We start from the raw sequence: 72,089 nt of genomic DNA, 5'->3' as shown, positions 1-72,089 counted from the left end.
CATTCTAACTCTTAGGAACACATTCAACAGCTCTGCTCTAGAGAATGGGGTTTATACTGTGGTCTGTCAGAATTCCTTATCCTTTGTGTCCTCACACCTGGAAAGCAATAAGCACAGCTCCTTCAACTAGATCTCATAGTTTCCTTTTGAAATTTGACGCGTTATGAATGAACGTCTGTCTATTTTTTTTTCCTCATTCATTCCATGTGGTTACAGGGTGAATTCCACATGGTTACAGGGTTAATTATGCGTGGTTGCAGGGTTAAAACAGAAACAACTCAAAGGTCGACAGTTTAGGCATTCATTCCGAGTGGTTAAGGTTAGGGCTATGGTTTGGGGAAGGCTTAAAAGAAAATTATTAAAAACGATTCTCTATTTAGATCAAGTATCATCAAGTTTTCTTGTGAACTGCGGTGGCGCAGTCTGAGCAGCCCAATTTGACATTTGAGAATCACGAGTTTGTGCCCAGTGCTGGGCAATCTTTTTTTAATTTTTACTGTGAGCACCAAGGAAGGCATATATCGATGTTCTCAGGACCTTGTCAAACGTCCAAAATCAAAGTCTATTTCTAATGATCAGATTGTGCTCCTTAGGCATCATTGCCTGAGCAATTAGCTGAACCACCGCATGAATAATCTGTTACATTAACCAGGTTTCCATCCAACCTTTTTATGCCAGTAAAGTGCTGTACATGTTGGATAAAAGGCCAGATTATTTTTAGGGTAAACTTTCCAAATGTTGACCAAAAAAATGTGTTAAACAAGAATTGGTATGTCCAGGTGTTGGTAAAATGTATTATGCGAGAAATGTCGGTGGACAAGCTTTATATGTGCAAATATTGATTTAATAACCATCATATGGAAGTAAACTTGGAGTCACGTGATGATATGTTGTGTGGTCCTCCCACCACGACTGGTCAGAAAGCATGCAGTTCATTAGGCTACAGATCAGTCCATGTGAACGGAGTTGAGCAGTCGGAAATCCTGCTCATTGCTCATGGAACAAAGCTTGCAGCTCCAAATTCGCTCTATTCATTAAAATCACAATTTAACCAAGACCCATCTATTTTTGTGACTACCTGGACCTACCAATTGTTTTTTTAAGTATTGAAATCAAACCATATGGATTTGAAATAAAAGTATTTGAAATTAAAATGAATAGATGAATGTAACAAGCAAACATCATTTCAAATAGGTCACGTCATATTAAACAGCACATTAACACTCTAAATATGTCAGGAACGAAAATGAGTTATTTAGACAATATTATTTAAATTATTCCAAGGCTATAGCCTACAAAGAAATAAAGCTGTTGTCTATTAGAGAGCACGTGCCAATACCAGAGGGGCACACTGGCTACATAACGCAATCATTTTTATGACAAAACCGTCAGTAGAGTTGAAAATGCAATTGAAACCCATTTAAAAATGTGTATTTTTTATTCGGTACATGGGACTTTAACTGCAAAAGGTATTTATGTGCATTATGTGATCATGCACAGGCTTTTATATGCAACAGGTCAATTTGATGGAAACACATCTCTGGTGGGAAAATAAGCATATTGTTTTTATGTGGATTTTTGAATGTTCGCATGAAAATCTGTCTCCGATTGGATGGAAACCTAGCGATTGACTTCCCTTTTCTTCTATTTTGTCTGCTTTGTACACACACAAACACAACACACACACACATACCATCACAACGTGTCAGCAAAAAGGGAACAAAGCCAAGAGATTTCCGGGTCCTGAGAAAGAGACAACCCTTATTGCCTCTGAAATTACTTTCACACTAAATTCACCATTGCTCCCCGCCATGCTAACATGTTGCCATGACGGATCCATACCATCAAAGGGGCTACTACAATGTCGGGTTGTTAAAGCAGTTTGTCCACCTATTTGTGTAAATGCAGTTTTTTTGCTTGTTTATGATGTTCGAGTGAATATCACACACACACACACACACACACACACACACACACACACACACACACACACACACACACACACACACACACACACACACACACACACACACACACACACACACACACACACACACACACACAGGTGAAAAAGACCAATCAATCAAATGTATTTATAAAGCCTTTTTTTTACATCAGCAGATGTCACAAAGGGCTGTACAGAAACCCAGCCTAAAACCCCAAACAGCAAGCAATGCAGATGGAGAAGCAGGAACCTAGGAAGAAACCTAGAGAGGAACCAGGCTATGAGGGGTGGCCAGTACTCTTCTGGCTGTGCCGGGTGGAGATTATACGAGTACATGGCCATTGAAGCCAGATTGTTTTTCAAGATGCTCAAACGTTCATAGATGACCAGCAGGGTCAAATAATAATCACAGTGGTTGTAGAGGGTGCAACAGGTCAGTACCTCAGGAGTAAATGTTAGTTGGCTTTTCACAGCTGTGCATTCAGAGGTTGAGACAGCAGGTGCAGTAGAGAGACAGCAGGTGCAGTAGAGAGACAGCAGGTGCAGTAGAGAGAGACAACAGGTGCAGTAGAGAGAGACAGCAGGTGCAGTAGAAAGAGACAGCAGGTGCAGATGAAAGAGACAGCAGGTGCAGTAGAGAGAGAGAGAGAGAGAGAGAGAGAGAGAGAGAGAGAGTTGAAAACAGCAGGAACGGGACAAGGTAGCACATCCGGTGAACAGGTTAGGGTTCCATAGCCGCAGACAGAACAGTTGAAACTGGAGCAGCAGCATGACCAGGTGAACTAGGGACAGCCAGGAGTCACCAGGACATGTAGTCCTGAGGCATGGTCCTAAGGCCCAGGTCCTCCGGGAGGGGAAGGAGAGAGAGAATTAGAGGGGGCATACTTAAATTCACACAGGACACCAGATAAGATAATTACACCAGATATAACAGACTGAACCTAGCCCCGCACATACAGTTGAAATCGGAAGTTTACATACACCTTAGCCAAATACGTTTATACTCAGTTTTTCACAATTCCTGACATTTAATCCTAGTAAAAATTCCCTGTCTTAGGTCAGTTAGGATCACCACTTTATTTTAAGAATGTGAAATGTCAGAATAATAGTAGAGAGAATGATTTATTTCAGCTTTTATTTCTTTCATCACATTCCCAGTGGGTCAGAAGTTTACATACACTCAATTAGTATTTGGTAGCATTGCCTTTAAATTGTTTAACTTTGGTCAAACGTTTCGGGTAGCCTTCCACAAGCTTCTCTTAATAAGTTGGGTGAATTTTGGCCAATTCCTCCAGACAGAGCCGGTGTAACCAAATCACATGTGTAGGCCTCCTTGCTCGCACACGCTTTTTCAGTTCTGCCCACAAATTTTCTATAGGTTTGAGGTCAGGGCTTTGTGATGGCCACTCCAATACCTTGACTTTGTTGTCCTTAAGCCATTTTGCTACAACTTTGGAAGTATGCTTGGGGTCATTGTCCATTTGGAAGACCCATTTTCGACAAGCTTTAACTTCCCGACTGATGTCTTGAGATGTTGCTTCAATATATCCACATAATTTTCCATCCTCATGATTCCATCTATTTTGTGAAGTGCACCAGTCCCTTCCGCAGCAAAGCACCCCCACAACATGATGCTTCCACCCCCGTGCTTCACGGTTGGGTTGGTGTTCTTCGGCTTGCAAGCCTCCCCCTTTTTCCTCCAAACATAACGATGGTCATTATGGCCAAACATTTCTATTTTTGTTTCATCAGACCAGAGGACATTTCTCCAAAAAGTACGATGTAGAGACTTTTATACCTGTTTCTTCCAGCATCGTCACAAGGTCCTTTGCTGTTGTTCTGGGATTGATTTGCACTTTTCACACCAAAGTAGGCCTTGAAATACATCCACAGGTTCACCTCCAATTGACTCAAATTAGGTCAATTAGCCTATCAGCAGCCTCTAAAACCATGACGTCATTTTCTGGAATTTTCCAAGCTGTTTAAAGGCACGGTGTCACAGGTGTAGCCATGTTGAATAGACCAAATCGCAGCGGGTATGTGGATACTCATATTCTTTTAATGAAAACACGCAAAGCATCCACAGGGAAAACAATAAACAGTACTCACGACAACAGGAACAGTTTTGCAGGCTCACAAAACGCAGTGCAAAAACAACTACCCACAACCCCAAAGAAAACACACACTACTATATCCTGTTAGGGCTAGGGGGCAGTATTGACACGGCTGGATAAAAAACATACCCGATTTAATCTGGTTACCACTCCTACCCAGTAACTAGAATATGCATATACTTATTACATATGGATAGAAAATACCCTAAAGTTTCTAAAACGGTTTGAATGGTGTCTGTGAGTATAACAGAACTCAAATGGCAGGTCAAAACCTGAGAGATTCCTTTACAGGAAGTGGCCTGTCTGACCATTTCTTGAACTTCTTTTCCATCTCTATCTTTTACTAAGGATCTCTGCTCTAACGTGACACTTCCCACGTCTTCCATAGGCGCTCAGAGCCCGGGAAAAAACAGAATGTCGTCATCCCAGCCCCAGGCTGAAACACATTATCCCCTTTCTCAAGTGGCCGATCAAGGGACTCTGGGCTTAGGCGCGTGACCCGACCGCCCCCGCCTTTGTGATTTTTTCCTCTGTTTGCCGAAAAGGAGATTCCCTGTCGGAATATTATCGCTTTTCTACGAGAAAAATTGCGTAAAAATGGATTTTAAACAGCGGTTGACATGCTTCGAAGTACGGTAATGGAATATTTAGAATTTTTTTGTCACGAATTCCGCCATGCGCGCGACCCTTCTTTACCATTTCGGATAGTGTCTGGGACGCACGAACAAAACGCCGCTATTCGGATATAACGATGGATTATTTTGGACCAAACCAACATTTGTTATTGAAGTAGCAGTCCTGGGAGTGCATTCTGACGAAGACAACAAAAGGTAATCAAACTTTTATAATAGTAAATATGATTATGGTGAGTGCTAAACTTGCCGGGTGTCTAAATAGCTAGCCCGTGATGCCTGGGCTATGTACTTAGAATATTGCAAAATGTGCTTTCACCAAAAAGCTATTTTAAAATCGGACATATCGAGTGCATAGAGGAGGTCTGTATCTATAATTCTTAAAATAATTGTTATGCTTTTTGTGAACGTTTATCGTGAGTAATTTAGTAAAATGTTAGCGAATTCCCCGGAAGTTTGCGGGGGTATGCTACTTCTGAACGTCACATGCTAATGTAAAAAGCTGGTTTTTGATATAAATATGAACTTGATTGAACAAAACATGCATGTATTGTATAACATAATGTCCTAGGGTTGTCATCTGATGAAGATCATCAAAGGTGAGTGCTGCATTTAGCTGTCTTCTGGGTTTTGGTGACATTATATGCTGGCTTGAAAAATGGGTGTCTGATTATTTCTGGCTTGGTACTCTGCTGACATAATCTAATGTTTTGCTTTCGTTGTAAAGCCTTTTTGAAATCGGACAGTGTGGTTAGATTAACGAGAGTCTTGTCTTTAAATAGCTGTAAAATAGTCATATGTTTGAGAAATTGAAGTAATAGGATTTTGAAGGTTTTGAAAATCGCGCCACAGGCTTAAAGTGGCTGTTACGTAGGTGGGACGAATTCATCCCGCCTAGCCCAGAGAGGATATAGGACTCCCAATCAAAGGCAACTCAACACACCTGCCTTCAATTGGGAGTCCAATCACCAACACAACACTTAACACACAAAAACCCTGCCACGTCCTGACCAAAACTAATACAATTGCTCCCTCTGCTGGTCAGGACGTGACACACGGTCAACTTAGTGTATGTAAACTTCTGACCCACTGGAATTGTGATACAGTGAATTATAAGTTAAATAATCTGTCTGTAAACAATTGTTGGAAAATTAATTGTGTCATGCACAAAGTGGATGTCCTAACCGACTTGCCAAGACTATAATTTGTTAACAAGTCATTTGTGGAGTGGTTGAAAAACTTCAACTGTGTACTATTGCAGCATACAGGGGGGTCAGGGGACACTGAAACCCTCATATTAATAGAATACACTAGTATTATCAGCAAAGGGAGGGTATATTCCTTTCAAAGTTTACCGGTAAACTACCAGAATCTTTGGTAATCGATCACAAGACATCTAGTGGCCCTTTTGGGTACTTCATATTATCGCAGGTGTCTGTAATAGTCTCTGTCCCTCTTTGTGGCCTCAACACATGTTAATAAGATAATTTTTTAAATAAAAAATAAAGTGACAAAGCTGTAAAACATTATATTAAATATAAACCATCAACTTAGTAAATACCATTGGTGTTTAATATGAGGATTTCAGCATAAAATATCCTGAAATATTTTTTTTACAAACTTTTATTGATGTTACTATGTCAGTATGTATTTGTTGTCAAAGTTTTGGCGTCAAGCTGGTGGCAGTTGTATAAAAAGTCAATCGTTGGAAGAGTTCAATAGTTAATTGAAAATAATGCCATTGTTGATTAGATGCCTTTTTCATTAATTAGGCTATTTTCTCTTGAACCATATGGGCTTTTAGTAGAACTCATAACTGTATGGACACAAATATAATTTGTCGGGCTTCTACACCCCATCCGGCTTGTACCGCACCCATGACTGGGACGGCCCATCAGGCCCATGACTGGGGGTATAGGGGGTGTACTGTCAAGCCTGCTCCAGCTTTCCCTCCCTGGTGCTCGAGGGAGCAAGGCTGCCCAGCGCTACGCACTCCTGTTTCCCTCATCACGCACCTCAGCGATTCATTGAACTCACCTGGACTCAGTCACCTATGTTATTACCTCCCTATATCTGTCTGTTCCCCAGCTCTGTTCCCGACTTCAGCATTAATTGTCGAATGTCGTTGTGTTACCCGGTTCTGACGCTGCTCCTGTCTACTCCAGCGTCGGTTCTTGCAAGCAGCCTTCAACGTTGTTTTAGAGAATTCGGAGGTACATCCAACCAGCCTCACAACCGCAGAACACGTGTCACCATGCCAGCCAAAGATCTCCACATCTGGCTTCTTCACCTGCGGGATCGTCTGAGACCAGCCACCCAGACAGCTGATGAAACTGAGGAGTATTTCTGTCTGTATTAAAGGCATTTTGTGTGGAAAAACTAATTCTGATTGGCTGGGCCGGCTCCCCAGTGGGTGGGCCTGGCTCCCAAGTGGGTGGGCCTATGCCCTCACAGGCCCACCCATGGCTTCGCCCCTGCCCAGTCATGTGAAATTCCTAGATTAGGGCCTAATGAATTTATTTAAATTGACTGATTTCCTTACATTATATGAACAGTAACTCAGTAAAATCATTAAATTGTTGCATGTTGCATTTATATTTTTGTTCAGTACATACAGTATATGAATCTTCTTTTTTTACAGTTATTCAAGTATAAAAGACCAAAGTTACGATAGAATGCCATATAATGTCTGTTAATTACCTAAATTACTGAAAATGTATTGTAACTTTGGTAAATTACCGGTAGTTTTGCAACCCTGCACGTTACAGACCAATGGTGATTGCCTGATACTCATCATGTATTCAAGCTTATAATAACCTGTCTAACACAGTAGCTAACATCAGATGATTAATACATTACCTGATCAAGTCTCCAGATATTAGTCATATTCATTTATGCACAGTAGTAACATTTATATATACATATTACATTTTGGATAGATGTAATCAGACATCCATATAGTGTTTTCAGTAATAACTATTACCGATGATATTCTTCGACTATGCTGTGATGTCTTACATGACAGCATAGTTTGCACAGATCGTATGTTAAAGATGAACACTTTTCCTACAAGTAATATTCTATTATTGATTGATTGAATATGGCTTTCCAAATCTCCCAACACTGCTATTTGTACGGTTAATTTTAAATGAATGTTGTGATTTTTCAGCTATTCCTAAACCGTGGTAATTGCTTTGGAGAAGAGCCTGTCATGATGGACAGGTAAAGGATAAATTTGGCCTCCATACATCCTCTGTGTTGCTCTTCCTTTCTCTTATGGACATTGTATGGAGCATAGTGGTAGTCATCTTATGACGCCTGGCAACAAGGGCGCATCCGATGTATCTCGATTGTTTTCCTACTCCGAAACAAGCAAAGCATCGTACAATTTGTCTAAACTATGAAATAAGGTGCACATCATTTGAAAGATATGTTAATTATATGTTGAGGCAAAATTATGCTGATGCTTTCGAATGGCGGCTTCCTATACTACCGGAAAACAAGCGTTTCAATATGAGCGGTAGGGAGAGTGAATACAGATGAATTAATGTCTACAGTTATGCAACGATATCAATGAAAGCACAGATTTTGAGGCAATTGGATGTAACTGAGCTAATCGAGGGTCTCTGGAACGGAGGCATCTGTGTATGAGAGATGACTGTCGGTGTGTCTGTGTTCTCCTCAAAGCTAGAGGTATCTGTGTATGAGAGACGACTGCCGGTGTGTCTGTCCCATTGAATCCCCACAATGTCTCCATGAAGACTCCAAAACGTATTAGAACAGGTGTCCCTTCTCCCTGAGGTCATCTACTCGTCTACCTGCGGGCCATCCTGTCCTCCACTACCTCCCCTCCTCATATCTCTTCATTTTGCCTGTCTTGCTGCTAGCCTGGTCCATCAGGTGATATGAGACTTTAAATTAACCAATCCACTTGTCCAAGCTCCCTGTGCCATGGGCATGACGCCGTAACGACTCAGGAAGGCACGCACCTGAAGTTGGCGTCCACTTGAGACCCGGGAAATGGGTCTCTTGTTAATTGATGCTCCATCGCAAATGGGTTTGGTGAAAGGTTTCGAGGCAGCTGCGGTTGTTTCTACCTCTGGGTTTGAAACTGAGACTTCTGTAAGCTTTACTGCTCATTACCGCAGTAAGAGTTAAGAGTTGGTGATATGATATTGCTCAGCTCAGCTCAGCTCCCATCAACTTTCATTGGCATGATTTGTGTGTATCTCGTGGACTGGTACCCCACCCCACCCCATCCCTCTTCTGCTGCTTATTGCCTTCTCTCCTGCCTGCTCATCAGAAAGATTCAGGTGGAAATTGATGGGCATGACAGGGATCATGGTGGTTCAGGCAATAACAGAGACAGAGATTGGAAAATACAAAACACTTCCAGATTGCATTATGCACCTACTGATTGCATTGGAGTGGTTGTTATCGGGTCAGTCCGGTTGTTATGGGGTAATGTGCGTGTGTGCATGCTTGTATTCGTACATGCGTGCTTGTGTCTTTCATTGGAATGATTTGTGCCTCCTTACTCCATCCTTACTAGGCAAAGCAGTCCGTTAAAGAAGTTGGTGAAAATGATGCAATATCAGTATAATCACGACAATAAAAACAGATAGTTTATTTTCGTACCATCATGCATTGTGTTGTGTCCCCAAAAAATCAAAAAGGAAACATTACAAGCTTGCAACACACGTCTGATTATTCATTATGAATAGGATTTATTACGTTTCTATTCTCAATTGTAACCGCAATGTCACAAATAACTGAACACATACATACAAACACACAAACACACAACATGAGCAGATTAACGTGGTCAAAACATTTCTTTATTAAAGACAATCAGAAATGTTGGTACTTTTGATCCAAAGCCACAATGAGTGAGTCACTCAGCTTTATGCTGACAAATACAGTTTTATGCTGCAAAATAGCCTACTAAATAGGCCACGCATAAACAAATATATTAAATTTCCAAAATAAACTAGTACATTTCCTAAATAAAAGTAATTCATGAAGTAGCTTAGGTCTTGACAATATGGGCAACCTTTTTTCCCTCCCTATCTTCGCTGGACTCTCTTCCATTCAGTTTCTACTTCACATCAGCAAAGAAGGACTCCGTGTTTCAGAAACTCACTTCATATAGAGGGGCCATCACTCTTTCACCCTGTGGTAAATGAAGCCAGTTTCTTATTTAGAATGATTTATGTCTGTTTTTAGAGGGAGAGAAACCAAAAGGCCACCGTGCCTTTTTTTCAAAAATCAGCAGTCCACATGTCAGGTGTAATTGCGCCATTGTATTTATCCAAGTTCTCTCTCAACTTTTTTTGTTGTTGCCTGATGCAGGACTCTAGTGCCAAAGGAGAGAGAATCTCAGACTGAAACATTCACACCTCCATTCATTTACAAAACGATAGTCTAATAGCTCAGCTAGTTGTGAAAAATCCCTAATTTGTGCCACAGTTCAGACTACCGATAGATCAGCGTTCCAACTCCCCCTTGTGATAGTGTAGTGCAATGATAGAATGACACAATTTACCACCATCTGCCACCATCTACCACAAACTGTTTTCGGCATAAGCTCAAAACTTTTAATTGAGGAACCACTCTACATACATTATGACAGGATTAACCTGGGTAGCGTTAGCATCATTAGCGTTAGCATCATTCGCATTTAGGTCTCATCCATGGCTCCAGAGGCTGAAGGCAGAACACCTGGCAGAGCAACACAGCTCTCAGTGGGCTCCTCTATCCTTGCCACAGCTGGCTAGCCCCCCCAAGCCACAGAGCCCAAACCCCTTTCCAGGAGCCACAGCGTGTAGCATGCACCTGCACATGTAGTTAATTTCTTGGTTAGTAAGACATCATATAATACCACTCATCTTGGTCATTGAGAGTAGGTCTAACAAACGTCACTGGGGAGAGATGTGCAACACATTAGCTTGGAGATGGCTTTCTGATCACACTCAAGTATGCTCACCAGATACATTTCAACTGTCCACAACACTCCACATATCCCTTCCTGAATGACATTATCTTTTTATGAATTTATGCTACCTTAACTGCTTTCTGAACATTGCCTATCTGCATCCTGACATCCTGTATTGGTCTGCAGAAGTGACCTGATCAGAACACATGTGGTCACGAGACAGAAAAGACTGGATTCAATCACAGATGTCCACCAGCATGTACAGTGGACAAATACATACAGACGCACGGCACCTACGCACGCGCACACACACACACATACCAGTGCATCAGTGGTTAGCTACAGATAAAAGCAACACTACAGATAGGGCCCCCTAACAGTTCACATTGCCATATTGGCACAAGCAAGGAAAATGGCATGCTGACAGGTTAACAGTCTGGGGACAGTCTACAAACACAGTCCATGTACAGAGCTGTGCTTTCTGTTAATTCAAATACTCTTAATCTAGAAAAAGGTTTGCCCGTGTAGATTACTGTCAGAAAGTGACAGAATAAACATTGACACTTTATTTGTATAGTCCATCTGTAGATGCTCTACAGATTATCTCTACGTAACATTTCAATTCACCCTAACCCTAGTTCTAACCCTAACCTTAACCCTTATTCTAAACCTAACCCTAACCATGACCTTAGCAAATAGTTCCTTATCAACAGATAGTTTTTTGATAGTATCATCTGTAGAGCATCTACAGATGGACTATTCAGACTATCCATATAAATTGTGAGCGAATAAACATTTTAATATCTCACCGACATGCAGTATGAATGAGTACAAAACATCAGCCCATCACTTCCCAGTTACCAACGAAAAGAGGGCATAAAAATCTAAATTGTATACATGTACAGTGTAATGTGAGCATTTCATGTCTAAATCAAGACGACTACCTAAATAGGACTTAATAGAAAAGCATGTCAAAAGTGTGTTTTCATGGCAGATTTACAAATCCAATTTATCTGTAACAAATGTAAATAGTGTTTCTGACACTGTGCTCTGACATGTTGCATGTCTACTTAGAAAATCCAACACATCAACGTTCCTGATGTTCTCTTCTGGATAGAATGTAATCTTGTCCCAAGCCAGCTCTCTCTGTCGCATTTGAGCCTGAGTGCAAGGTTAGTTAGTTAGTTAGTTAAATGTAATATTGAATGTTTGGTTGGAAAGAGGGTCTGGAAACGAAATAATTTTCCAATGGTTTCGTTCTGAACAGAACCATATTTTTTGTTTTGTTCTGTTCCGCTGTTTCAACCAGGAAAATAAAGTTTTGAACCGGTTCGAACATTTCTGTTCCCTTTTAAACCTCAGATTTATTTATTTATTTTTTAACGTTAAATTACTTCACCAATCATGCAGTGCGGATAGAGCAGCTTGCTGTGGAGCGGGAAAGCTATAGTTCAGTGAGTTGTTTACATGTGCGATGGAAAGACAAGTGTAGGGTGAGAAATACAACTGAAATTTTGAAGGTGGGGAGAGAGCGCGAGAGGGTGGAGGAGGAGGATTGTGATGACATTAATTATCCGAATTAGGCCCACAGTATTATACCTATGGAGGAGTGGCTTCTGTGGAGGGTATTTTAATGTCTTTGAACTTCAGAGTTGGCTTAACATTGGACCAGAGAGGCTAGCTAGCTCACAAGCTTGTGTGTGCAGAGAGAAACCAGAATTAAAAACACGTCTTACCTTTTCGTAGTTAATAAATCCAAAGTGAAATTGGATAACCATAGTATCCCTAACTAGCATTGAAAAAGTTAATCCATTCTCTAATAAAAAATATTCTCTCTATCTTCTGAATCATGCTTGTGACTACAGTAGGCTACAACTATTCTTCGGGGGGAAGGGCAGGTAGCCTATACGCACACACACTCTGATTTTCAGCTGGCAGACAGACACTGGAAGAAGCTTCTCATTGACAGAGGGAGGGATTTGCATAGGCGCTTTGTTGCATTTTTGTAGGACTGGAAAAAAATGCCCGGAAGCATGGTTCCCATGCTTTTAAAATAATGGTTATGTTCTGGAAACAGTACAGATCACTTTCGTTCCTGGTTCTGATTCTGTTCCCTGAACATTTCTGTTCAGGTTTTCGATTCTGTTCACTAGTTGAAAACACATCTCAAGACTGCTGCAGTTGTAGACAATAATACAAATAACTGGATGTTTCCTGATGGAGCCAAACACACACACACGCACACACAAACACATACACACAGAAACACTGATTACCCCTGTGACAGGACACCAATGTCTTCTTCCTTGCTAAAACACTTTTCTTTCTTTATCAACTGAAAGACGAGCAGTAAATGGGCATCAACTCTACCAGAAGCACCAAAACTGTCCGCTGATTTCAAAAAAGTTTGAGGCTAAACAACATTGAAGTGTCTTGTTTTTTTCCGGTTTCTCTCGCATTCATCATCTGAATCCTATTCATTGTCATAAAGTGCAGGAACAGATTTTTGAAGAGAATACAAATCACTTTCAGGACCTAACTGGAGAACATTGAAACCAGACACACATGCACTCATACACTTACACACACACACACACCAGGCAGATCACTCAAGATTGACTTCGAAATTGGACGTCTGTCCATGTCCTGAGGATGTCGGGAAATGCCTTCAAAACCAGCAATTAGGGGCAACACTGAGCGCTATTACCATCAAGTATTCCCATGACTCCGGATCCGACGGTTGCGTGTTCAGTCCCAGTGGTACACACTAATTTAAAAATGTTTTAAGCCTATCCCAAACCTTAACTCTTAACTTAACCATTCGGCATTAACCATTTCAATTCATGTGAAATGTTACAAGTCCAGTTCGTGCAATATGTTACGAATTTGTTGTGCATAAGATCCCGGAGTGGATCTTTAATGTTTTAACCCTATCCAAAACCTCAACCCCTTAACTTCTACATTTTATGATTGGAGAAACATAACGATACTGAGCAGGAGTAAACCCAGGGTGTCATAATCACTTTGAAATTTGACGTTTGGAGGAACTTAGAAATTTGATGTTTAGAGAAACGTGGACAAACTTCAGAATCTAAAGTCAAATTGGTCAAACTGTGAGATCTTGTTGCACACACACCCCACAATGAAAGAGTATCTTGTTGCACACACACGTTTGAGATACACCACTAGACTTCCTCTGGTTGTGTTTATTTCTGGCGTTGCTGTGTCGCCGTTGGCCGTTTACGTATTTCCTGGTAGTGTGTTCACACCTTCTTCAAACACGCACACAGACAAGTACGCAAGCACGCACACACACACACGTATGCACGCACATACACACATACACACACAAACACACACCACATCGGTCCCTGAGATTCATTGACAATCGATCATCAGTTATGTCTCCTCTCATAGCCTGCAGATACAGCTGTTTTTACACCCACAAGCTCTACTCACAGCTCCATCCTCTGTCTCTCTCTCTCTCTCCCCCTTTTTCCGCTCTTCCATAACTCAGAACTCACATTATTCGTTACTGTTTTTATTGTGTTACTATTTCCTTTTTTATCTACTGTAGCAAATATTGGTCTTAATCTTTAATTCTGCATTGTTGGGAATGGGTTCGTAAGTAAGTGTTTCACTTTAAAGTCTACACCTGCTTTGTTTGATTTGATTTTCTAGTGACGTCACTCACACTCTCTACTCTTTTGACGAGTTGAAGACTTCAAAGCTAGAAGAAGTTGTATTTTTCCCTTTCAGTCCTTAAAAGCACAAATGGATGGTACATCAGCGAAGCAAAGTGGATGTTGATGTCCTCCACCAGAGACAAATTGAACTCGCTGTTACGGTGACTGTGTCTGGGCACAAGGAAAGTGAATGGCACTGAAGCCAGGGGGCATAGGGAAATGATTCATCGACGACCCGGCAGGCCTTTACCATTGACTGCAGTGTACAACATCTTAAACTAGCCACGGTGAAGGGCAGAGGAAAGTGCCCTACATGTTACCTACAACAGAAGAAATCGCTCTGAGTGGAGAGAGGTATAAAGATGGAGTTTGAATGGCTGAAAAGGACTTGGCCATAATAGAGTTTCATTTCCTGAGTTACACAAGGTCCACACTCTTCATAAACTGCTTCAGATTCCTTTCCTGCTGTATGATAGTACACTGCCAACTCCACGGTAAAGAGATTCCATTAACAAATGGGTAGTGCATAATTGGCCCGTAGAGTAATGCGACCCAATCAACAAACAAAAATACATTTTCGATGTCAACGGATTCAGTGCATCCCTAGGTTTTCAACTCTTCCAGAAGAGACCCACGCACACACTCACGTTGCACTCATCTCGTACGTCTGCTTTCTTGACATCTCAGTCAGCCAGACAGGTCCTACTGCCCAGTTGTGTGGTCAGGTGCGGCAAAGAAGGACATAGGCAAATTGCAGTTGGTGCAGAACAGAACAGCACGTAGCATGCATGTCAATCTCCCCTGGCTCAAAGTTGAGGAGAGATTGACAGCGTCACTACTGGTCACAATATGGTGATCACTGTATCCAATGGGTACGGATACAGCTTTAAAAACAAAGTTCTACAGTATTGTACTATGTAGTGTTATGTGACACGCGGTTGTCTCGCCTGGCTATCTTGAGATGAATGCACTAGCTGTGGGTCGCTCTGGATGGGAGCATCTACTAAATGACTCAATTGTAATGCAAATATATACCACATGTATTCCATTTGTTGTGTCTTGCTTCCTGTTTGGACCCCAGGAAGTGTAGTTGTTGCCTCGGCAGCAGCCTCACGTTTGTGTCGCCTGATTCAAATGGTTGTGAATCACAGCAGCCCCAGTGCTGTCTTTGTCTCTGTTTTTAATGGTGTTGTTTATTTACTGTATGATGCTGGTGTGGTCTAACCATGACGCCCTCCGCCTGCTGTGATTGAGTTGACCATGCGGAGCCCATGCAACCTGCTGTGTGTGTGTGTGATTCAGTGTGCTGTCAGACCCCATCATTTCATCATGTCATCTGTCACCTCTCAATCACTCACTATATTAACTCCGATTGGCAGTAGAGGGTGTGTCTGAAATGGCATCCTATTCCCTATATAGTGCACTACTTTTGACCAGGGCCCAATGGGCTCTGGTCAAAAGTGGTGCTCTCTGTTTGGTACAGGGTACGTTTTCGGATGCACTGTGGATGTGGTTGAGGTTTCAACCAATTGAGCAAGGTTCAGGGGGTCCCAAGCTCCAGACACGCAACTCTGATCCCCAGTGACTGTAGATGGCACCTCGCCACTCAAGGAAATCTAACTTAGGCTCTATTCAGTCTGTATCGCTGGAGCGTTACAGATTGGGGGATAGAAATGTAAAGGTAATTTCCGACTGAGCCGACATATGCAGAGTTTACCATGAATGCAGTTTCCGCTAACGTGGGAACATTGCTTCCGTGATACAGATTGAACATAGCCCTTACTATCACGTTTCAGGGAAGACACAGATGCAGACGGTGTCGAAGTAACAAAAGTTTATTACTAGAGCAGGGGGCAGGCAAAACGACAGGTCAAGGGCAGGCAGAGGTTAGTAATCCAAATCAGAGTCCAAAGGGTACAGAACGGCAGGCAGTCTCAGGGTCAGGGCAGGCAGAGGTCAGTAATCCAGTGTGGTGTGACAAGGTACAGAACGGCAGACAGGCTCAGGGCAGGCAGAATGGTCAAAACTGGGAAAACAGGAACTAGAAACAGACAGGAGCAAGGGGGAAACCGCTGGTAGGCTTGATGAACAAAACAAACTGGCAACAGACAAACAGAGAGCACAGGTATAAATACACTGGGGATAATGGGGAAGATGGGCGACACCTGGAGGTGGGTGGAGACAAGCACAAAGACAGGTGAAACAGATCAGGGTGTGACACTTCATTCTCATCCCCATTGTTTTTGTTTATATTAATATCACATTTAGAGCTCTAAATGGGCAAGTTTTACATCAAATCAATGTGAATGTTTTGCCAAGTAGCACTTGCATGAGTTGCTTCCATCTTCAATTCAACTTTGAAAAGAACCAACTGTGAAACGTTCTTCATGACTCAGTGTAACTGGACCACAATGACAAATGCAAGAAGGCTCAAGGTAGATGTGATAACTGGCTAGCAGAATAAAATACACACATTTCCCTGTAGTACCCTGTCCTGAACCTTTACACTGTTACTACTGGTACTCTACCCTGCACCTTAGAGACTGTAGCCCTATGTAAATAGTCATTGAACACTGGCAGGTGTGTAAAGTACTTAAGTAAAAATACTTTAAAGTACTACTTAGGTCGTTTTATGGGTATCTGTACTTTACTTTTATTTCACTACATTCCTAAAGAAAATAATGTACTTTTTTAATCAATTTTTACTCCCTGACACTCAAAAGTACTCATTACATTTTGAATGTTTAGCAGGACAGGAAAATTGTCCAATTCACACATTTATCAAGAAAACATCCCTGATCATCCTTACTGACTCTGATCTGCCGGACTCACTAAACACACATGCTTCGCTTGTAAATTATGTCTGAGTGTTGGAGTGCGCCCCTGGCTATCCGTAAATTTCAAAACCAAGAAAATAGTGCCAACTGGTTTGCTTAATATAAGGAATTTTAAATTATGTATACTTTTACTTTTGATACTTAAGTATATTTTAGCAATCACATTTACTTTTGATACTTAAGTATATTTAAAACCAAATACTTTTAGACTTTTACTCAAGTAGTATTTTACTGGGTGACTTTCACTTTTACTTTTTTGTTATGCTTTTAAATTTTCTATGAATCTTTACTTTTACTCAAGTATGACAATTGACAAACTGATCACTTTAATAATGTATGAATACTGTTTAATCCACTTTATATGTATATACTGTATTTTAGTCATGCCTCATTCTATATAATTACTGCTGTACACACCATTTCCATTCATATACTGTCCATATTGTCTATACACACCAATCACATACATATATATTTATATTCTGGACTTTGGTCCGGGAAGCAAATTTCCTGCAACTTTATCCATGGTGTCATGGGGTTTTGTTCTGTGTCTTTAAATACTGTATTCTTGACATTGTCATATATTTACTAGAGTACATTACATTTTAATTACACTGTTTATACACACTGCATAATTATTTATATCCTGGATTCTTGACATAGCTCACTCTACTATATCTACTGCTGTATATATCATTCTTAGTATATCTGGTGCAAATTCATCTGGTGTATATACATATAGATTACTGTTACAGTGCTATTTGGGTTGTTAATCAGATTTGTTTCAAATTTGCTGATTTATATTTCTTAAATTATTATTATTTGTGTACTTTTTAAAAACATTTTACTGCATTGTCAGGAGCTAGTAACATAATAATTTCGCTGCACCCGCTATAACATCTGCTAAACCGTCGACACGACAATGTTCTTTTACTTGACATTCGCATGTATTATTTTGCTGCAGTATTGTTCCAAGAACAACAGACTGGTTTAAAACTATTGAATTAGAATGTGAGTGTTATTTCATTCCAATTCTATGTACACAGGGTAGCAAAACATTTCCCAAGAAAACGCCTCACCGGCAGCTAACTTCTATAGAAAAACCGTCATGTTTCTATGGAAACACCCACAGCCAAGTCACAACGGCCAAACTTATCCACCGCCTGTACAAGTGTTCCTCATGGTTATTACATGGTTCAACTTGAAATGATAGTCAACAATGAAATTGGGACAAGTAGTTCGGTACAAATTCCTTTTAAGTTTAAGTTTACGTCGATGTCATGAAAGTCAATATCATAAATGTCAACGTAACGAATCCCATCATTTTACAGGCGACTCAATATAGTTGAATCACCTGTAAAACAATAGCGTGTCATTATAAAGATCTGAGAATGATCCGCTGGTAACGAGTTCAAAATACAAACAGGTCCCTCTTTGAAAACATCTACACAGCTGTGCACCACTCCCACGAACTCACCGGACCTCACCCCACATCCCTGGTTCTCTAGGGCTGGGGAGGAGTGTGCTGGTTCATTTCTTTACTATCAAATGAGGAGAGACAAACTCATCACACAAGTCAGAGTTATACATAAACTAAATCTTTAATCACGTATTAATAATGGAGCAGGTCAATACAACGCACACATATAAAGTGAATCGATTCAGTTGCTCTAATGATGGCTGGTCATGGCTGGTCGACGATTCACGGTCAAATGATTCGTTGAGACCGCTGAGACAAAAGTACAAAGGTATTTTATAGTCAAGATACACCCCTTTCAACCTACATGACAAACAACAGATATATAGAATGGGTCACAAGGTTAAGATTTGAATGAAAGTACCTATAATACATAGAAGACAGTATCTGCTGTGTCAACAGTTTTCATTGTATAGACCAGTGTCTGGCCCTCCGACTCCAAACTGGAGCCATCTCTCCCTGGTACGGTATAGAACAGAAACATTAACTCATGCTCTGGAATGCTCTTTAGGTTTTATCACCCGAAAGGCATCGTAAATCTCCTCTGTCAGTGTTATCTCCCAGAGGTCCATCCTCAGTAGAACACACACACACAATAGTTAAGAATACTCTATTCTGTTGAATCAAACAACCATTTGATGCAATAAAAGTATTATAACATAATCTTGCAATTTTGCCACCATAGGAGAAAGGGAAGAGAGAGAGAAAGAGAGAGAGAGAGAGGGAGAGAGAGAGAGAGAGAGAGGGGGAGAGAGAGAGGGGTAAGGCAGGTGGAGCTGGAACAGGAGGTGAACACACTCCATCCAGTCAGCACAAAAAATTGTCCAGCTCAACAACACCCCCTCATCCAGACCCAGAGAGTTGGAGGTAGAGAGAGACATATCTGCACTCTGGACTCTGGTGAGACAACATCAACAGGAGAAAGCGCAGGAGCAGGAGAAGAACAGAGCACTAGAGGAGAGAATCAGACTGCTGGAGGAGAGGGTGAAGGGGATGGCGTGTGACAGAGAACAACCTACTAGAGAGGTGGCCAACCCCGAAGAGAAGCCAGCAGAACAGCCCACCTCAGCTCCCGACAAAAGTCTCGACACCACAGCAGAACAGTTCACCCCAGACCATAGCGTCGACATCACAACAGGACAGACAAATGAAGAACCCCAAGCCCAGGGGATCCCACCCCCTCTGAGCCCCCCCCATCAGCCACCCTGATAGTGACAACCCCACCACACCCACTGAGGACATACACAAGCCACAGATTGTACTACTTATGGACTCAAATGGGAAATATATAAACTTTTCCCAAACACAGTGTCTAAACTCTGGTGTCCAAACATCCAGCGCGCCCTAGACATTCTGTCTGAGGACCAACTAGGGACACCCAGCCACATAATAATACAGACAGGCACAAACAACCTGAGAGCACAGCAGGAAAGGGTGGCCACAGCACTCAAGGGAGAGATTGAAAAAGCTTCTTCTACTTTCCCCAACGCACAAGTGGTTATCTCCACCTTGCTACCACGAAAATACGTCCACCCTGCTACCATAAAGCAGGTAAACACAAGTATTTCCCGTAACTTTGCCTTAAAACCAAATGATTACCTGTCCCGCCACTCCACCCTGGACATGAACAGCCTTTACGACCAGGTCCACCTATACAAGGCAGCAATGCCCACCTTCACCTGGACCCTAAAGGACATCGCCCTTAAACGCAGTCCCAACACTTCACACAGAAGCAACAGATCAATAGACACCCCTACCAGTCCAGTAAGACACTCTCCCAGACCTGTGGGACTCCCCCTCGGACCTACACATAGAAGACACACGCCGAGAGGACCTACATTCAGACCACAGCACCACCAACCACATCCACACCCCCACCCCCTCCAAGCTAACCATGCCCACATCTCATTTAGGCTCCTCCGATTAGACCTATGCCCCTCCTGCCCACCCCATGTACCCCACTCCCGCAAGTAGGGCCTAAACATGGAAGTCACACATACGCCCAGGCCGTGAGCAGGAAAACAGGCCCAACCCCCACTCTCACACTAGCCCAAGCCAATGGCATGTACCTGATGCTCAGCAGGTACATGGCCAAACCACACAACCAACAACTTTGGACACTTTATGGAACACAATGGCTTCACTATCTCAACCTGGAATATCAAAGGCCTGAGGTCATCTGCCTTTGGCCTAAAGAGCAGGAACCTGGACTTCACCAAAGAAATAGGAAATACAGACATTGTCATCCTACAAGAAACATGGTATAGAGGAGATGGACCCACTAGTTGCCCTCTAGGTTACAGAGAGCTGGTAGTTCAATCCACTAAACTACCAGGTGTGAAACAGGGAAGGGACTCAGGGGGTCTGCTAATTTGCTGTAGAGCAGACCTAACTCAATCTATTAAATTAATCAAAACAAGAACATTTTACATTTGGCTAGAAATTCAAAAGGAAATGATCATAACAGAGAAAATGTCCTCCTGTGTACTACCTACAGTTGAAGTCGGAAGTTTACATACACTTAGGTTGGAGTCATTAAAACTCGTTTTTCAACCACTCCACAAATTTCTTGTTAACAAACTATAGTTTTGGCAAGTCGGTTAGGACATCTGCTGTGTGCATGACACAAGGAATTTTTCCAACAATTGTTATAATGCACTGTATCACAATTCCAGTGGGTCAGAGGTTTACATACACAAAGTTGACTGTGCCTTTAAACAGCTTGGAAAATTCCAGAAAATGATGTCATGGTTTTAGAAGCTTCTGATAGGCTAATTGAAATAATTTGAGTCAATTGGAGGTGTACCTATGTATGTATTTCAAGGCCCACCTTCAAACTCAGTGCCTCTTTGCTTGACATCATGGGAAAATCAAAAGATATCAGCCAAGACCTCAGAAAAAAAATTGTAGACCTCCACAAGTCTGGTTCATCCTTGGGAGCAATTTCCAAGTGCCTGAAGGTACCACGTTCATATGTACAAACAATAGTACGCAAGTATAAACACCATGGGACCACGCAGCCGTCATACTACTCAGGAAGGAGACACTTTCTGTCTCCTAGAGATGAATGTACTTTGGAGTGAAAAGTGCAAATCAATCTCAGAACAACAGCAAACGACCTTGTGAAGATGCTGGAGGAAACATGTACAAAAGTATCTATATCCACAGTAAAACAAGTCCTATATCGACATAACCTGAAAGGCCGCTCAGCAAGGGAGAAGCCACTGCTCCAAACCCGCCATAAAAAAGCCAGACTACGGTTTGCAGCTGCACATGGGGACAAAGATCGTACATTTTGGAGAAATGTCCTCTGGTCTGATGAAACAAAAATAGAACTGTTTGGCCATAATGACCATCAGTATGTTTGGAGGAAAAAGGGGGACACTTGCAAACCGAAGAACACCATCCCAACCGTGAAGCATGGGGGTGGTAGCATCATGTTGTGGGGGTGCTTTGCTGCAGGAGGGACTGGTGCACTTCACAAAATAGATGGCATCATGAGGATGGAAAATTATGTGAATATATTGAAGCAACATCTCAGGACATCAGTCAGGAAGTTAAAGCTTATTCGCAAATGGGTCTTCCAAATGGACAATGACCCCAAGCATACTTCCAAAGTTGTGGCAAAATGGCTTAAGGACAACAAAGTCAAGGTATTGGAATGGCCATCACAAAGCCCTGACCTCAATCCTATAGAACATTTGTGGGCAGAACTGAAAAAGCGTGTGCGAGAAAGGAGGCCTACAAACCTGACTCAGTTACACCAGCTCTGTCAGGAGGGCCAAAATTCACCCAACTTATTGTGGGAAGCTTATGGAAGGCTACCCGAAACGTTTGACCAAAGTTAAACAATTTAAAGACAATGCTACCAAATACTAATTGAGTGTATGCAAACTTCTGAGCCACGGGGAATGTGATGAAATAAATAAATCTGAAATAAATCATTCTCTCCACTATTATTCTGACATTTCACCTTCTTGTGGTGATCCTAACTGACCTAAGACAGGGAATTTTTACTAGGAATAAATGTCAGGAATTCTGAAAAACTGAGTATAAATGTATTTGGCTAAGGTGTATGTAAACTTCCGACTTCAACTGTATATCCCACCACTAGAATCCCCATACTTTAATGAAGCCAGCTTCTCCATCCTGGATGGGGAAATCATATAATTTCCAGGCCCAGGGACATGTACTAGTCTGTGGTGACCTAAATGCCAGAACTGGACAAGAACCTGACACCTTCAGCACACAGGGGGACAAACACCTGCCTGGAGGTGACAGCATTCCATCCCCTATATGCCCCACTAGGCACAACTACAACAACATAACCAACAAAAACGTGTCACAACTCCTGCAGCTCTGTCACACGCTGGGTATGTACATAGTCAATGGTAGGCTTCGAGGGGACTCCTATGGTAGGTACACCTATAGCTCATCTCTTGGCAGTAGTACTGTAGACTACTTTATTTCTGACCTCAACCGAGAATCTCTCAGAGCATTCACAGTAAGCCCACTGACACCCCTATCAGATCACAGCAAAATCACAGTCTACTTGAACAAAGCAATTCTCAATCATGAGGCATCAAAGCCAAAGGAACTGAATAATATTAAGAAATGTTAAAGATGGAAGGAACGTAGTGTGGAAACCTACCAAAAAACAATTAGGCGACAACAAATTCAATCCCTTTTAGACATCTTCCTGGACAAAACATTCCACTGTAATAGTGAAGGTGTAAACTTGGCAGTAGAAAACCTAAACAGTATATTTGACCTCTTAGCTTCCCTATCCAATCTAAAAATGTCAATCAGAAAGAAGAAAATGAACACCAAGACAATGGTTTGATGAAGATTGTATAAACCAAAGACAGAAATTGAGAAACCTATCCAACCAAAAACATAGAGACCCAGAAAACCTGAGTCTACGCCTTCACTATGGTGAATCACTAAAACAATGCAGAAATACACTACGGAAAAAGATGGAACAGCACATCAGAAATCAGCTCAATGTAATTGAAGAATCCATAGACTCTAACCACTTCTGGGAAAATTGGAAAACACTAAACCAACAACAACACGAAGAGTTATCTATCCAAAATGGAGATGTATGGATAAACCAATTATCCAATCTTTTAGGCCCTATAACAAAGAACAAACAGCAAAAACATATACATGATCAAAAACAAATCTTAGTCTACCAGAACCCACTGGATTCTCCAATTACATTGAATGAACTACAGGACAAAATACAAACCCTCCAACCCAAAAAGGCCTGTGGTGTTGATGGTATCGTCAATGAAATGATAAAATATACAGACAACAAATTCCAATTGGCTATACTTAAACTCTTTAACATCATCCTTAGCTCTGGCATCTTCCTAAGTATTTGGAACCAAGGCCTGATCACCCCAATCCACAAAAGTGGAGACAAATTTGTCCCCAATAACTACCGTGGGATATGCGTCAACAGCAACCTTGGGAAAATCCTCTCCATTATCATTAACAGCAGACTCTTACATTTCCTCAGTGAAAACAATGTACTGAGCAAATGTCAAATTGGCTTTTTACCAAATTACTGTACATGTCACAGGATCCAACGAAAGTGGCGCCCCTCCTCGGTCGGGCGGCGCTCGGCGGTCGTCGTCGCCGGCCTATTAGCTGCCACCGATCGTTGTTTCTGTGTCTTTTGGTTTTGTCTGTCTGTTCCGCACCTGTTTTGTGTCTGTCATTAGTGGGGGCTTATTTAGTGTGTGTTTTCAGTTGGGGTTTTGTGCGGGATTGTTTATTGTCCACTCAGGACGGTGGGACGTGATTTGTACATTTTCACTGACAGTTTTGTCAGAAGATTTACCGGGCTGCGCCCCTTGCTTTTTGTGCCGTGTGATAATATTTTTCGTGTTTTATGGGAATGTGTTTTTCCCAGGCAGACTGTATGTAGCGCCCTGTGCCTTACGGCCTTTTGTGTGTGTCGATTTATTAAAAGACACTCACCTCCAGCACCTCTGTCTCCTGCATCTGATTCCGCCTTTACACTAGTCCAAGTCAGTCGTGACAGAATCCCGCACCGTCACCTATGGAGTCAGCAGGAGCAGAAGCGCCATCCATGGCTGAGCAGGTCTCCCAACATGCCAGCCTCCTCCACCGCCTAGGCTCGGCCATGGATCAGGTGTTGGCCCGGTTGGAGAGCTGGGAGAGAGGTGCCTCCCCAGCCAGACCAGCTCCGGTCCCTCACCCTGCGCCCCTACCCACACCCACTGAAGCGGGTGCCGGCGGGATCCGGATTTCACCTCCCAGGGAGTTCGATGGGATGGCCGCTGGGTGCAAGGGGTTCCTGCTACAACTAGAACTGTACCTGGCGACCGTCCGCCCCCCTCCCTCCGACGAAGAGAGGGTGAGCGTCCTCGTCTCGTGTCTCACGGGTCGAGCCCTGGAATGGGCCAATGCGGTCTGGGATGGTCCAGACTCGGCCCGGGGTGACTACCCTGAGTTCACCCGCCGCTTCCTGGCGGTTTTCGATCATCCCCCGGAGGGCAGGGCGGCGGGTGAGCGACTATTCCATTTGAGACAGGAGACGAGGAGCGCTCAGGATTTCGCATTGGAATTCCGGACTCTCGCCGCTGGATCGGGGTGGAACGAGCGGGCCCTGATAGACCACTATAGGTGCAGCCTTCGCGAGGACGTCCGCCGGGAGCTGGCTTGTAGGGACAACACCTCCACTCTGGACCAACTGGTGGATTTGTCCATTAGATTGGACAACCTGCTGGCTGCCCGGGGACGTTCCAGTCGGGGCCTGTTCGTTCCGCCTCCCAGTCCTCCCGCTCCACAGCCCATGGAGAAAGGGGGGGCTGCATCGAGGAGGACCGGAGGGGGGGTCTCTCCTGCACCCGATGTGGGCGCAGAGGACACACTGTGGACCGGTGCTGGAGAGGTCCCTCCGGGAGTTCGGAGGGCAGGCAGAGCACTACTTCGACCCCCCAGGTGAGTCCGCACCAGCCACACCCAGAGCCCCCTGTCGACCACTTGTACACCTCCGTTTGTTTTCCTAATTTTTCCCCTCACTTCCAGTATAAGGCGCTAGTCGATTCAGGTGTAGCTGGGAGTTTTATGGACCGTGGGTTAGCTAAGAGGTTAGGGATTCCCCTGGTTCAGCTGGACCACCCCTTCCCCGTGCACGCCCTAGATAGTCGACCGCTAGGGTCAGGCCAAGTAGGGGAGGTCACCGTGCCACTGGTTATGCAGACGTGGGGGGGTCATGAGGAGCGTATCAGCCTGTTCCTCATTGACTCCCCAGCGTTTCCGGTGGTACTGGGAATCCCCTGGCTAGCCACACACAACCCCCAGATTTCGTGGGGGCAGAGGGCTCTGACGGGGTGGTCGAGGGAGTGCTCAGGTAGGTGCATAGGAGTTTCCATCGGTGCGACTACGGTGGAGAGTCCAGACCAAGTCTCCACCGTGCACATTCCCTCAGAGTATGCCGATTTGGCTATCGCTTTCAGTAAGACGAAGGCGACTCTATTACCCCCCCATCGACGAGGGGATTGTGCGATAAACCTCCAGGCCGACGCGGTTCTTCCTAGGAGTCACGTGTATCCTCTGTCTCAGGAGGAGACAGTGGCTATGGATACATACGTCACTGAGTCCTTGAGACAGGGATACATTCGGCCCTCTAAGTCCCCCGTCTCCTCGAGCTTCTTTTTTGTGAAGAAGAAGGAGGGAGGTCTGCGCCCGTGCATTGACTATAGAGGTCTAAATGCTATCACAGTGGGTTTCAGTTACCCGCTACCTCTCATTGCTACGGCAGTGGAGTCATTTCACCGGGCGCGCTTCTTCACGAAATTGGATCTCAGGAGTGCGTATAACCTGGTGCGTATCCGAGATGGAGACGAGTGGAAAACCGCATTTAGTACCACATCAGGCCATTATGAGTACCTCGTCATGCCGTATGGGTTAAAGAACGCTCCCGCTGTCTTCCAATCCTTTGTGGACGAGGTCCTTAGGGACATGCTCGGGCAGGGTGTGGTGGTGTACATCGATGACATCCTGATCTGCTCCGCCACACGCGCCGAGCATGTGTCCCTGGTGCGTAAAGTGCTTGGGCGGCTGCTGGAGCATAACCTATACGTCAAGGCTGAGAAATGTGAGTTCTTCAAACGAGCCGTCTCATTTCTAGGATATCGCATTTCCACCTCGGGGGTGGAGGTGGAGTGTGACCGCGTGACGGCTGTGCGTAATTGGCCAACCCCAACCACTGTGAAGGAGGTGCAGCGGTTCTTGGGGTTCGCTAATTATTATCGGAGGTTTATCCGGGGTTTTGGCCAGGTGGCAGCTCCCATTACCTCACTGATGAAGGGGGGGCCGGTGCGGCTACGATGGTCAGCAGAGGCAGACAGAGCCTTCCATCGTCTGAAGGTTCTGTTTACCAATGCACCTGTTCTGGCGCATCCGGACCCCTCTTTGCCATTCATAGTGGAGGTGGACGCGTCCAAGGCTGGGGTAGGAGCTGTGCTATCGCAGCGCTCGGGCGTTCCTCCGAAGCTCCGCCCATGTGCGTTCTTTTCTAAGAAGCTGAGCCCGGCGGAGCGCAACTATGATCTGGGGGACCGGGAGCTGTTAGCCGTGGTCAGGGCTTTGACGGTGTGGAGACATTGGCTTGAGGGGGCACGTCACCCTTTTCTCATCTGGACTGACCACCGTAACCTGGAGTATATTCGGGCAGCGAGGAGACTTAATCCCCGTCAGGCAAGGTGGGCCATGTTTTTTACGAGGTTTAACTTTACCCTCTCGTACATTCCAGGTTCCCGGAACCGGAAGGCTGACGCACTGTCGCGTCTCTACGACACCGAGGCGCGGACCATCGATCCTACTCCCATACTTCCCACCTCCTGTCTGGTGGCACCGGTGGTATGGGAGGTGGATGCGGACATCGAGAGGGCGGGTCGGTCAGAACCCACTCCACCGCAGTGTCCCGTGGGCCTGAAATACGTTCCGCTTGGTGTTCGCGATCGCCTGATCCGATGGTCCCATACTCTACCCTCCTCGGGTCATCCTGGGGTGGAACGGACACTGCGGGGCCTGAAGGGAAGGTACTGGTGGCCCACCTTGGCTGAGGATGTTCGGCGTTATGTCTCTTCCTGTTCGGTGTGCGCTCAGTGTAAGGCTCCTAGGCACCTACCTCGAGGGAAATTACAGCCCCTCCCCGTTCCACAACGGCCCTGGACTCACCTCTCGGTGGATTTCCTTACGGAAACACGGGGGAACACGGCGATCCTGGTCGTTGTGGACAGGTTCTCTAAGTCCTGCCGTCTGCTCCCTTTGCCCGGTCTTCCTACGGCCTTGCAGACCGCGGAGGCCCTGTTCACCCACGTCTTCCGGCACTATGGGGTGCCCGAGGACATCGTATCTGATCGGGGTCCCTAGTTTACGTCCAGGGTGTGGAAATCGTTTATGCAGAGGCTGGGGGTCTCGGTCAACCTGACCTCGGGGTTCCACCCCGAGAGTAATGGGCAGGTAGAGCGCATTAACCAGGATGTGGGCAGGTTCCTGCGGTCGTATTGCCGGGACCGGCCAGGGGAGTGGGCGCAGTTCGTGCCATGGGCCGAGATGGCCCAGAACTCTCAGCGCCACTCCTCCACTAACCTGTCACCCTTCCAGGTGGTGCTGGGGTATCAGCCAGTCCTGGTGCCATGGCAACAGAGCCAAACAGAGGCTCCTGTGGTGGAGGCATGGGTCAAGCGCTCTAAGGAGACCTGGAAGCGGTCCAGGAATGTTTAAGGAGGGCTAGCGAACGACACAAGGAAAGCGCTGACCGCCACCGCAGTGACGCCCCCGTGTTTAACCCGGGGGATAGAGTCTGGCTCTCGACCCGGAACCTGCCTCTCCGCCTGCCCTGCCAGAAGCTGGGTCCGCGGTTTGTGGGGCCGTTCAAAGTCCTGAGGAGGATAAACGAGGTGTGTTACAGGTTACAACTCCCTTCGTATTACCGCATTAACCCCTCGTTTCATGTCTCTCCTCAGGCCGGTGGTAGCTGGTCCGCTGTAGGACAATGAGGTGCTGGAGGTCCCCCCGCCCCCCCTGGACATCGGGGGGTCCCGGCGTACACAGTCCGAGCCATCCTGGACTCCCGACGTCGGGTAGGGGGCCTGCAGTACCTCGTGGACTGGGAGGGGTATGGTCCGGAGGAGAGGTGCTGGGTTCCGGCGGCGGACGTTCTGGACACCCCTATGCTGCTGGATTTCCACCGTCGCCGGCCCTCCCGGCCGTCCCCGAGGCCGGCGTCAGGGGAGGGGTACTGTCACAGGATCCAACGAAAGTGGCGCCCCTCCTCGGTCGGGCGGCGCTCGGCGGTCGTCGTCGCCGGCCTATTAGCTGCCACCGATCGTTGTTTCTGTGTCTTTTGGTTTTGTCTGTCTGTTCCGCACCTGTTTTGTGTCTGTCATTAGTGGGGGCTTATTTAGTGTGTGTTTTCAGTTGGGGTTTTGTGCGGGATTGTTTATTGTCCACTCAGGACGGTGGGACGTGATTTGTACATTTTCACTGACAGTTTTGTCAGAAGATTTACCGTGCTGCGCCCCTTGCTTTTTGTGCCGTGTGATAATATTTTTCGTGTTTTATGGGAATGTGTTTTTCCCAGGCAGACTGTATGTAGCGCCCTGTGCCTTACGGCCTTTTGTGTGTGTCGATTTATTAAAAGACACTCACCTCCAGCACCTCTGTCTCCTGCATCTGATTCCGCCTCTACACTAGTCCAAGTCAGTCGTGACAGTACAACAGACCACGTGTTCACCCTGCACACCCTAATTGACAAGCATACAAACAAAAACAAAGGAAAAGTCTTCTCATGCTTTGTTGATTTCAAAAAAGCCTTTGACTCAATTTGGCATGAGGGTCTGCTATAAAAACTGATGGAAAGGGGGGTTGGGGGAAAAACATATGACAATATAAAATCCATGTACACAAACATTGTCAAAAAACACACATTTCTTTCCACAGGGCCGTGGGGTGAGACAGGGATGCAGCTTAAGCCCCACCCTCTTTAACATATATCAACAAATTGGCAAGGGCACTAGAACAGTCTGTAGCACCCAGCCTCACCCTACTAGAATCTGAAGTCAAATGTCTACTGTTTGCTGATGATCTGGTGCTTCTGTCACCAACCAAGGAGGGCCTACAGCAGCACCTAGATCTTCTGCACAGATTCTGTCAGACCTGGGCCCTGACAGTAAATCTCAGTAAGACAAAAATAATATTGTTCCAAAAAAAGGTTGAGTCGCCAGGTCCACAAATACAAATTATACACCGTTGCCCTAGAGCACACAAAAAACTATACATACCTCGGCTTAAACATCAATGCCACAGGTAACTTCCACAAAGCTGTGAACGAGCTTATAGTCAAGGCAAGAAGGGCCTTCTATGCCATCAAAAGGAACATAACACTTGACATACCAATTAGGATCTGGCTAAAAATAGTTGAATCAGTTATAGAACCCATTGCTCTTTATGGTTGTGAGGTCTGTGGTCCGCTCACCAACCAAGAATTCATAAAATGGGACAAACACCAAATTGAGACTGCATGCAAAATTCTGCAAAAATATCCTCAGTGTACAATGTAAAACACAAAATAATGCGCACAGAGCAGAATTAGGCCAATACCAGCTAATTATCAAAATCCAGAAAAGAGCCGTTAAATTCTACAACCACCTAAAAGTAAGCGATTCCCAAACCTTCCATAACAAAGCCATCACCTACAGAGAGATGAACATGGAGAAGAGTCCCCTAAGCAAGCTGGTCCTGGGGCTCTGTTCATGAACACAAACAGACCCCGCTGTTAGGTTTTGATTATGAGGTACTGTAGGTGAAGGAGTCAAGCGCAGGAGAGCAGAGATGTCCAAGGAGCGTCTTTTAATAGGCAAGTCCACAACAAAAAGACAGGTACAATACCAATAACAACACTCACGACAAAAAGAGAATACAGTTACTCACGGAAGGAGGAAAAAGCAACACTGCGCAAACTTATACACCATCGGTATATACGTGAAATAAACTGATGCACAACCTCAACGAGCAACCTGAGACAAATAATCCCACACAAACCTAAGCAAGCAACAGGCGTAAAACATACACACAGAAATTAAAGCAAATGAAACCAGGTGTGAAAAAACCAAAGACAAAACAAACGGAAAAAGAAAAATGGATCGGTGACGGCTAGTAGGCCGGCGACGCCGACCGTAGGCTAGTAGGCTGGCGACGCCGACAGGGAGAGGAACCACCCTCGGTGGAAGTCGTGACACCCGCAGAGCCCCAGGACAGCAACACAATTAGATCCAACTAAATCATGAGAAAACTAAAATATAATTACTTGACACATTGGAAAGAATTAACAAAAAAACAAAGCAAATTAGAATGCTATTTGGCACTAAATAGAGAGTACATAGTGGCAGAATTCCTGACCACTGTGACTGACCCAAACTTAAGGAAAACTTTGACTATTGTTTGTACAGACTCAGTGAGCATAGCCTTGAGAAAGGCCGTCGTAGGCAGACTTGTCTCTCAAGAGAAGACAGGCTATGTGCACACTGTCCATAAAATGAGGTGAAAACTGAGCTGCACTTCTTAACCTCCTGTATGACCATATTAGAGACACATATTTCCCTCAGATTACACAGATCCACAAAGAATTTGAAAAGAAACCCAATTCTGAAAAACTCCCATATCTACTGGGTGAAATACCACAGCGTGACATCACAGCAGTAAGATGTGTGACCTGTTGCCACAACCAGTGAAGAACAAACCCCATTGTAAATACAACCCATATTTATGTTAATTTATTTTCCCTTTTGTACTTTAACTATTTGCACATCGTTACAACACTGAAGACAGACATACTATGACATTTGAAATGTCTTTATTCTTTTGGAACTTCTGTGAGTGTAATGTTTAGTGTTAATTTGCATTGTTTATTTCACTTTTGTTTATTACGTACTTCACTTGCTTTGGCAATGTTAACATATGTTTCCCATGGCAATAAAGCCCTTGAATTGAATTGAATTGAATTGAATTGAATTGAGAGAGAGAGAGCAAGAGCAATGGAGAGAGAGAGAGAGAGAGAGAGACATACAGAGATAGAGAGGGTTCCCTATCCCCAGCTAGGGACCAGTACCAGCAGGTAAACATCCCCTCTGGCACCCAGCCCCAGGGCTCACTTATAGCCCACTGTTAGTATTCAGAGTGAGGTCCTTTGATTAGAAGGAAGGGTAAAATCATCAATAAAAAATCATCAATTATGTAACAGATTAACGACTTCCTCGCCCCCACTTCTGTCAGATCTCTCCACCCCCGACCCCCGACCCCCGACCTGACACCTCCGCACACCAGCTTGGCCACCACACACACCAACACCCACTCTTTGGTCTACTTGTGTATCTAGAAAATACAGGAACAACCAAATATGGCCTGGAGTTCATTATTAAAGCGCTACACTGTTAACCTTTTGGAATATGCAACCATTGGAACATTTGCTTCCATGCCTGTCCTTTGTTGTTCTATGTATGTAGTCCCTCCTCTTTCTAATCACAGTACCTAGAGACTGAAGTCGTTCATATCTGTTATCTCCCAATGGTGTGTGTGTGTGTGTGTGTGTGTGTGTGTGTGTGTGTGTGTGTGTGTGTGTGTGTGTGTGTGTGTGTGTGTGTGTGTGTGTGTGTGGGTGGGGGTGTGTGTGTGTGTGTGTGTGTGTGTGTGTGTGTTGTTCTCATCTGTTATATTCCCCACAGCCATCGTCCCCAGGCGCTACGATCTTTAAAGTTTATATAAATTTAAAATGAATGGCTTGTACAGATGTGGTATGCTGTGATTCACAAAACATCCATTGTAGTTTAATCTGATTGCCAGAATATGCTTTAATTGTGAGGCAAAATAGTTGCTGATTTATTTGCCTACTGCTGTTAAACACTGCTTTGAGTTGCGTTCAAGTGTTGGTAAGAGATTACTTTTTCATTTTTGAAAAATGAAGTGATAAAAATGTTTTATTTTGGTATAATAGTACATTTGCATATGAAGGAAACACCAAACTATCAAAAATCATTGTGGTTTTGACATTTCCCAGAAAACAGAGGCTTCAACAAATGACTGATACTATGCTTCACACACTTCAATCAATATTCTTCTTCCTGGTGAGGAAAAGAATTGTATCCTTTGGGTCTAATGTCATGCTTGAGGAAAGTTGCAGAATTGACATTTGTTGGCAATGGCTGTCAGAAGCGTTTAAGTAAAAATTTAGCAGCAGAGAAAGCAATTTAAAAAGACGTTTGGAAACACAGACACACAAACACACTCACACACACACACACACACACACACACACACACACACACACACACACACACACACACAGAGAGAGAGAGAGACTGACTGCCAATCACTTTGGCATCTTTAGCCGATTGAATTGTGATGAAACAATACCAAATGTCTTCTTCTCTCTCGCTAGGCTGTGGACAACATGGCCTCCACAAATGGACACGGACACACACACTTATTTGAGTCATGGACTTATTTTATGGCTGCAGCAATCAACTCATGAGTCACGACAGACTCATTCACATTACTTTGCTGGGTTCAATTAGGTCAAACCTGCATATAAATCAGAAATTTACTTTGAATTTCAATTCCCTCACACAGTAAACAAATGTTCTAAAACTGGCCTCAGAGCAATTATGCTGGACATGCATTTACATTCGAATTTAGCGTTCATTTCATGTTTTTGTTTTTGAAGGGGGGGAGAGAATTTCAATTTCCTTAGGTATTATTTGAGTATACAAAAAGTGCAGGTATGTTCATCTGAATAATATAGTTTATTCATCTCCATACTTCTGTTCTTAGATCCATCCATCTCTCATCAGAGCGCATAGGCCACCGATGACTCCTCTCTCCCGCTCGCTCTTCCCTAATCAACTCCGCACGTAGGCAGGCGCTCAATTTGCTCTCTCCAAGACATCCATCCATGTAGTCTCATGTTGCTGTGGCAGCTCCTATCTCTGTCGCCTAATGACTTCCTAGATGGATTGGGCTCTCGTCAATGACCATTACAATTAAGCAATCAAGACGGCAGCGCACCACGAGGAGACAAACTATTTTGCAGTGAACTAGGGCAGAGCAAACAGTATTCAAGTCAGTCAACGAGAGAGATAATGAGCAATACAGTTCCACGTGGTACTGTCTTTGAAATGTTGGTCCCAACCTGTTGAAAAATGAAACCGTTGGGCCTAAATATGAATCAACTCCAACCGATGGATAGGCCTACAGGTACACATCACTCTCTTACCACAACCATTTGAAAATAAGAAAACCAACTGAAGTCATAAGACCAGCATCCGTTGAACTTCACAAGCCTACCAATCAGATTTGTGTAAATGTCGCCTATCAAAGAATAGGATCGTGGAACGTTTGGGGACACTGAATGGATCATGGTGTTCTTTTTTTCGGATGACAGCTAGGCGCCATTGGCTCCATTTTAACATCCTGATCATCATCATCATCATCAGTGGTATGACTATGAGGATACACGAGAATGTGATATAAGACGTCGAGACCCCTCCTACGTTTCTGAAGCTGATTGGACTCGCGCAGATACACAGCTATGATTTAATAAACAGATAAGTGTACACATCACTCTGTCCTCGTGGATCTCGTCGTTGCACTGCAGGAGCTTTCCGTATCATCGTTTCGCTCTCACCACTAAGCATCTGCACCCGGGCGCGCGCACGGTCTTCTCCAGCTGTCTCTAACATAATATTCCAATTCGAATATTACCACGTCGGAAAACAGGTAAATATATATATATTTTTTGATAGATGTGTACCGTATTTTTTTTTGTTATAGAGTCTATTTCAAGTTATTCAGAATGTATTTGTCCAGCAATTGGATGGCGGGCGTTTTGCAGGGACATTTGGAGACTCAACGAATCAACTTTGTCTGCAAGCTGAACAACAAAAACATTTCGGACTTTTTCTATAGGCCTATAGCCTACATGATAGCGTAATTGTTGTAGCCTATTCGGAAAACATATCTACAAATCAAATGACTGTCAAGGTTTAGTAATATAGCCTTTCATTTCATAATAAATTGCAAACATTCCGTGCGCATTACGCACAATTTAAAACCAGTTATCACTACATTTTAGAAGAGAAACGAATGTTTAGGCCTGCTGTTGCAGTCTTCTAGTCTATTATTCATTGTGGATTTTCAATGTGTCAAGTCCGTTTCATATTTGGTGCGCGTTTGCTGGTTTCAGCTGAGCTCTAATGAAGCATTTTGCAGTTTGGAAGTTGTTTATTGTAATGCGTCAAACAAATGTATCTCTAAATGTTGATATTATTGTCAACCCAACATCACAGCTTGTCTAGGCTACAGGTGGTGTTAAGAAGATGAAAAACGGATTGTTACTGGTGACTCTGTTCCTCGTCATGAAACTCCGCTCAAGCCAGTCCAGCTGCGAGGAGCCTGCTGCTGGGGCACACAGATCAACTGCTGACTCAGAGGTAAGGAAGTTTCTCATCCAACCGTATCTATTTAACCCTCATATGGTAACGTAAAAAAAAATGTTTTGAGTATAATGGTTTAAAACATAATTGTGAATTCAAAGCAAATTACTGTAGGGATCTGATCAAATTAAAGCCGCATCTGCGGAAAGATAACCTTGTTCACGTGTCATCCCTATTATTATTTTCTTGGGGACTGATTTCATGTCTACGAATGGAAGAAAAACGATGCTTATTAATGACATATCATCATTGTCTTTACAGGATACTCCAGGTCTTGAAAAGCTCAAGCGGTCCATTCTGAAGAGATATAACGACCTGGATTACGACAGCTTCGTTGGGCTGATGGGGAGAAGGGGCGCTGGTAAGCTTCAGCTCTGTCTCTGCATCTTACAATCAATCAATCAATCAATCAATCAATCAATCAATCAATCAATCAATCAATCAATCAAAGTTAAGACCCTCAGCAGACAACAGTTGTCTCGGTGCTTGACTTGGACTGAAATAGGTTCCTGTACTAATTTTGGGTGCCAGTACTGTTTATATTTAAGTGCAGGAGCGCCACTATAGTTTTGAGCTACTATTCTGTAAGAGGAATGGGAGATCAAGCCGTAGATAATTGGAGGTGCAGGTACTCAGCTCTGGTGAGCTCCTGCCCAATTCATGCACTGAGTAATCTGTGATGATGTATAGAGGGGGTTATACTGATACTGTGTCACTGAGACTTCTCTGTTTTGACTAAATTAACAATGTGTCCTAGTCTTTATCTACTCAAATATGTTCAGTGCTGAAGCAGGAGTTCACTGCAGGGAAATTACTTTATTCACAGGACTAATTTACTTTTTATTGAATAAACATTTTTATTGGGTTTTACGCATTTTTTACAATTGACTTGCTTTTTCACAGATATTTATGACCTACCTCCCTCTCCGCATAAAAGTAAGGAATAACCATTGATTTACTGTTTGTTTTACATATCAATAGAAATGTTATTAACTTTAATAGAACAATAACGACAAATTTAATTTCATATACTGCGAACACCGGCATTTGATAATGATTTAACCGTTTTTGTCACAGGAGAGATGGATGATGTCTTTGTTGGGCTTATGGGCAGAAGAAACTTGGAACAAGGTGAGTGTGGGTGGGTGGCTGGGCATGAGAATCTAATCTAATGGTCCTCTGCAGCTCAGCTTGTGTGGCTCAGTTGATAAGAGTGTGGTACTAGCAATAAACACCAAGGTCATGGGCTCATTCATACAGCGATCATATTTTAAGTTGCTTTGGATGAAAGCATCTGCTAAGTGGCATACATTACCTGCAGTCAAATGACCAAAACGCCCTCTAGTGGCCTCATGGTGGAATGTTATTCATATTTTTCATAATTTCATAATTAGTACCTGTTTTTTTACGCTGAAAATCCAGTGTTTCTATGTCAAGCGGTTTTGTTATAATTCAGTCTTCTGTGATGTATATAAAGAGTAGTATTGGGATGCAAACTCAAAATGTAATACATTTCAACTCTATATCTGACATGGTCCAGGTGTCTTCTTTTCTTAAGTCCATAACCATGTGTGTGAGGTGTATACTTTTGTTTTAATGTAGATGTGTTTAAGACTACCAAGAAACACTGTGTGACACTGATTTAGTCCACTGCAGTAAAAGGTTAATTCATCTATACCTCCATAATAATCCAATGTGCAGTGGAGATTTTTCAGCTCAGTGACTCAATGTGTGTTCTCTCTAACAGGTAACATGCGTCCTTTGAGAAAGGAGGCATACCCTGAGACAAGAAGAGGAGGCTTATTCTTCAATAAGTGCAGACTGAGGTGTGTGTGTGTGTGTGTGTGTGAGGCATTTTCTCTCCCATATCATTTAGTAGACTGCGTGCATTTTATGCTACGTAGGTTTCCATGTATGCCTTAAATACAGTAAATGTATCAGCGTTAGCTCATCTCTCTATGTAGTACGCTCTGAGACAAAAGGTGGTATCTCCAACTTTAAAGGGTTCTACGGCTGTCCCCATAGGAGAACCATTTGAAGAACTGTTTTTGGTTCCAGGTAGAACCCTTTCTACAGAAGGTTCTACATGGAACCCAAAAGGGTTCTCCTATTGGGACAGCAGAAGAACCATTTCGGAAGCCTTTTTTCCCCCTAAGAGTGTAGAATACATTGAATAACAATAAGTTATCAAGTGCTTCATATTTTCTCATGTTCTGCGATAATTAAACAATACTAGAAGCTTTAAAAACACATTCATGAAACTTTACTGATTGTAAATGTATAACTAAAAATCCACTGTTATTGTCTGATCCAGGTTTCGGCGTGGGCTGTAGACAAGACAGTCATCCAGAACCCATCCCTAACATCCAGCCAAGGCAAAACCCCTTTTCAGAAGATTGGAGTTATTATTATACAACACAGAAAAAGACAACTATTTATTTTACAAAACAAAAGTATTTTGCGAAAACATCTATGGAATTTAAACTGACCAAAATCAACCTGCTACTGTAACATGTGCCCTGATGGGTTGTCATAGTAACTAATTGCTATATAATGTATTATCTGAAAGATATCCGTAACAGTCCCATCTGATAAGATCTATTTCTTTACCATATGTTTGTGATTCAAATGAAATAAATAATAAAATGTGGCAACAATACTGACAATTAACTGAAAGATATTTGGTTACAACATTTTAAATCATAGCAACGAGAAAGATGCTTCCATCCGGCACTTTGAATATGTAACCAAAAATGAACATTAAGTAGTACTGTCCAAAAAATACTTTAGTACTGTAGTTATAGTAAGTGTAATCTACCCCACTTTAAGGCCATTCAACTGCTTAGCAGATTATCTAGAATATAGTGGATATTAAAAACATATGGGTATTACATTTGACATGAAACACACTCACACTTAGTTACACCACAGAGCAATGTAATACCATTCAAAAATGTGCTCTATCAGCTTGACCTGACGTCGAAAACCTCATATTCTGACGGAAATTCGACAACGTTAAGAAACGACCATTGTTCAGTGCACGCATATAAAGGTCCCTTCATATCTCTCGAAAAGTGCAATACCAATATAGAATTGAATAGTTATGGACGGTCAATAACGGAACGGAATACAGGAGCACTGTTAGTTGTGGAAATGATGATTTTTTCCGAATCAACTGTAAGACACAGAAATGCTTGATATCATGCTATCGGAAATGTCCAGGTCAGAATGTTTTTATGCAGCGTGGGCTACATGAAGTAAATGATCTAGAAGTTTATACAGATACATGGTCACTAACGGCATACCATTGGAATTCAAACAGAATCTCAGATAAAACAGCAATAGATATCGATAAAAAACAGTTAACACGTTCGAGTAAAAAGTTGTGCAGTATATGGATGAATAAATCCCCTCCAACCAATCAAACCTGAACTGTGGTGGAACTTGTGCACAATGTAGGAAATATCGAACCTGTTCCTGGCGTGACCATTTCACAAGTCCTGTTTCCACCACACACAACAACACACTCCCGTTACCACCTTAAAAACACATTCAAACGCTTCAAATCAAACAGACCCATTGACACCAACGCATGACCACGTTCACGTTCCACTTAAGTGGAAGTTAGGCTTCGGCCCAATGAGAATCACTGCTGTCTCTCCTGTGTGACTGCAGTCCTGTTGTTGTCCATGGGGATTTTACTTCCCCCCGCAGCCCCTTTATATGACACTGCCTCCATTTTGGACTGGTCTCCACCACCAACGACAAGAATACCAGCTGGGATTGTCCCTCTACCAGCTGCCCCCACAGTGGCCCTTTCCGGCTGGGCCAGCCGCTCCACCAGGCCCTGCGGTAGTGGAGGTCTGTAGCGGTATCTGTAGCCGTAGGCACGGAGGTGGTAGGTCCAGTACTCCAGCGTGTACATCAGCTCTGCGTCCACATAGTGGAAGGATACTGCCAGGTCTGAGCAGCACTGGGGACCCTGGGGGAAAATAGCAAACCGACCACTATAAAACATGCTATATGGCCTCCCACTGTATCTTTTGACAGAATCCCACCCGTAAAACATACACCTGTGACATATGCACACGCGTACACACACACACACACACACACACACACACACACACACACACACACACACACACACACACACACACACACACACAGCAATACAGCTCAGAACACACACGCCTACTCCTCTGTAGCGTACATCAGATAGCTTAAACATCTGTTTAAAACGGACTTTTGGAGTGTTCACTGTCTATTTGACATGCCTGCAAGTATATTTGACTGGGAAAACCTAATAACACACTACCGACAGTCATTGTTAAGCAGAGGAAACACTGGTTATGTTTCCTCCACAAAGACTCCCAAATAACTTGTTTACCCCCAGGTGTATTGTCACGTGCCTTAGTGGTCCCTGCCTGATAGACTCATAATAAACTTGTCTCATTTGCATTGCAAAGCACAATGAATTAGCACAATTATCTGCAGAAAGAAAATGGCAAATGTTCCTACTGTGGACATTGCATTGTCTCCACTGCAATCATCCACTTTAGCAATCATCCACTTTAATGTAATTTCTTTCAATCTATGAAGGCTGTGGAAGGACAGACATCTAACGTTGTCATTTTCACTGTGATATATCCTTTACATAACATGTAGCCTATATTCAGGCTGCTCATCGAAAATAAATGTCAATATTCCATATATTATACCTAGTTTCAGAGACAGTGATGCCCTGGTCAAAAAATGCCCTAACTACACTTTAATAGACAAAAAACCCTTGAGCCACAAATATCCAATTGGTGCACAATAGTGTACAGATGGCCATTAATTGAATTAAAGGATTTTAAGAGAAAACATGTTCAAGCTCTTGGAAAACTGTCTTCCTGACCCAGTTTGACCACCAATTCAACGGTAATCTATTATCTGGGTTCATCTTAAACAGTCTTATACTAGTAAGATAGTGAGGTACTACAGAGAGACAGAGAGAGACTGGAAAGGAAGAAAGAGAGAGAGATGGCGAGAGAGAGAGAGAGAGAGAGAGAGAGAAAAAGAGAGAAAAAGAGAGAGAGACAGCAACAGAGAATGACAGAGACAATGACAGAGAGAAAGAGAGTGTGTGAGAGAGAGAGAGAGAGAGAGAGAGAGAGAGAGAGAGAGAGAGAGAGAGAGAGAGACTAAGAGCAAGGTGAGCTCTGGCTTGTATCTTATAAATCAGTGAAACTGAAAGCCAACAAAATGAAGGACAACAAGAGAAGGAGAAAGAGAGAGAGCTCAGCAGTGACTGACCTCTACGATGGGGTAGTAGCAGTAGTTCCAGTACCAGAAGCTCTTGGAAAACTTCCCAGTCAGGTGGTGTTCCGGCACGAATGGATGAAACGTCTCACGCTGCAACGTATCCCTCGAGTCCATGGCCAGAACCCCCATCTTCTCCAGACACTGTCCCAGAGCCAAGTCCTCCACAGAGGTGGTATGAGTACACACCTTGGTCTTGAATCCCTCCACGAACCTCCTGAGAGCCTCCTTACTCAACACATACCCCGCTCCGCCACTCATGTACCCCTGCTTGGCGTAGGGCTTGAAGCGCTTGCCGAAGTAGAGGGGCTCCTCGGGTGTGTGATTGGACAGTACCCAGCGGAGGTTGTCCACCACTACAAAGGTGTCGTCATCTGCCTTGAGGAACCAGTCGGCTTCGTTCCCATGATGCTCCAGGGCATAGTGGAAGGCCCGGATGGTCTTCCAGTAGAGCTGGTCGCGGCCCTCCCCTGTCCCCAGCCCTACGGTGGGGAAGTCTGGCGAAGAAGAAGAAGAAGAATGCGTTATTCTCCATTTTCCTACTGTCAGTCAGGCACAAAGCACAGTCAGTCAGGCACAAAGCACAGAGTCAGCCATTGTGCATCACAGCAGTTAGGGTTACGGGCCTTACTCAAGGGAAACAAGGCACGAGATAGCATCTATATAGGATACTTTCAACCAGGGAAACAAGGCACGAGATAGCATCTATATAGGACCAGATGTTTCCCGTTGGTCATGGGATTCAAAGCAGCCCGCCTCAATACTCTCTAGGCTACCTGGCTGGGTACCTACCTGGGTCATCGACAGAGCTCATGAAGACCACCACGTTGCAGTGGCGGCTCCAGGTGGCCTTGACATGGCGGGCCTTTGTCTGCAGGTTACTGGGACCTGTCATCACCCAGCACAGGATGCGCACCTTCTGGTACAACTCATCTGCCACGCGACTGTAGTCACCTGAAAATCATAGCCACACTAGAAACAACTTTAAAGCTGAAATCCTTAAAGCGGCAATCAGCAGTAGAAACAATAACAAAGCGTTGTCCCCACCACTGTTTCGGTAAAAAACTAAGGGTAAAGCTTAGCTAATTCATAGACAGAGCTATAGATGCGAGGAACATCCATGATATAAAAATTATAGTTTTAACCATGTTTTGAGGCTAGATATTGCTTTTTACATGTACTTTGTTTACAAACATTGGCGTAAAACAAGCTTATATTTCGTGTTCTGATGGGTTAACGACAGTTGAACTAAGCTCATAAGGCATTTACAATATATATTCTACAAGAATCAATGGGTACACATCATATAATTTCTAAGTCCAAAAATGAATGTAGGAACTGCTGTTTGCCCATCTAATTGGTAGAACCTCCATGATATTACAACAAACACTGTTTTTTTCCCCCACTGACATCATTGCACGAGCAATAGAAGAGCAGAATATGTACTGCAATTTGTTTTACCAAGCAGCCGGAGGCTCCACAAGTTGATTTTACCAACAAAACAATAACAAAGGCACTGGGTAAGAACAGTGGTGCAGTTTCCCCTTATGGAGGGACACTGTATATTATTCATATTTACATGGGTAGATGTATGTTTTGGAAAGAGTCTTTTTCATAATTAAGTGTCTTAATAATTGTGGCAGCCAAGAGGTTCATTTTCGATATTAAAATACAAAACGTTCACAACACACATCTTTCAAACTTCAACACAGATTTATGAGATCTTCAGAGGCACTCAATTTCCTTTCACTGGGATGGGTCCTGGCCTTATTGGGCCTGTGTACCTGTGTGGTGTGGGACGTTGAGGTTGATGAGGGCTGCTCTCGCCACACTGGCCTGCCTCTCCTCTGCCACCGCTGCTACTGAGCTGCCCTGGACCCCTCCCAGCACAGGGAGCTCCATGCTCCTCTCAAACCATAGCTGTATGTTCACATTATAAATATGGTGTGGTACAAGTTAAAAAAGTTTACTGACTGATAACATCATGACACCATAGCAGCAGTGGAGGCTGCCGAGGGGAAGACGGATCATAATAATGGCAGGAATAGAGTCAATAGAATGGCATCAACCATCAAACACGTGGTTTCCATGTGGTTGATATCATTCCATTGACTCCTATCCAGCCATTATTATGATCCGTCCTCCCCTCAGCAGCCTCTACTGCATAGCAAGCATCAAACATCAACACAGTCAACAGTAACGACAGATGCACTACGTAGGTGCACTAATGCAGGGAGAGAGTACCGTAATTACAGGTGTATACGGCTATCTGAATAATAATTACAGAAGTATATTATTGTAATAATATATGGCTACCTGAATAGTTGATATGGGTGTTTAAGGCCACTAGATTATAGATGGGTACACACCTGGCGCAGGAAGAGGTACAGGCTGAGGGTCCCCACTACAAAACCCAAGTAGAAGCAGAACCTGGAGGCACTCAGACCTTTCATGGTGATATCCTCCTCCTCCTCCCTCTCCTCCTCCTCCTCCTCCTCCTCCTCTCTGGTAGTTCCTGGTCCACTCCAATTACAGCATCTCTTTCTGAGATTGGAACGCAACAGGATTGAAAAGGCAGGAAACATATGTCGACCATTTGCTTCAGCTATTGTTTTCGTCAGGCTCAAAATATTCAGAATATAGCTGATACTAATCCTCTACTTATCTTGCATGGAACATGATAGTTCTGTCCAACTGTCTGTATTATACACACTGAAGGCCGAGTCAGGGGCCTTGCTCTATTTCGTTTTATTTTCCCAGGTAAGTTGACTTGAGAACACATTCTCATTTACAGCAACTACCAGGGGAGTAGTTACAGGGGAGAGGAGGAGGGATGAATGAGCCAATTGAAAGGTGGCCATGATGTTATGAGGGCCAGATTGGGAATTTAACCAGGACACCGGGGTTAACGCCCCTACTCTTACGATAAGTGCCATGGGATCTTTAGTGACCACAGAGAATCAGGACACCCATTTAATGTCCCATCCAAAAGGCAACCGTCACAGGGCAATGTCCCCAATCACTGCCCTGGGGCATTTTTATTTAACCAGAGTATCTCTACGGATCAATATTTTTGGGGAACTCAGTCGGAGTTTCAACTTACTGTTGAGAGTTAGAATAGTAGAATACACAAGGTGCGATTTCAAAATTTGGTTGTGCATCAGCTAACCTTTTTGAGATTGGTAAATTAGTCTACAGGAATTCTATCTAAATTTGTAGTAATCATGGTGAAATTACCGACTGGGGGGCACCCATTAATTGTATTTGTGACTCTTCATATTAAAAACGACAAACATTTCTCTTCACCCTATGACAAAATGTGTAGAATTGCAGGAAATTAGCTGTAAAACTGCAAATTCTTCTCTCCGCCCCATGGAAAAATGAGTAGAATTGCATGAAATGAGATATAAAATAGCAAAATCAACTCTCTACCCCATTGCAAAATATGTAGATTTGCAGCTAAATGCTTTAAAAACTTAAATGTTTTCTACACGCCCCATGGCAAAATGTGTAGAGAATGTTTTGCTCTCAAGGTGTGGGAAACAAAATGTAGCTTAGGGCCCCCAAAATGGTAGAGCCAGCTCGGACTACATGTGTGGGTATGGATGTGTGTATGCAGACCCTTGAGCCAATGCAGCTTCCCATGATGAGTTCAGATTTTTTTGTGGCACCCATCCCCATCTAAATTGCCAATCTCTGTCCTAGTGAGATAAGGCTATCCTCTTGTTGTATAAATAACTTTTAAATGAGAGTGAAACTACTAGAGTGAAACAGCAAACAGGAGTGGCAAATGTCTCTGTAGTTCCATTGCACTTCTGAAATGTCTTTCTAAATGTCACTTCTGAAATTCTGCTGTAGCTCAATGGATTGCATTATAGCAAATTGGCCACTCCCGTTTGCTGTTTCACTCTAGTAGTGTTGAGGTTATATTGAGGTTAGAGACCGCTAATCGTGGACGAGGAAGTTAAAAATGTACACTAAGTAGGCCAAGCATATCCCCTTAACAGACAGACTGTGCTGCCTGCCTGCCTGCCTTAAAAGCACACAGGACGGAAAAACACGTCCAACACAGTGACAACACAATAATAACACAGGGGCAACATTGTATACAGTTTAGAGCTATCGTCATTTAACCACTATCTTCTGTCTATTATTGATGAGAGTTAAAAGCAGAGTTTAGATTCATTGCAGGATTCCTATTCTTCTGAATTTATATTCTTCAGAGATGAAATACAATTATATTCATAACATTGTCATTTGCCATTTTTACAACGGTAGCCAGTCTTGAATGGAGATTCATTGATACAATGTTACAGAGACCATCAAGACAACATAACCGTGACGCTAATTACGGCTATGATTTTATCACAGTCAATCATCACCGTCAATCATTTGGCTAAAACCATAGCTTTCCAATCAGACAAAAGACATTACATCTCTTTATCACCAGTTATTGTGTCCCAAAATATCAATATCATCATTACCTGTGTTTGTTGATCAGAGTCGCTTGTAGCCAACGTGAGAAGGAAAACCTCTACGTTGAGTGCATCTAGACTACAATGAATTCCAAAAGCCTATTGTTTTTCATACATTTCGAGACTAACCGACGGCATAGAACATTACACCATCAACAGAAAGAGTGGGTCAGTCCTATATTTAAGTTTGCAAAGGCCCCCCGTGTATTCAATCGCTCGGAAAATAAAAGACAACACGAGAAACCCTACTGTAAAATCCACATTCTTCAGCATCACGGGCTAATCTCTGAAACCGCAGCATTTGATTTGTTGAAATTGTACTGCGTGTGGCCTCCTTGCGGTTGAGAGGATCAGCCTGCGGGAGACGCTACACAGAATTAAAAGGATTTTTGAAGCCTGGGTAAAGATCACTTGAAAAAAAAGTGTAGGTTATTTCGCAATTCAAGATTATTTTTAGGTCAGTGAATCTGCGCATCACCTTGTTCAAACCAATAGTCAGAAAATGTACATAATCCATTGGATAATTTCTCAATGTTCACTTATTTTGGAGCTAGTCTGTATTAAATATATACATACAGCAATTAAATCACGAAATTATACCATTTATAAATGGTATAATTATGTGATATGATTGCGGTTGGCAACGCTGCTCTCTCCATCACCCCAAGATGAATTGTTTGACCACTATAGTCTTGCTTAATTAACTACACACTTTACTGCTTTGATTGGTGCAGCTAAACCACAAGTGTCTATCCTATAATGAACATGCACCTGCAAAAGAAAATTCAAGGAACAAAAATATAAATGCAACATGTAAAGTGTTGGTCCCAGGTTTCATGAGCTGAAATAAATGATCCCAGAAATGTTCCATACACACAAAAAGCTTATTTCTCTCAAATGTTGTGCACAAATTTGTTTACATTTCTGTTAGTGAGCATTCCCCCTGATCTCAGCTCGCTGGTCACCATTGCAGCACCCACCTGTAGCACGCGCTCCAGCAGGTGAATCTCTCTGGTCACCCCCAAAGCCAATTCCTCCTTCGGCCGCCTCTCCTTCCAGTTCTCTGCTGCCAGTGACTGGAACGAACTACAAAAATCTCTAAAACTGGAAACACTTATCTCCCTCTCCCAGCTATCAGAGCAGCTCACAGATTACTGCACCTGTACATAGCCCATCTATAATTTAGCCCAAACAGATACCTCTTCCCCTACTGCATTTATTTATTTATTTATTTTGGACCTTTGCACCCCATTATTTCTATTTCTACTTTGCACTTTCTTCCACTGCAAATCTACCATTCCAGTGTTTTACATGCTATATTGTATTTACTTCGCCACCATGGTGTCACATCCTGACCATAGTATGTTGTTATTTTCTATGGTAGAGTAGGTCAGGGCGTGACAGGGGGTGATGTCTATGTTTTGTATTTCTACATTCAGTTTCTAGTTTTGTATTTCTATGTTGGTCTTGTTTGGTATGATCTCCAATTAGAGGCAGCTGGACGTCGTTGTCTCTAATTGGAGGTCATATTTAAGCTGATGTTTGTCCCACCTGTTTTTGTGGGTGATTAGATTTTGTGAGTAGTGTTGGTTTCTCCTCTGCGTCACGGTTTGATGTTTTGTCCTTCAGTTTATTTTGTATTGCATAAAGTTTCACAGTCTAATAAATATTGGTCCGATCCTTTAGACAACTGTGACACATGGCCTTTTTTGTCTTTACCTCCCTTATCTGACCTCATTTGCTCACTTTGTATATAGACTTATTTTTCTACTATATTATTGACTGTATGTTTGTTTTACTCCATGTGTAACTCTGTGTTGTTGTATGTGTCAAACTGCTTTGCTTTATCTTGGCCAGGTCGCAATTGTAAATGAGAACTTGTTCTCAACTTGCCTACCTGGTTAAATAAAGGTGAAATAAAAAAAATACAATTTCTCATTTGCCAAGGTAATCCATTCACTTGACAGGTGTGGCATATCAAGAAGTGGATAAAACAGCATGATAATGACACAGGTGCACCTTGTGCTGGGGAAAATAAAAGGCCACTCTAAAATGTGCAGTTTTCTCACACAACACAATGCCACAGATGTCGCAAGTTTTGAGGGAGCATGCAATTGGCATGCTGACTGCAGTAATGTCCACCAGAGTTGATGGCAGATAATTTTATATTAATTTCTCTACCATAAGCCGCCTCCAACATTGTTTTAGAGAATTTGGCGGTATGTCCAACCAGCCTCACAACCGCAGACCACGTGTAAACATGCCAGCCCAAGACCTCTACATCCGTCTTCTTTAGCTGCGGGATTGTCTGAGATCAGCCACCTGGACAGCTGATGAAACTAAGGAGTATTTCTGTCTGTAATAAAGCCCCTTTGTGGGGAAAAACTGATCCTGATTGGCTGAGCCTGGCTCCACAGTGGGTGGGCCAATACCCTCCCAGGCCCACCAATGGCTGCAGTCCTGCCCAGTTATGTGAAATCCATAGCTCTGGGCCTAATGACTTTATTGCAATTGACTGATTTCCTTATATGATCTGTAACTAACTTACATTTTTGTTCACTATATATTGTTGTGCTGTTGTTGCATTTGTATTGGTGTTTCATGTCCGAATTTCTCAGGGTGTTGTTACATGTCATTTGTGACGTGCATCATGAGCAAAGTCATTGTAGCCTATCATTTCACTTCCCCTTTGAAAACCATGAGCACTGGCTGACTAGGCTTTGCTGTACCGCAGCCGAAGCCTGCCAGCAGCCTACCTACCGAAAGGTTGCATCGTGTCTATTACAATGTACCTGTAGAAAAAAACGCATGTTACTTATGGAAGATGCTAAAACTTTGGCGATAACAATAGATGGCGAAGTTAAATATACTGGTTTCCATCTGTAGCGAAGTTTTCCCTAAATGCTTATGACAAAACCAGCTCCAGAACCAGCCTAGCCAGCTGGCTAATCTTTTGAATACGGTGTAGTAAAAAAAACCCAGCAACAACAGAACATTAGCTAGCTCAATAAGGTTAGCAATATAGCTAGCTAAGGTTAGCATGTTAGCTAGCTAAACTGACAGCTGTCAATTCCTTATTTGTTGGTGTTTCTCCACTCCACATGGAAATCACCACAACATTCTTTCCCACCCCCAATTCGTAAACATGTGTAAGTATCTTGCGTCATTCTTCGGAGGTGAAATCGAAATAAGCATTTCTGCTCTAGAGTAGGAATTATGTTGAAATAGGGGCGGCTTTCTAGGCTAGCCTACTAATCTCAATCAAGTATTTAAAGGTCCATTTGATCACTCTGCCTGCCCTGAGCCTGCCCGCCGTTCTGTACCTTGTTACACCTCCCTGGATTACTGACCTCTGCCTGCCATGACCCTGAGTCTGCCTGCCGTTCTGTACCTTTCGGACTCTGCTCTGGATTAGTGAACTCTGCCTGTTGTTTGCCTGCCCTCCTGTTTTTGTAGTAAACTTTTGTTACGGTCTGCATCTGGGTCTTCTCCTGAGCCTTGACAACATCGTCATATTTAATCCAAGTTGCTATTTCCAAAGCACATCTCTGTTATTTCTTATTAAAAAAATGCAGCATAGCAAATCGAGAGATCCAATCCAACACGTTTTCTTTAAAGATGCAAACGTAGGCCTATCTTTGCTAAAAATGTATTTGACTTATTTAATAACCTCTACAGGATCAGTGTCCTCCCCACGGGACAGTCAAGCTAACGAAGGTTAATGTGGTTAGTATGAGGTTGTAAGTAACATGAACATTTCCCAGGACATAGACATATCTGATATGGGCAGAAAGCTTAAATTCTTGTTACTCTAACTGCACTGTCCAATTTACAGTAGCTATTACAGTGAAAGAATGCCCTGCTATTGTTTGAGGCGAGTGCACAATTATTAACTTGAAAATGTATTAATAAACCAATTAAGTACATTTGGGCAGTCTTGATACAACATTTTGAACAGATATGCAAGGGTTCATTGGATCAGTCTAAGCCTTTGCCCATACACTGCTGCCATCTAGTGGCCAAAATCTAAATGGCACCTGGGCTGGAATAATACATAATGTGTCACGGCTGTTTAAAGGATCGGACCAAGGCGCAGCGTGTTTGTAGTTCCACATCTTTATTAATCCGCGAAACGTAATGCAATACACCAAATACTTGAAATACCAAAACAACAAACCGTGACGCAGAGAGAAAACACACTACTCAAAATATTAACAACCCACAAAACCAAAAGGAAAAACCTCCTACATAAATATGATCTCCAATTAGAGACAACGAGAACCGGCTGCCTCTAATTGGAGATCATCCCAATAACCCCAACATAGAAATAGAAATCTAGAAAACCCACATAGAAACAGAAAACAAGAAAAACACCCCCTGTCACGCCTGACCACTCTACAATAGAAAATGACCTCTTACAAGGGTCAGGATGGGACATAATGGCCTTTCTCTTGCATTTCAAAGATGATGGTAAAAAAAGCATGTTTTTTTTCTTTGTATTATCTTTTACCAGATCTACTGTGTTATATTCTCCTACATTAATTTCACATTTCCAGAAACGTCAAAGTGTTTCATTTCAAATGATATCAAGAATATGCATCAGGGCTGAGGTCAGGGCTCTGTACAGTCCAATCAAGTTCTTCCACACCGATCTTGACAAACCATTTCTGTATGGGCCTCGCTTTGAGCATGGGGGCATTGTCATGCTGAAACAGGAAAGGGCTTCTCCAAACTGTTGCCACAAAGTTGAAAGCACAGAATTGTCTAGAATGTCCTTGTATGTTGTAGCATTAAGATTTCCCGTCACTGGAATTAAGGGGCTAGCCTGAACAATGGAAAACAGCCCCAGACCATTATTCCTCCTCCACCAAAGTGTACAGTTGTCACTATGCATTTGGGCTGGTAGCGTTCTCCTGCCAAGCCCAGATTTGTCCGTCGGACTGCCAGATGGTGAACCGTGATTCATCACACCAGAGAATGCGTTTCCACTGCTCCAGAGTCCAATGTTAGAGAGCTTTACACCACTCCAGCCAACGCTTGGCATTGCACATGGTGATCTTAAGCTTGTGTGCAGCTGCACCGTAATGGAAACCCATTTCATGAAGCTCCCGACGAACAATTCTTGTGCTGATGTTGCTTCCAGAGGCAGTTTGGAACTCGGTAGTGAGTGTTGCAACTGAGGACAGACGATTTTTACACGCTACGCGCTTCAGCACTCAGCGGTCCAGTTCTGTGAGCTTGTATGGTCTACCGGCTCAGTAGATAATTATCCTAGATAATTCCACTTCATTTCCTAGATAATCACGCAGTCTGCTCTGAACAGTGGATGTTGAGAAGTGTCTGCTACTTGAACTCTGTGAAGCATTTATTTGGGCTGCAATCTGAGGTGCAGTTAACTCTAATGAACTTATCCTCTGCAGCAGAGGTAACTCTGGGTCATCCTTTCCTGTGGAGGTCCTCATAAGAGAAAGTTTCATCATAGTGCTTGATGGTTTTAGCGACTGCACTTCAAGAAACTTTCAAAGTTCTTAAAGTAATGATGGACTGTCATTTCTCTTTGCTTATTTAAGCTGTTCTTGTCATAATATGGACTTGGTCTTTTACCAAATAGGGCTATCTTCTGTATACCACCCCTACCTTGTCACAACACAAGTAATTGGCTCAAACGCATTAAGAAGTAAAGAAATTCCACAAATTAACTTTTAAGAAGGCACACCTGTTAATTGAAATGCATTCCAGGTGACTATCTCATGAAGCTGGTTGAGAGAATGCCAAGAGTGTGCAAAGCTGTCATCAAGGCAAAGAGTGGCTACTTTGAAGAATATAAAATATATTTTGATTTGTTTAATGCTTTTTTTGGTTACTACATGATTCCATATGTGTTATATCATAGTTTTGATGTCTTCACTATTATTCTACAATGTAGAAAATAGTAAAAATTAAAAAAAAACCTTAGAATGAGTAGGTGTGTGCAAACTTTTAACTGGTACTGTACAGTAGCAAGAAAAAGTATGTGAACCCTTTGGAATTACCTGGATTTCTGCATAGATTTTTTCATAACATTTAGATCTGTTCTTCGTTTTAGTCACAACAATAGACAAACACAGTGTGTTTAAACTAATAACACACAAATTATTATATTTTTCTATATTGCATACATAATTTAAACATTCACAGTGTAGGTTGGTATGTGAACCCCAAGGCTAATAACTTTTCCAAAACCTAATTGGAGTCAGGAGTCAGCTAACCTGGAGTCCAATCAATGAGACGAGATTGGAGATGTTGGTTAGAGCTGCCCTGCCCCATAAAAAAACACTCACAAAATTAGAGTTTGCTATTCACAAGAACATTGCCTGATGTGAACCATGCATCGAACAAAAGAGATCTCAGAAGACATACGATTGAATTGTTGTTGACTTGCATAAAGCTGGAAAGGGTTACAAAAGTATGTCTAAAAGCCTTGATGTTCATCAGTCCATAGTAAGACAAATTGTCTATAAATGGAGAAAGTTCAGCACTGTTGCTACTCTCCCTAGGAGTGGCTGTCCTGCAAAGATGACTGCAAGAGCACAGTGCAAAATGCTCAATGAGGTTAAGAAGAATCCTAGAGTGTCAGCTAAAGACTATGATTTGTAAAACACTAAACAAGAATGGTGTTCATGGGAGGACACCACGGAAGAAGCCACTGCTGTCCAAAAACTTTATTGCTGCACGTCCGAAGTTCGCAAAAGAGCACCTGGATGTTCCACAGTGCTTCTGGCAAAATATTCTGTGGACAGATTAAACTAAAGTTGAGTTGTTTGGAAGGAACAGACAACACTATGTGTGGAGATAAAAAGGCACAGCACACCAATATCAAAACCTCATCCCAACTGTAAAGTATGGTGGAGGGAGCCTTATGGTTTGGGCTGCTTTGCTGCCTCAGGCCTGGATAGCTTGCTGTTATCAATGGAAAAATGAATTCCCAAGTTGATCAAGACATTTTGCAGGAGAATGTTAAGCTATCTGTCCATCAATTGAAGCTCAACAGAAGTTGGGTGATGCAGCAGGACAACGACCCAAAACACAGAAGTAAATCAACAACAGAATGGCTTCAACAGAAGAAAATACGCCTTCTGGGGTGGCCCAGTCAGTCCTGACCTCAACACGATTTAAAATGCTGTGGCATGACCTCGAGAGCGGTTCACACCAAACATCCCAAGAATATTGCTGAACTGAAACAGTTTTGTAAAGATGAATGGTCCAAAACTCCTCCTGACCATTGTGCAGGTCTGATCTGCAACTACAGAAAATGTTTGGTTGAGGTTATTGCTGCCAAAGGCGACCAGTTATTAAATCCAAGGGTTCACATACTTTTTCCACCCTACACTGTGAATGTTTACATGGTGTGTTCAATAAAGACATGAAAACGTATAATTGTTTGTGTGTTATTAGTTTAAGTAGACTGTGTTTGTCTATTTTTTTTTACTTAGATGAAGATCAGATCAAATTCTATGACCAATTTATGCAGAAATCCAGGTAATTCCAAAGGGTTCACATACTTTTTCTTGCCACTGTATATGTGTATAAATGGTTTGAATAGACTGTATGGACAGTATATATTGGATGAGCCTTGACTAGAATACAGTATATGCATATAAAATGGGTAAAACAATATGTAAACAGCAGTCTCAAAGGTGCAAGGTAGAGTACTGGGTGGCAGCCGGCTAGTGACAGTGTCTAAGATGCAGGGCAGGGTAACGGGCGGAGGCTGGCTAGTGTTGGCTGTTCAACAGTCTGATTGCCTGGAGATAGAATCTGTTTATCAGTCTCCTGATCCCAGATTTAATGTACCTATACTGTCTCCAACTTCTAGATGGTAGCAGGGTGAAAAGGTTATGGCTTGGGTGGCTGAGGTCCTTGATGATCTTCTTGGCCTTCCTATGGCACTGGGTGCTGTAGATGTCCTGGAGGAAAGGCAGTGTGCCCCCAATGATGCATTGGATTGACCGCACCACCCTCTGGAGAGCCCTGCGGTTGTGGGTGGTGCAGTTGCTGTACCAGGTGGCATTACAGCCCGACAGAATGCTCTCGATGGTACATCTGTACAAGTTTGTGACAATCTTGGGGGCCAAGCTGAATTTATTTAGCCTCCCCTGCAAACAATAATGAGTAGTTAGGACGTCCCCAGGATATCATGGTCGCTTAAAGTCGTCAGGACGTTGCGTCATGGTCCCCTGGAGGTTTTGTCTAGTTCCCGGTTGTTTTTAGGAAATTCTTGGCATGTTGTCTCATGGTCCCCTTGGAGTTGTTTGTCTAGTTCCCGGTTTGTCCCGGGGACGTCAGCTGATGGCTGCTAAGAAACGTTCTCCCCCCAATTTTTTTATTTTACCCAGGGCAAACACACCTTAGTTTCATCACACATCACCCCTTGTTACTGTTGCCAAGCCCATCAAGGCCCTGATTGGTGAACCACTGATCCAGGCACAGCTGTTTGTCTTTTGGCATTGCTAGGGACACCCACACACACAAACAGTGCTTTTAACATAGTGTTTTCAACTTACATATATTACACACTTTGACATACATGATTACAGTAACCAGGTTTCCATTCAACCTTTTTATGCGAGTAAAGTACATGTCAGATAAAAAATGTCACGACAGGGTTGATGCAAACAGGTAATATGTCAATAAACTTTCCAAATGTCAACAAAACTAAATACGCTAGACAAGGTGGGATCTTTTTGTGTCGGTAAAATTAATTATGCGCGAAATGGTGGTCGATACTCCTTTATGCGCAAATATTGACATAATAACAATCAAACTGGAAAAAAACTTGGAACCACGTGATGATATTGTGTCATCCTCCCACTGAGACTCGGGAAAGCATGCCATTTAATAGGCTACATATAAAATAAGTTGTGATGAATGTGCATGGTGATGAGGTTGATGCTCTTTTCCAATAAATATTATTCTTATTCTGATGACATGATCATCGATGCTTGGCTGCCGTTTGACAAATAATCTTGCTTTTTATCCCATAATAATCTCATCATGTAGGCTATACCCGCAATGTATCTGCAAGCTGTTGGCTAGAGCGCACGTGCCAAGGCCAGAGTTGGCACATTCGCTACATAACGCAACATGTTTTGTGACAAACCATCAGTAGAGTTGAAAATATGACGGAAACCCATTTAACTTGTATTTTTAATGGGAATTTCAACTGCAAAGGTTATTTTATGTGCACTACGTCATCACGCACAGCTCTTTAAGTCAATTTAATGAAGTAGCTTCTTTGGTGGGAAAATTAAGCTGTTTTGATGCACATTTTAGAATATTCACATGAAAATATGTTGCTAATTGGATTGAAACATTATTGAACATGTCCTCACCTGGGATTTGAACTCACAATTTCTTGGTTTATGATATTCCAATTTTCCTGCTAGGCCACCATGTCTGTATCAATGACTGATTTTACCTGTAGGCCTATTCTTACACTTTGCACTTCAAAGTAAATCTCATCTCTGTAAAAAAAATACTCTGAAGAAAAGGTATTATATTTATCATAGTGATTCAGGAGTAACATTAACGTTACACAAATAAAGCGAAGCCAGTTCAGAAAGGGAACTGGAGTGCCTGCCTCAGCTGACCCATCAGCTGATATTACACCAATTAGATGCTAGTAACAATCACGCCTACCTTATTTGGCGGTCCATTTAAGCTGACCACATCCTGCTACTGCTACAGTAGTATGCGTTTGCTTCTTTTGCTCCCACCACCACCCCAGTCTTCACCTGTTAGGTTCGGTTTTCCTTCTGGGGGATTGGCATAGCTTTGACAGCCTGTGAGAAGAGCCCTGTGGCTTCAGGCTATTCTGAGTAAATCTCAGCTCTGTTTAAAGTAGACTCAAGAAAAACTATTTTATTGATCATAGTGATTCGGGAGTAACATTAAAACAGGGTAAAATGCCCCACCAACATTAGACCACTATACAGAAATCCCCAAATTTGCTGAAATAAGTAAATCAAATCAATGACGATAGAATAGTCAGATTAATACCTCTAAATAAAAGCCTTTGGGGGGGTTCTACTAAGCTAACATATGGAGTTGTTTTAAGATGGTCATAGATTATCATTAAGCTAACTGATTTAGAATTGTAGGACCCCTTTATCCTGTTGGGGCTAGGGGGCAGTATTTGCATGGCCGGATAAAAAACGTACATGATTTAAACTGGTTACTACTCTTGCCCAGAAACGAGAATATGCATATAATTAGTCGATTTGGATAGAAAACACTCTAAAGTTTCTAAAACTGTTTGAATGGTGTCTGTGAGTATAACAGAACTCATATGGCAGGCCAAAACCTGAGAAGATTCCATACAGGAAGATCCCTGTCTGACAATTTGTTCTCCTTCTGTGGCATCTCTATCAAAAATACAGCATCTCTGCTGTAACGTGACATTTTCTAAGGCTTCCATTGGCTCTCAGAAGGCACCAGAAAGTGGAATGACGTCTCTGCAGTCTCTGGGCGAAAAACAGCAGGAGTTTTTGTGAGTGGTCAGGCAGGGAACAATGACACTGGAGATGCGCGTCCACGAGGCGACTCCATGTTTTTCTTTCAGTCTTTGAATGAATACAACGTCGCCCGGTTGGAATATTATCGCTATTTTATGAAAAAAATAGCATAAAAATTTATTTTAAACAGCGTTTGACATGCTTCGACGTACGGTAATGGAATATTTTGATTTTTTTTGTCACGAAATGCACTCGCGCATCACCCTTCGGATACTGACCTGAACGAACGAACAAAACGGAGCTATTTGAATATAACTATGGATTATTTGGAACCAAAACAACATTTGTTGTTGAAGTAGAAGTCCTGAGAGTGCATTCTGACGAAGAACAGCAAAGGTAATCCAATTTTTCTTATAGTAAATCTGAGTTTGGTGAGGGCCAAACTTGGTGGGTGTCAAATTAGCTAGCCGTGATGGCCGGGCTATCTACTCAGAATATTGCAAAATGTGCTTTCGCCGAAAAGCTATTTTAAAATCTGACACCGCGATTGCATAACGGAGTTCTGTATCTATAATTCTTTAAATAATTGTTATGTTTTTTGTGAACGTTTATCGTGAGTAATTTAGTAAATTCACCGGAAGTTTGCTAATTCTGAACATCACATGCTAATGTAAAATGCAGGTTTTTGATATAAATATGAACTTGATTGAACAAAACATGCATGTATTGTATAACATAATGTCCTAGGAGTGTCATCTGATGATCATCAAAGGTTAGTGCTGCATTTAGCTGTGGTTTTGGTTTTTGTGACATTATATGCTAGCTTGAAAAATGTGTGTCTTATTATTTTTGGCAGGGTACTCTCCTGACATAATCTAATGTTTTGCTGTCGTTGTAAAGCCTTTTTGAAATCGGACAATGTGGTTAGATAAAGGAGAGTCTTGTCTTTAAAATGGTGTAAAATAGTCATATGTTTGAAAAATGGACGTTTTTGGATTTTTGAGGAGTTTGTATTTCGCGCCACGCCCATCATTGGATATTGGAGCAGGTGTTCCGCTAGCGGAACGTCTAGATGTAAGAGGTTAACCTTTAATTCCTCCCTCTCGGAATAGTCAGACCTATTATTTTTTCCTCCCTTTGATCTCCACTATCCCTCTGTAACGTATTTTGATAGGCGATCTATATTCATACCATTACGTCTCTGACCTAGTTTAAACCTATCTATAGAGGTGATCTTTTATCGAATATTAGTCTCACACGTGAGCAAATTAATGTTTATGTGTCTGGATGATTAATATTTCTATCACTACTTATAGACAATAGAGTATTAGGTCTTACACACATACGATTTAACACTTCTTATGACTTTTGACTCAGTTAATATCTCATTTCACACACTCTATTTTTAGGTTACCCTCATATTTCCAATCGTTATTACTTTATATTTCGCCTTCTATATTACGTTTTCATAGTACTCCTTTGTCCCATAGGTTTTTGGTGTTAATACCTCTTTCTGAATCTCTTTCAACCCAGGGTAGTTTATTTTTAGTAATGGCCTCAACTAATACGAGTCATTACGGACCCGTCCGATTCCGTTACACTCCTTTCAATGATCTGCTACCCAATGCCGCCACCACTAACATATATACTTTTGTAATTAAACTTTCTCTATGTTAGATTCTATGGACAGTATACCAGATACCATTCACTCCAGTTTGGTTTAAGAATCAAGCATTTTCCCACTCTATTTTGACTAATGCAAAGTACATTTTTTAAGCGAGTTTGTTTTTAACTTAACCCCCAAACAAATGAATGAAGATTACTGACCTTTTCTTTGCATCTGAGGTATAATTTTGGTTAGCTCTCATCACCGTTTACTCTCATGTTCCAGTTCGCCACTGGCCTGAAATTAACCCTCAATATTAGAGGGTAGGACTTTGTTTTTTACGGATGTTTCATCCGCCTGTGCACAGTTTTCAGTGTCCCCTGGAACGACAGTCAACAGGTATATGAGATCCGCTCGAAGGACCAATTGTTACGGGGATTTCGAATCCCAATGCTAATAATTACCAATCAATAAGCCTTGACTAATCCCCAAGGTTTGTAAGACACTGGGTTAATAATAATTAGGCAAGGACTCAGCTTTCTGCAAAAGGTCTGTACAGTTTATTCAGAGAACGTTCTAAAGTCAAAAATTAGGACTCAGTCCTTTTATAATCCACACACATATTCCTATCTTTAGACCACTCCCTTCTCAAACAACCAGTACTTTTCCACTCACCACAAAGAACCATAAAGTTTACCACATTCTTCAAGGCTTTCACCTCCCCTCCCCCTTTATGACCCTCTTGGTTTGAAACCTCTCCAATGTTTCTCAAACCTATCACCCCCTATCCTACCATTTAAGAGTGGAACAATTTAGTCATTATTCTAACACATACAAATTATTCTAACAAGTGGGCAGATGCTCACGTTCGACGGCCACTGGCACTCTGGAGAAGTGTGCTCTTCAAGGATGAATCCCAGTTTCAACTGCACCAGGCAGATGGCAGACAGAGTGTATCGCATCATGTGGGCGGTTTGCTGATGTGAACATGGCCCCATGGTGGAGGTGATTTTGAGCTGAGAATGTTGTTAGCTCTCTAGACCAGGGTCATTCAAATCTTATTCTACAAGGTCCGGAGCCTGCTGGTTTTCTGTTGAGTGAATTGCACATACCTGGTGTCCCAGGTCTAAATCAGTCTGTGAAAAAATGCAGTGGAAAATGCAGTGGAGCTGGCATGAAATGGGAAATGCTTACTTAACCTACAGTGTAGTTCAAGAAATATAGATATTTACTAAATAACAATAAAAAGTAAGACAGTAGAATTACATTACAATCACGAGACTACAGAATATACAGGGGACCAGGTACAGAGTAAATGTGCAGGGGTACAGGTTAGTCGAGGTCATTTGTACATGTAGCTAGGGATAAAGTGACTATGCACAGATGATAAACAGCGAGTAGCATGGCCATTTGATTAATTGTTCAGCAGTCTTATAGCTTGGGGGTAGAAGCTGTTAAGGAGCCTTTTAGACCAACCTAGACTTGGCACTCCGGTACTGCTTGCCGTGTGGTAGCAGAGAGAACAGTCTATGACTTGGGTGACTGGAGTCTTTGCCAGTTTTTTGGGCCTTCCTCTGACACCGCCTGGTATATAGGTCCTGGATGGCAGGAAGCTTGGCCCCAGTGATGTATTGGGCCGTACGCACTACCCTCTGTAGCGACTTACGGTCAGATACCGAGCAGTTGCCATACCAGGAATGGGTCTAGGGTTTCTGGGAGGATGGTGTTGATGTGAGCCATGACCAGCCTTTCAAAGCACTTCATGGCTACCAACGTGAGTACTATGGGGAGGTAGTCATTTAGGCAGATTACCTTCGCATTCTTGGGCACAGGGACTATGGTGGTCTGCTTGAAACATGTGGTTATTACAGACTCGGTCAGGGAGAGGTTGAAAATGTCAGTGAAGACACTTGCCAGTTGGTCCGCGCATGTTCTGAGTACACGCCCTGGTAATCCGTCTGGCCCCACGGCCTTGTGAATGTTGACCTGTTTAAAGGTCTTGCTCACATTGGCTATTGAGAGCGTGATTACTCAGTCATCCAGAACAGCTGGTGCTCTCATGCATGCTACAGTGTTGCTTGCCTCGAAGTGAGCATAAAAGGCATGTAGCTCATCTGGTATGCTCGAGTCACCGGGCAGCTAGTGGCTGGGTTTCCCTTTGTAGTCCGTAACAGTTTGCAATTCATGCCACATCCGACAAATGTCAGAGTCAGTGTAGTAGGATTCAATTTTAGTCCTGTATTGACGCTTTGCCTGTTTGATGGTTCATCTGAGGGCATAGCGGGATTTCTTATAAGCGTCCGGATTAGTGTCCTGCTCCTTGAAAGCGGAAGCTCTAGCCTTTAGCTCAGTGTGGATGTTGCCTGGGATATGTATGTATGGTCACTGTGGGGACGACATCCTCAATGCACTTATTGATGATGCAGGTGACTGAGGTGGTATACTCCTCAATGCAATTGGATGAATCACGGAACATATTCCAGTCTGTGCTCGGAAAACAGTCCTGTAGCATAGCATCCGCGTCATCGGACCACTTACGTATTGAACGAGTCACTGGTACTTGCTCCTTTAGTTTTTGCTTGTAAGCAGGAATCAGGAGGATAGAGTTATGGTCAGATTTGCCAAATGGAGGGTGAGAGATAAAGCTTTGTATGCGTCTCTGTGTGTGGAGTAAAGGTGGTCTCAATTTTTTTTCCCGCTGGTTGCACATGTGACATGCTGGTAGAAATGAGGTAAAACGGATTTAAGTTTGCCTGCAGTCCTGCAGCCGCTTCTGGATGAGCATTTTCTTGTTTGCTTATGGCTTTATACAGCTCGTTGGGTGCGGTCTTAGTGCCAGCTTCGGTTTGTGATGGTATATAGATGGCTACGAATAATATAGATGAGAACCCTCTTGGTAGATTGTGTGGTCTACAGCTTTTCATGAGGTACTCTACCTCAGGCAGGCAATACCTCGAGACTTCTTTAATACATCTAGACGTTCCGCTAGCGGAACACCGCTCCAATATCCAATGATAGGGCGTGGCGCGAAATACAAACTCCTCGAAAATCCGAAAACTTCAATTTTTCAAACATATGACTATTTTACACCATTTTAAAGACAAGACTCTCCTTTATCTAACCACACTGTCCAATTTCAAAAAGGCTTTCCAACGAAAGCAAAACATTAGATTATGTCAGGAGAGTACCCTGCCAAAAATAATCAGACACCCATTTTTCAAGCTAGCATATAATGTCACAAAAACCAAAACCACAGCTAAATGCAGCACTAACCTTTGATGATCTTCATCAGATGACACTCCTAGGACATTATGTTATACAATACATGCATGTTTTGTTCAATCAAGTTCATATTTATATCAAAAACCAGCTTTTTACATTAGCATGTGATGTTCAGAACTAGCATTCCCACCGAACACTTCGGGTGAATTTACTAAATTACTCACGATAAACATGCACAAAAAACATAACAATTATTTTAAGAATTATAGATACAGAACTCCTTTATGCAATCGCGGTGTCCGATTTTAAAATAGCTTTTCGGTGAAAGCACATTTTGCAATATTCTGAGTAGATAGCCCGGCCATCACAGGCTAGCTATTTTGACACCCACCAAGTTTGGTCCTCACCAAACTCAGATTTACTATAAGAAAAATTGGATTACCTTTGCTGTTCTTCGTCAGAATGCACTCCCAGGACTTCTACTTCAACAACAAATGTTGGTTTGGTTCCAAATAATCCATAGTTATATCCAAATAGCGGCGTTTTGTTTGTGCGTTCAAGACACTATCCGAAGGGTAAAGAAGGGTGACGAGCGGACCCGTATTGTGACAAAAAAATTGAAAATATTCCATTACCGTACTTCGAAGCATGTCAAACGCTGTTTAAAATCAATTTTTATAAGATTTTTCTTGTAAAATAGCGTTCTGGCGTTGAATGATGTGCAGACTGCAGAGTCATCATTCAACGTTCTGGCGCCTTCTGAGAGCCTATTGGAGCCTTAGAAAGTGTCACGTTACAGCAGAGATCCTCTGTTTTGGATAGAGATGACAAAGAAGGCCAAGAAATGCTCAGACAGGGTACTTCCTGTACAGAATCTTCTCAGGTTTTGGCCTGCCATTTGAGTTCTGTTATACTCACAGACACCATTCAATCAGTTTTAGAAACTTTGGAGTGTTTTCTATTATATGCATATTCTAGTTTCTGGGCAGGAGTAATAACCAGATTAAATCGGGTACGTTTTTTATCCGGCCGTGAAAATACTGCCCCCTATCCATAACAAGTTAACATTAAACATCACGCACCAGCATTTATTGACAAATAGACCTACACCCCCCGCCCCTCGTCTTACCAGACGTCGCAACTCTGTCCTGGCAATACACAGAAAAACCAGCCAGCTCTATATTATCCGTGTTGTCGTTCAACCACGACTTGGTGAAACATAAGATATTAAATTTTTTTATGTCCCGTTGGTAGGATAGTCTTGACCGTAGATCATCGAGTTTGTTTTCCAGTTATTGCACATTAGCCAATAGTACCGACGGCAATGGCGATTTACTCACTTGCCTACGAATCCTAAGAAGACATCCCAACCTTTTCCTGCGATATCTCCACCTTTTCTTCAAGCAAATGACGGGGATTTGGACCTGTTCTCTGGAAAGCAGTATATCCTTTGTGTCGGACTCATTAAAGAAAACATCTTTGTCCAGTTCGAGGTGAGTAATCACTCTTTTCGGTCATAAGAGACGGTAGCAGCCACTTTATGTACATAATAAGATTCAAACAAAAAACAAAATAGCACAATTGGTTAGGAGCCCGTAAAACGGCAGCCTTGCCGTCAGGTGCCATTATTGATCGCGTGGGTGTCAATCTCATTCGATGGAGGGTCTAGTGTCTGTGGGTTTTTGGTTTTTCCTTCCACAGTCTGCCCTCTGTGGAATTAGTTTGACACATGACCTAGAGCAATAGTTGAGATGAAAGGAGAAAATAGAGAAGAGAGTTTTTAAACCTACTGAAACTGTCTTTACCTCTCCCCCTGCCCAGGGTGGTCGCCAAATAGAGCCTATATTATTTGTGCTTGTTGAAGGAAATTAGCTGAAGTATTAAAAAAACAAAAACATTTGGCCTGTAGCAGATGTAGGCAACTAGATTCAACTGCGAGACCTTTGTTGTCGGAGCGGATGGTTGGTGGGCCGGAAGATAAACAGTACATTACAAATTGACCACAACTAAAGACAAAAATTGATTATATTTTAAAATAACAATCATTTTATACCTTGATTACATTGAGACACAATCACATCTCTTTTGTTATTTGAAGGAATACTTGGGAACAGATTTCCTAAATAAAGAAAAAAATCCTGGTGATTTTACAGTCTTTGACCAAAAACCGTGGGCCTATAGACTATAGCATAGCCGTATATGTAAATATATTGCTCTGGGCTGAAATATTTCCTAGATTTTCTTATGATCTATTTTTAAAGATTAGAATTGTTCAGAGTAGAGTGACTTGGGTTTTGTTCCAACTTAAGTGACTTGTGTTTTGTCTGTTTTTGACAACTTGCCAGTTGTGGTTTTGTTTTCCACTGTGACATAGAAAGAGGGTTCGCTCTCAACTAATAGAGACAGTCACTGCACTTTTGAAATGCAAATCATCTGGATATTTTGGCGTTTTGAACTGGTTATACAAACCAAGAGTAGCGCTTGGTAAATCAGGTCAATGTTCAATAATGTGTACACAGACACCCTAAACTAGATGATTTTCCATTGTGAACTCTGAACTCTGGTCACTGAACATCAGCAGCGATAAAACAAGGCATTCATTTTGTGATCTAATTGAAAAGGCTTTTATTGCATCCTTCTAGAGTTCTTGATCGACGGGCTCGGGACCCTCCACATTGGTTCCTGTGATAACACCATCGTAAACCATGCGTCTAAGATCAAGTTGCCATGGGGCAAGTGTAATAGTGAGAAAGCTTACGCCAAGTTCCGCTACACCTCATCAGATGCTGTCCAAATTAAAAAGGGCTTTTTTTTACTTCAAGAACAGCTTCAAATGCATGTCTAGTAACTTGAACAGGTTCTACAAACTATCACTTGAGGTTTCTCAAATTAAGGATCCTCGCCCAGCTTGTGCTGTCAAAACATGGAGTGAAAAAACAAGCATGCTGTGGGAAAAAAATGGTGGCACAACAAGACTGTTTGTTGTGGAAACAAACAGTGAAAGTGAAGGAAGCCAATGAGTGAATTTCTACCTTTGTGTGAGCAGATCAGGGTTGGGTCAGGTTGTGTTTCTACAGACTGTGCCAAAGCTCGAGTCATGACTTATGCCATCATGCCAAATGTCACCTCCCACCTAATGACTTGACGTACCTGACTTAAACTCTTTTGCACCTTGAGGAGCATAGGGTATCCTCCCAATCATACTCAGGACAAACTAACTACTGTTCAATGTTTACCTGGCAAACCTGTCTATCATGGTCTGCATCTCAAATGACACCCTATTACCTATAAAGTGAACTATTGTTGACCAAGGAATAGGGTTACATTTGGGATGCACACATGGTCTGTGACCACAAACTGTATGGAGACTGACATTGTGAATGATATCCTATTCACGCCATTCAAACACAATTAATTTAGCTGAAACTCTTCCAACCAATCAAACACTTCCTTTGAAATGGTTTGTTTACCTATATGGAACCTGTTCTGGAGTATTTCTCCTGTCTTATCCTGTGTGAATTTAAGTATGCTCTCTCTAATTCTCTCTTTCTTTCTTTCTCTCTCTCGGAGGACCTGAGCCCTAGGACCATGCCTCAGGACTACCTGACACGATGACTCCTTGCTGTCCCCAGTCCACCTGGCCGTGCTGCTGCTCCAGTTTCAACTGTTCTGCCTGCGGCTATGGAACCCTGACCTGCTCACCGGATGTGCTACCTGTCCCAGACCTGCCGTTTTCAACTCTTTAGAGACAGCAGGAGCGGTAGAGATACTCTCAATGATTGGCTATGAAAAGCCAACTGACATATACTCTTGAGGTGCTGACTTGTTGCACCCTCGCCAACTACTGTGATTATTATTATTTGACCATGCTGGTCATTTATGAACATTTGAACATCTTGGCCATGTTCTGTTATAATCTCCACCCGGCACAACCAGAAGAGGACTGGCCACCCCTCATAGCCTGGTTCCTCTCTAGGTTTCTTCCTAGGTTTTGGCCTTTCATGGGAGTTTTTCCTAGCCACCGTGCTTCTACACCTGCATTGCTTGCTGTTTGGGGTTTTAGGCTGGGTTTCTGTACAGCACTTTGAGATATCAGCTGATGTAAGAAGGGCTATATAAATACGTTTGATTTGATTTGATTTGATGATATGTTTTTCTTTTTTTTACACTCTTCATGAAAAAGCATTTAGACTCTTTGCTTCTATCACCTGAGCTGCATGGCTCGATGGGTCAATTGAGAACAATGAGTTGGAGCTCCCGGGTTATAGCATTTATCTAAATGACAGCAACTGAAATGGTGGCAGTGGGTGTGCTTTTATTAGGAACAATGTGAATTTTAACCCTCGCTCAGATCTGCAGGTCGCATCATAGACATACTCCTCCCTGAATGTCGTCCTATACTTGTTGGTGTGTGCTATCGGCCTCCTGAGAAGGGTTAGGGTTAGGGATTTTTATGATTTACTCGAATCCACTTGCTGTGATCACAATGGATTTACTGACAGGCAATGTATTGTGCTTGGCGATTTCAATTCAAATGTGCAGTTACCACCCAGGAAAAGTGCACTTGCAATGCCCTGAACACCTTTAATCAGTTATTTGGCCTGAAACAACTGAAACAACTGATTGCTAAGCCAATCACAGTGTGTATTGACAGTAAATCAACTTTGGATTTGATTATGACTAAAATATAATTATTGTATCAGACCAAGAAAAAAAAACATGTCAGTCAGGATTCTTAAATATTTGTTTTAGTGATCATATGGAAACCTACTGTACCAGTAAGAAATAAAAAAATACCAGGTAATTGTCACGCTCTGACCTAAGAGAGCTGGTTTTTCTCTGTTTAGGTAGGTCAGGGTGTGATAGGGGGTGGGCATTCTATGTTGGTATTTCTATGTTTTGGCCGGGTATGGTTTCCAATCAGAGGCAGCTGTCTATCGTTGTCTCTGATTGGAAGCCATACTTAGGAGGCGCACTGGAGGGAGACTGTTGGCTGTCATTTTGTTTATTTTGTCTAGTGTTCGTTTTCATAAAAAAATAACGATGAGCAATCAACACGCTGCGCCTTGGTCTCCTCTATATGACGCCCGTTACAGAACTACCCACCACGACAGGATCAAGCGGCGTGCCCGGGCAGAGATGGACACCTGGTCGATGAAGGAGTGGACCAAAAGGAGAAACTGGACTTGGGGCCAGGTAATAGACAGGTATCGTAGCCTACTGGGGAAGAACGAGAGGCAGCCCCAAACATTTCTTTTTGGGGGGGGGGGCACACGGGTAGTTTGGCTGGGCCAGGGGTGAGACCTGAGCCAACTCCCTGTGCTTATTGTGGTGAGCATGTGCCTGCCTCTCGCACTCTCCCTCCAGTGCGCCTCCATAGCCCAGTACGTCCTGTGCCTGCTCCTCACACTCTCCCTCCAGTGCGCCTCCATAGCCCAGTACGGCCGGTGCCTGCTCTGAGCACCTCAGTGCATCTCTCCATTCCGGTGAGACCTGTTCCAGCTCCACGAGAAAAGCCTCCAGTGATAATCTATGGTCCGAAGCCTGTAGAGATGATCCATGGCCCGGAGCCTGTAGAGATGATCCATGGCACGAAGCCTCCAGTGATGATCCATGGAGCGGAACCTGTATTGATGATCCATGGCATGGAGCTTGCAGCAATGGTCCCTAGTCCGGAACCTACAACGACGCTCTCCAGTTCGGAGCCTCCGGCGATGCTCCTCAGTCCGGAGCCTCCTGCGACGCTCCTCAGTCCGGAGCCTCCGGCGACGCTCCCCAGTCCGGAGCCTCCAGCGACGCTCCCCAGTCCGGAGCCTACAGAGACGGTCCGCAGCCCCGAGTCTTCGGCGACGGTCTACAGCCCAGAGTCTTCGGTGACGGTCTGCAGCCCAGAGTCTTCGGCGACGGTCTGCAGCCCAGAGTCTTCAGCAGCGGTTGGCGTTCCAAAGCCTCCGGCGATGATCCACGGTCTGGTTCCTCCGGACATACAGAAGCGGGGGGGATCAGCGGGCGGGGGGGGGGGGCATTCTATGTTGGTATTTCTATGTTTTGGCCGGGTATGGTTTCCAATCAGAGGCAGCTGTCTATTGTTGTCTCTGATTGGAAGCCATCCTTAGGGTGGTTTTCGTGGGTAGTTGCTTTCTGTTTAGTTTGTATAACCTGACGGAACTGTTGGCTGTCCTTTTGTTTATTTTGTCTAGTGTTCGTTTTCATAAAAAAATAACGATGAGCACTCAACACGCTGCGCCTTGGTCTCCTCTATTTGACGCCCGTTACAGTAATACCTACAGTAATACCTACAGTAATACAGTTGGTAGAGCATGGTGTTTGCAACACCAGGGTTGTGGGTTCGATTCACACGGGGGACCAGTATGGAAGAAAAAAAAATGTATGAAATGTATGCATTCACTACTGTAAGTCGCTCTGGATAAGAGCGTCTGCTAAATGACTAAAATGTAAAATGTAAATATAAATGTGAAGGTACGGTTTATGAAACAATACTGACAGGAACGTTTTTTTAGAAGTCCTTGGTCATTTTGATTGGTCTGATGTATTAAATTGTGACGATGTTGATCAAGCTTGGTATCTTTTTAAAGAGATGTTCCTTTCTGCCCTTGACTCTCTGGCCCCAATGAAACCAATTTTAATCAAACAGAGGTCAGGGAAATATTAGGATAATGGATTGCTACCTGTCTGAATTCAGAAGGACAAATCTACAACACGACTATGATGGTTATATTAAATGTATAATCTAGGCTACAAGATGGATAAGGGCAAATCCCAGTATTACATAGACACTGTAAATGACAACTTACATCAGCTCTGTGTGGAAAACTTTAAAGGATATTGGCTCAACAACTGCTCATAAGGTAAAATACTGTGGTATTGTCCTGGATATTGATGATTTTTTATTCTATGACAAAGCAAAGATTGCAATCATTTTAACACATTCTTTACCACTCATCTCTGGTTAGTAAGTTACTGACCTGCTCTGGAATCTATGGCCAGTCCTTTATTGAAAACTTTTACCATAGCAAAAATATCACAATGACTTGTTTGAGCTGTGTATGTTAACATAAGACAAAGTTTCCAATCTATTATGCTCAATGAGCACAATCAAAGTAACTCGTTTTGATAACCTTCCTGCAAGATTCATTAAGGATAGTGCCTGTGTCACTGCTAAAATAATAACGCATATTGTAAACCTTTCTATTAGTAGTGGTAAATGCAGTATGCCAAGTGCAAACTCCTGCTTTATGCTGATGACTCGGTCCTACTGGTATCAGGGAGCGATACAGCTCACATAGAGGAGACCTAGAGTAAAATATTACATTCTGTTAGTGATTGGTTGATTAACAACAAATTGTCACTACAATTGGTCAAAACTGATTAGAGTTCGTTTGGAGCAAAGCATAGATTGGCTGACAAGACAAAGGTGAACTGTGCAGGCAAGGACCTTTAATCAAAGATGAGTGTCACTTATCTTGGTGTATCCCTGGATCAATCTCAATCTGGCGATAAGATAGCTGCTAAAATCCTTTCTAAAACAGCAAGCAAACTGACATTTCTATATCGTAACACTAGATCCTTTAACATTAAAGTGAAGAAACTTGTTGTCTCACCCTTGATTCAATGTCACTTTGACTATGCCTGCTCCCCCTCGTATAGTGGGCTATCAAAAAATCCCAGGAAGAGAATGCAGGTCATGCAAATGAATGTTATCAGGTACATGCTGAATGTCCCTCCCAAGAGTAAACGGTACTGCAATGAACACGGTTTTTCTATACAGGCATTTATCTATGGAATAGCCTCCCCTTGGAGATCAAGCCAACAAATAATAAATATGGCTTTAACAAGCAGGCAAAGGTTAAGATCTGGATCAGGTTGTCTGTCTAACACTGCTACCTTGTGCCTCCTTTTGTTACTGCTACTGTTGGTCAGGTTGTATTTTACAGATAGGGATGATGTGCAATGAATTTGTATCTTTAAAGTTAGGTGATGTGCAATAATTGAGGTTGTATTTTTAAGGTTAGGGTGATGTGCAATGTTTAGATCCACTCTTTACGATGTCAATATGAATGAATGTCATGTGTTTGTTTGTGTCTTTCAATCAGTAGATGTTCTTTATGTTTTTACCATCGAGGACCACTTTGGAAACAAGTGTTTTAATTAATACTTTGAAGTGCTATGCTCTGAGAACATATTGTACATATTTATACATACAATATTGTACATATTGTTGTATATGTCTTTTGCCCAAATACAATTCAATAAAAAAAAATGCATTAACTTGCTGTCACTTTTTTACACAAGGAACTGACTAATGATCTGTTTGTATTAAATACTCAACTACACCTCCCTTAATCATTGTTTTCTCTTCATAATGAATTCAAGCAGTTTTATACTTTTTTGTATTATCCTGCATGAATGTTAGTGAGACTGTTTGGCCTCCCGTTAGATGCTGCCATTATACTATTTGACCACAAGGTGGAATCAAAGACCTGAACAATTATAGACTATAGCAATCTAATACTGTTTTATCCCTAATATAAAGTCAAGTTCAGTTTTTGACATTTTAATGACGAAATTGTATTTTTGCAATACAGTATATACAGAATGGTTGAGATTATGGATTTTGAGGAACTATGTTTGCAGTTTCCCGTTTTACAGTAGGCTGCAATCTGTATGAATGTCTAATTGACTGAGCAGAGTAATAACCAGAGCTGCATTGTTTCTGTTCACTGTTAGAAAACCAAACCATCACTCTGGCAGTCCATTGATCACACTCCAGTATCTACCGCTGAGTGGAGTAGTAGTACCTGTAGTGGGGTTATTTTGACCATGAGAAAAAAAGAGCTGGTGTGTAAACGCTGCAATACAAGATTGATTTAATTGAGTCCATTGTAGTTGTTGTGGTTGGTTATTGTATATCACGTCTCAAGTCTGTACTTCTACCATTGGCATAATCTAGTAATATCTCATGTGGTTAGTTGCCAAATAGATGCTCCTTGTACTGTTGATAGGGCCCATGTTTTGGTTAATCATGTCACATTACCTGGATTTTAACCTTTATTTAAAGCTTTTTCATCAAACTGTCCCCTTTTCTTTTGATATCAGATGGTCCAGCACCATCCTCAGACAATCACATTCATTTTTGGTCTAATTGTCTTTTCTGGAAAAGGCTTAAAATGAAGGTTAAAATCCAGGTCAGGTGGCATGATTAACCAAAACACAGGGGCCTAACTATTGAATATGATACTGTTGCAATAGGGCTACTGTTCTATTATATGAGTTCCTGTCTTATTTCCATTGTACGGTTTATGATTTTATTAGAATCCCCATTAGCCGACGCCAATGGAGACAGCAGGTCTTCCCGGGGTCCAACACATAATGAAAAAAATACCTCACATACATTTATATATAAAAATGTAATAAAAAACTACAACTAAAGACAAAAATGTACACAAAAAAAGAAACAATACAACTAAAGATTAATAGTGTGTGTGTGTGTGTGTGTGTGTGTGTGTGTGTGTGTGTGTGTGTGTGTGTGTGTGTGTGTGTGTGTGTGTGTGTGTGTGTGCATCTGTCAGTTACGCATACAGTGTCAGTACATACACACAAACATTTGGTCACATGGGAGAGAGGTATTGTGCCGTGAGGTGTTGCTTTATTGTTTATTAAACCAGGTTTGCTGTTTACTAGCGCTATATGAGATGGAAGGGAGTTCCATGCAATCATGGCTTTACATAATACTGTACGTTTTCTTGAATTTCTGGACCTGGAGACTGTGAAGTGACCCCTGGTGGCATGTCTGGTGGGGTAAGTATGTCTGTCAGAGCTATATGTAAGTTGATTATACAGACAATTTTGAATTTCCAACACATTGATATTTCTCACAAAAACATGGTTTGATGCAGTCAATCTTTCCTCTACTTTGAGCCAAGAGAGACTGACATGCGTACTGTTGAGATTAGCCCTCTGTGTACATTGAAGGGCTATACGTGCTGCATAGTTCTGAGCCAGCTGCAGATTCTCTAGCTCCTTCTTTGCAGCCCTTGACCATATCACTGGGCAATAGTCAAGATAAGATAAAACTGGAGCCTGCAGGACTTGTTGGGTCGACTGTGGTGTTAAAAATGATGAGCATATCTTTATCTCAGACAGACCTCTCCCCATCTTTACAACAATTGAATCAATATGCCATGACAATTTGCAGTCTAAGGTGACACCAAGAAGTTTAGTCTTCTCAACTTGCTCAACAGCCACATAATTCATTACCAGATTCAGCTGAGATCTAGAATTTAAGGAATGATTTGTACTAAATACAATGCTTTTAATTGTAGATACGTTCAGAACTAGTTTATTACTAGCCACCCATTCCAAAATTGACTGCAACTCTTTGTTTAGGGTTGCAGTGATTTCACTAGCTGTGGTTGCTGATGTGTATAATGTTGAATCATCAGCATACATAGACACACAGGCTTTGTTTAAAGCTAGTACTAGATCATTAGTAAAAATAGAACAGCAAAGGGCCAAGAAAGCTGCCTTGCGGGATACCACACTTTACATGTTTTACATTAGAGAAGCTTACATTAAAGAAAGCCCTCTATGAATGTTTTTGTATTTGTAGATGGTCAAACACCTGTACAATGTATGTGTGTGTGCATGTGTGCATGCATGTGTGTGCATACATGTGCTCTTGGCGTGTGTCCAAAACCTTTAGATTAGTTTGATGTTTCAGTTAGTGTTGGCATGAGCGGAAGGGAATTGAGGTCTGCTAGAGGTATAGCAGCCTTTGTAAACACTTGGCCAGAGTGAGTCTTGTGTTGTGTTCCACCACGGACGCCTTAATTGAAGTGGGCTACTTCCTTCCTGCCTGCCAATTAGTAAAACACTCCTTGAGCTTTAAAGGGAGAAAACCCGAAGGGTGCAACTGTCTAGAGGGTTCTTTGAAATATGCACTGGATAAAAATTAATAACTTCCATCCATGGGCATCCAACATCAAGGAAGCAAATAATTAATTAGTTAGGATTTTTTTTGCCCTGTTTTTGAACTCGTACCACATACGGTTTTATCAGGTCAAGGTAATGTGATTATGATGAAGCACTAAGAAGGGCTCGGCTCAACGCTGGAAGGCCCTAGAAAGGCCTATGGGCAGTATGTATGCTACACAGTTCTACTCAAGCCTAATCGCATATCAGGTACAGTATGTCATTGTTTGAAAAATATAAATTATTTCAAAATATGTACTGTATTAATACTTTACCACTGATTTATTTTGAGAATTATGATTCAACAACAACAAAAAGCCAGGACTATCTACATGTAATTAAATAGCCTTCAAATTGTTATTGGTTTTTCTAATATAGAATATATTTGATATGCATTTCAGGTTGCTTTTGTAAAATTGTATGTAAAATTGCAAACATAAAGTGTCTTAATAGGAAGTTGGGTCACCACGAGCCAGATCAACTTCAATGCACTTTGGCATAGATTCTACAAGTGTCTGGAACTCTATTGCAAGCGACACCACTCTTCCACAAGAAATTCCATCACTTGTTTTGTTGATGGTGGTGTAAAACACTGTCTCAGGCGCCGCTCCAGAATCTTCCATAAGTGTTCAGTTGGGATGAGATCTGGTGACTGAGACCGCCATGGCATACGGTTTACATCGTTTTCATGCTCATAAAACCATTCAGTTACCACACTTGCTGAGGACTATTTCTGTCTGTAATAAAGCCTTTTTGTGGAGAAAAACTCATTCTGATTGACTGGGCCTGGCTCCCAAGTGGGTGGGCCTATGCCCTCCAAGGCCCACCTACTGTATGGC

At 42.6% G+C, this 72,089-nt stretch overlaps 2 protein-coding genes across 3 annotated transcripts; one reads left to right on the top strand and one right to left on the bottom strand.

The window, feature by feature from the left end:
* Positions 1 to 34,040: 34,040 nt before the first annotated feature.
* Positions 34,041 to 37,817, top strand: tac3a (tachykinin precursor 3a). The gene is made up of 7 exons (XM_014135859.2): positions 34,041 to 34,442; positions 35,012 to 35,155; positions 35,420 to 35,519; positions 36,062 to 36,094; positions 36,236 to 36,289; positions 36,906 to 36,984; positions 37,473 to 37,817. Exons 2-7 carry the CDS (start codon positions 35,042 to 35,044, stop codon positions 37,489 to 37,491), a joined length of 399 nt encoding a protein of 132 aa, XP_013991334.1. The 5' UTR covers positions 34,041 to 34,442; positions 35,012 to 35,041; the 3' UTR covers positions 37,492 to 37,817.
* Positions 37,399 to 57,463, bottom strand: c1galt1la (core 1 synthase, glycoprotein-N-acetylgalactosamine 3-beta-galactosyltransferase 1, like a). 2 transcript variants are annotated; one of them, XM_014135857.2, is made up of 6 exons: positions 57,258 to 57,463; positions 42,832 to 43,006; positions 42,247 to 42,382; positions 41,255 to 41,416; positions 40,457 to 40,959; positions 37,399 to 39,140 (listed from the first exon to the last, which is right to left on the bottom strand). In XM_014135857.2, the coding sequence occupies exons 1-6, from the start codon at positions 57,296 to 57,298 to the stop codon at positions 38,805 to 38,807; spliced, it is 1,353 nt and encodes a 450-aa protein (XP_013991332.2). In that variant the 5' UTR covers positions 57,299 to 57,463; the 3' UTR covers positions 37,399 to 38,804. The 2 variants fall into 2 exon arrangements, with proteins under 2 accessions (XP_013991332.2, XP_013991333.1); XM_014135858.2 differs by lacking the exon at positions 57,258 to 57,463 and adding an exon at positions 44,947 to 45,681.
* Positions 57,464 to 72,089: the final 14,626 nt, after the last annotated feature.

The sequence above is a fragment of the Salmo salar genome, chromosome ssa13 (assembly GCF_905237065.1).
Source record: "Salmo salar chromosome ssa13, Ssal_v3.1, whole genome shotgun sequence".
NCBI classification, from domain to species: domain Eukaryota; kingdom Metazoa; phylum Chordata; class Actinopteri; order Salmoniformes; family Salmonidae; genus Salmo; species Salmo salar.
This window is presented reverse-complemented; position numbering and strand designations above follow the sequence as displayed.

Excerpts from the sequence above, each read along its gene's own strand:
- tac3a (XM_014135859.2), top strand. The coding sequence starts at position 35,042 with ATGAAAAACGGATTGTTACTGGTGACTCTGTTCCTCGTCATGAAACTC. Across the intron at positions 35,520-36,061 it reads GATGGGGAGAAGGGGCGCTG|ATATTTATGACCTACCTCCC; the intron begins GTAAGCTTCAGC and ends GCTTTTTCACAG. Across the intron at positions 36,095-36,235 it reads ACCTCCCTCTCCGCATAAAA|GAGAGATGGATGATGTCTTT; the intron begins GTAAGGAATAAC and ends TTTTTGTCACAG.
- c1galt1la (XM_014135857.2), bottom strand. The coding sequence starts at position 57,298 with ATGAGAGCTAACCAAAATTATACCTCAGATGCAAAGAAAAG. Across the intron at positions 43,007-57,257 it reads ACCTCAGATGCAAAGAAAAG|AAAGAGATGCTGTAATTGGA; the intron begins GTCAGTAATCTT and ends TTCCAATCTCAG. Across the intron at positions 40,960-41,254 it reads GAGCTCTGTCGATGACCCAG|ACTTCCCCACCGTAGGGCTG; the intron begins GTAGGTACCCAG and ends CTTCTTCGCCAG.